The sequence below is a fragment of the Coloeus monedula genome (assembly GCF_965178545.1).
Source record: "Coloeus monedula genome assembly, chromosome: 3".
Taxonomy (NCBI): domain Eukaryota; kingdom Metazoa; phylum Chordata; class Aves; order Passeriformes; family Corvidae; genus Coloeus; species Coloeus monedula.
This window is the reverse complement of record NC_138783.1, coordinates 10,728,691-10,789,638: the sequence shown is the minus strand read 5'-3', so window position 1 is coordinate 10,789,638 and position 60,948 is coordinate 10,728,691. Positions and strand designations below refer to the sequence as shown.

Sequence of the window (60,948 nt, the reverse complement as noted above, 5' to 3'; positions counted from 1 at the left end):
CACTATGATCTTTAATGGGATGCACCACTAGTTACCCCACTTCCTAAACTCCACCTATGCAGGAGTTGTCAGTAATACATGACATCACTTGCTTACGTGTAAATCTGCTGAAAGCCAGAGAGGGAAATAGATTAAAAACCAGTCCCAACCCTCAAAGTCCAGAAACTACTCTACCCACTGAAGTCACTCAATAGGAGGAGTCATAAGTTGCAGAAGCTTGGCTACAGCTTTACTTTCTGCTTCCTACTCACTTCATTGGTGTCATTCAGTGGTGTTAGAAATCTAGCATAAGGAAACACTCAATTTGCCACTTTTCTGTGGATATTGCACATCACTTTTTCTCCACTTCCACATGCTGAAATTGTGTTTCTTCATCTGTTTGATATACTGGGTGAAATCAGGTAAGAACCATTAGCTTACTTGTGATCTTCGCTTTAATCAAACATTAAAAACATTAATATTCCTTCATTTAAATTGGCCAAAAGATTAAAATAAAATCTTATTAATTATGCCTAATGGGGCAGATTATTAATAAAAAGAATTCAATAACTTTGAAACTGAGACATGTTTTCATTTTAAAGTAAATAGAACCAAGCCTGATACTTTATCTCTGGCTGTACTTTGCCCAGAGACCTGCTCAGGTATGTGCACTTTGTACAAAGTAGACGTAATCATGAAATAGTCTTAATATACTAATGTGAGTTTATTGGTTGTTACTGATTTGATAGGTGCTTAGATCTTCAAGTTATGTGTTGCATTTTTAAATAGTAAAATTTAGTTACAAAAAAAGACTGTACACTTAAGATTTTCCCCTTTTCAACCACAGAAGACGATTAAAATGCTTACAAATGTGTACAGGAAAGTTAAAATTATCCATTAACTTGCTTAAACTGAATGTGTAACATCCCAACGCCTACATGTATGTTTTGATTGTACAGAAAAAAGTGAGTACTCCAACAAGGGCACACAAAGGGCAGCTGGGTATTTCTTCCAGTATTCAGTGAGAAACAGGAGTTTGAAAAACTTCCCCCAATGACTCCTTGCTAAACAATTCAAATGAATCTATTTGTAGGTCTTATCTAATTCCACAGAAAGACATAGTCATTTCATTTTTTTCTCTATTTACTTTTGAAAGAATAACTTCTGTCATTGCACAGCCGAGAGTAAACGAGTTGCTTTCCTTTGACATTTGCCAGCTAGTAAATAGGTTTGTCAGTTAAAATGATTTCCTTGTGATAGATTCCTCACTCCCATGGAACAGACTGTGTCTGGTTTATTTCACTGTCATTTCATTGGTTTTAGAAGAAATAACTTTTATTTCTACCAATCAAATGATTTAAAAAATCAAAATATTTAAAGGGATTCAGAGCAATAGTTTAGCATGAATCTTTTATATGTTAGATATGAAGGAGTGAATTTTAAGGATCAGTGATTAAACTTGGATTTAAAGACCACATCAGGAAAAATTGAGAGTTTCATGTTGTACCTTTGAAAATATAATCAAGTGACTGGTTTTATTTCCACTTTGTAGATGAAGTTAGTGTAATGTAATTTATATTCTAGTTTTATCATCATATATAAATATATGAAAACTAGAAATCAAATGGGACACATATTGTTAACATCTTAGTATCATGTCACATGCATGACATTTTACCAGGTTCTTGATTATTATTTTCACTAAATTCAAGTCCACTTCAGCCAAAAAACTTTCAGTTTCAGAACTTCTTGGATAAGTCCAAGTGATGAAATGGTTGTCTTCTTGTATCACTACTTAGTTAATAACCTGTCTGGTTATCTCAGTAAAATATATGTATATTATTCAGTGTTTAAATGAGGAAAACAATGGTATTTATTTTGAAATATAATTCTGTCTTTTTCTCCATGTAATATTTGCAGTTACTGTCATAACATACATGATGATAGGCATGAAAGTTTTTTCTGGTCAATTTGCAGCAGGGAGTTTCAGTCTATTTTTAACACTCTGTATCTTCAAGCCTGCTCTGGTTTGGACTATATCCAATGGTTTTTTGTGATGTCCTGTTGAGAGGTGACCAATCTAGTCCTTGTGATGACTGAAGCAGCCACTTAAAAACAGAGGCTAGACAAGAATAAGGGAATAAAGGTAGGTATTTATTTGAAGGGCCTTCAAAGGTACCCCTGAGGAGCCAGAGGCTACTGCCAAAATGGACCCCAAGATGGACGATAGGTCATGAATTCTTCACACTTTTATAGGTTTGGTTCATTTGCATATCAGAGTTAGTTCTCCAATTAAAGCTTCAGTTAATGATGTAATTTCCCCGAGCTTGACCCCTGCTTTAGGGGCTTTGGTTTACACATTTTGGGCCTGGGACGGTCTGGGTGTCCTTGGAGAGCAGGCAAGAGAGAGCAGAAGTTAACAGGCTACAGGAAACTTCAGAGTTACACACCAGGCAGTACAGGATTTGAAAAATATGGAAGTTAAAACCTAAGGCATCACTTGGAGATACATGGTTTGGCATTAGAGGTGATTGGTCTAGTTCCCTAAATTAGTGAATTATTGCCTTTAGTGCGTTTGCAGCATCTTTACTGCACCTGGAGTGTCACAATTCATGTTGTTTATCTTTGCTTAGACCTGAACTGTAGTACTGAACACATATTTCAGATACCTTGTAGGCCACCCACACTTGCCTTTTGCAGCTTTAGAAAGGAGTGCAGGCTTGCTGTCCATCCCAGAAGTGGTGGATTTGGTTCTGCCTGTGACCTGCCCACTGGGAAAAGGAGAAGAGCTAGAACTGCTTCTCTTACGATTCAAAAATCTGAGAAATTCAATTTATTTTTTTACATTATTTTTAAGGAACTAAGAAGGTACTATTTTCCTTCTCACTTTTGCTTTCTAGAAGGTGACTTGTTTTGCAAAGACTTTAATGATAGAAGACTTGAGAATGGTGCCATCAAGTACCAGAGAGACAAAAGTCTTGTGTAAAATAACATAGCCCACTAGAAGTCGAGAGATGGGCCCAGATTTTCCTGGCCAAAAACCAGCTAACACCATAACAAAGGTGAAGAGGCCACAGCAGAAGAACTGTGACAGGTGTTGGTGTTCTGCCCAGAGTCCTGAAGTGGTTTATCCACACCATGTGACCTCAGCAGCCAAAAGATATTTTTAAAGTGTGAACTTTGGATGTTGATAACCAGACGGGGAGGAGTTTCGTCTTTTTAGACTTTTTTGAAATCTCCATCCTCTTGTTGACAAGCTTAACCTGGTACACCCTAACTGTCCAAGAACAGACAGAAATTCTAAATCCTACTATTCATCTTGTGCCATTATGTACACTGATCTTAATTCTTATTTTTTCCACCTCAGAACAAGATCTTTTTTTTCTTCTGTCTTTGTTTCTTGGTAATGGTGTCATTATGGTGATCCAAAGCTAGGAAAGGGTTCTGGATTATCCCTGTATTGTCAGGCAGCTATTTCTTATTGCTAGATCAAGCAAATAAGGTCTAAGGATTGGCAGCACTGCCACCCTGGCCCAAAGAGGAAGAAACAACCACAACAGCCTTCCTGTTTATACAACACACACTTGTGAGAAAATTCTGAGAACCTGCATTTGATGGTGAAGTAAAGGATCTTATCAACACAAACTACGAATTAGTACCTATAAGGAGAAACTACACTGTTCAGGAAAAATTAGGGTAATTTCGCATTTGAAGGGTTCAGAGGAGCATAGTGGTATCTGCAGAGTCATTAGTTAAACTGTGGCTCCTTTGCCACATGTTCAGTGCATGTTTTGACACCTCAATCCAAAGGTCAAGAGTGAAGAAAATGGAAGTTGTCCACTTTCAGCAGAAGGAGATATGAAAAGTAAAGAGGTGGTATTTCAGGTAGTCCAACTCATCAAATGACTGTCTTAACCTTTTCATCTTTTTCAGATGAGGAACAAAAATGTCCGGAATTTACAGATCTTAACATAGGCAATGCTTTGTCTGGAACAGAACTCCATGTTCAGCTGCTCCTATACACAAGGGAAAATCAAAATTGTTCTGAGAGACTCATTGAACACAACGTTACTGCATCTGAGTACCTTAATACAACCAAGAAAATTGTCTTTGTTATTCATGGCTTCAGGCCAACAGGATCTCCTCCAGCATGGCTGGGTGACATGAAGAAGCTTTTACTGTCTTCAGAGGATATTAATCTCATTATAGTTGATTGGAATCGTGGTGCTACCACTGTGAATTACATAACTGCTGTGGAAAACTGCAGAAAAGTTGCAGAAATACTGAAGAATTATGTTGACCAGATGCTGGTAAGGCAGAGCGTTGCATCTGTTCTGAATAAGTTTAAAGAGCAAGGTTTGAGTGGGAGTGGATATTCAAAATATATCTATAGAGAAGTCCAGTGAACAATATCAAATCACATTTCTTTATAAAGGTATCACTAACTTTATATGCAGTTATTATTGCACATATTTAACTTCACCTGAGTTCTTATTTGCCTTTCACTGAAATGTGCCTGAAAGTGCATCTTATTTCTTGAACCAGCTGGAAGTTTTAGGTCTTCTGGAAAGAGTAAATTCACCAGTGGGGAGAGGAAGGGAGAGATGTTCAAATAGTATGCAGTGGTAACATTTTACAAAGGCACTTCACTACTCTTTTCACTATTAATCTACTATAAATATTTTAAATGAGAAGTAAACCGCTGGCAAAGATATAAATATTAATTCCAAAGTGGTATTAACCTCTTGTCTCTAGAGGCAGTTGCTGAAACAATAGTTGATGCCAGTGGTCTTAACTGGGCCTCAGATTTATTGTTTGATGAAATGAACAAAGCATGTTATGATGTTATTTATGTCATTGTCTGATTTGTCACTTGAATTTTCATCTTTTCTCACCACTTATTTCTCAGCCATTCTCAGAAATTTTGCATGCTGTGCAGTAAAAAAATACTCACGTGGAATTTGAGAAAAACATCCAGCATATTGAGAAAGGCTGAGGTGAAAGGAGAGAAAGCCTATCAGAATCTGTCCTCTGGGACTAGATACAGTGATAGCAATTTGCAATTTTGCCAACAGTAGATTTGTTGTTATGGAATAAAGAAACTAAATAGGACTATAAAGGAGAGTCTCCAAGTTAATTGCTGTTTACAGAAGTGACAGTGTGAGTCCTGAAAGTGGTGGGAGGGGTGTCTGTAGTGTCCCACAGCTATCGCCTTCACACTTACAAGCTGTTGTGAGGCCTTTGTTAATTTATTTTGAGGCATATTAATATTCCAGATCCTGTGTGTCACCCCATCATTTTGCAGGGATTCCAACTTGGTCCACTGACATTGTTTTAGAGTTCTTCAGTAGGTTTTGGTTTGGGTTTTTTTGAATACTGCCTGCTTTGTAGAACGGGCATTTTGAGCTGTGCATTTGGTACCATTATTCAGCAGTTGTGTGGAATAAGTATTTGTTAATGGTATTACGTTTTTAATTTATTTTATTGGAAGGATAAAGCAGGGCAAGATTTTTGTTTCCTCATTCATAGTTTTGGGTCACCTTTCTTATATCTGATAAATGTCTTCCTCTTCCCTTCCCTGTTCCCCTTCTAACTAGTGCAACATTTCTGGAGAAATGTGACTTGAACTTCCTTTTTACATTTTTCTAGTTAAAGAATTTCATAATTACTACACTTTAACTAGTATAGAATTGCAAACTGAAAGGAACTTTGTAATTTCCATTTGTTTTTAGAGCTAAAAGGTTCGAAATATAACTTACAGTACTAGGAAAAAATGAAAAATAAATAATTCTAGTGATTTCTGTTCAGTTAATTATGTGTGTTACTATGGCTTTGGTGTTTTTTCCCCCTGCTAGGTGGATGGAGCTTCTCTTGACTCTGTGTATATGATTGGAGTCAGTCTTGGGGCTCATATAGCTGGTTTTGTTGGCCAGAAGTATAATGGCAAACTTGGCAGAATTACAGGTAAGGCTTTTAATCCCAATGCACATATTCTATTGTACCTTGTGTTGTTGTCAGAGCACTGAGACATCGACAAACGAGAACTGAATATTTAATGACATACATGAGGAAAAATACAGCCCTGATAGCAGTTCAGGAAATTGGGAAAGTCTGCCTTAAGGAAATAAATTACAGATTAAATTTTCCAACCTGGTTACCTCTAGTCTCTCAAATGAAAATTGAGTGCTACATCTATAAGCCACTTAAGTTAAATGATATGCTACCTGAGTGTCTGACCAGTTGTGTTCTGGTGGTGAGAGCAGTTATATTGTGCATTTTGGTTTTATGAAGTGTATCATAGATCTGGTATTTTCTGGGGAAAGGGACAAAATGAATTCTCTTGATTTGATCCCCAATGCTGTTGATTTATAGTCATCTGAATAAATGGGAGATGAGCACATACAGTTAGGGAGAGAGAGAAAGTCATAGATATGGGTTGATCAGTCTTGTAGTAGGAATCTTTGCTTTTCTTAACAATTTAACGAGAAGAAATGTGCTATTTTTTAAATTTTATGTCAGGAAAATGAAGAATCACTGCTGAATAATGCTCAGATGTTGGTCTTTTTTATATCTGCGGAAGGAGCACAGGATTTATGATGCAAATATTGTTTTTATTTAGGTCTGGATCCAGCAGGCCCTTCATTCACTGGAGAGCCACCAGAGCAGAGACTGGATCCTACTGATGCACAGTTTGTGGATGTAATCCATTCAGATACTGATGGTAATGACATAGCCTTGACTTGCCTATTTCAGCTGGAGGAAAGGCAGGAAAGCAAAAGAGAAGGGATAAGCTATCTCAGTAACATCCAAGTAGTGCTGCAGGAGTATATTTTGTGTTACCATCAACATTCTTTTGCTGTGCAAGTGTGTATGAATACAGAGGCTGCAAGCACATGGTTATCACTGAATTAATCCCTTCTGAGACAGCCAGGCTCTGCTGTATCAGCTTAGTACACCACAGAGCCACTGCTTAAAATTGTAAAGTGTGTTACTGTAAGGTTAAAAAGAGGAGCATTGGAAAATCTGCTTCATCTATGCTTTAATCTGGTTTCATTTCTTCTTTAAAAATCATAAGTAAACATTTCACACCACAGTTGTCCCATTATTTGTATAGTTTCATATCAGTTTCTTTAGTAATATTAAAAATTAAGCATTTTAGTTTACAAATTTGTATATGAGTCTGTACAGTACCAATTTTTGTAATGTTCCTATTATGTGAATAAAGATAATGTGTGGTAAAAAGGAAGGTAGGTCAGATTGAATTAATTCTTACTCATGGAATTTTGCTTACTTTTATAGGACAGATACAGATTTTCTTACTTTGATTTGCTAATATTCAGAATCCAATGTCCTGCAAAAAATGGAAAATTGTACTGTAATGAAAATTGCATTGGGAAAGAATTTTGGTTCCTGGAGAGAATATGAATTTTATAAATTTATTTATGTAAATAATATCTCAGTTACAGCTGTTTCTGTTCTTTCCCTTTTGTAGCAGTAGGAATCTTACACAATTTTGTATACATTTGGGTACAGTATTTTACATATATATAATATTCTTAAGAAGAAAAAAACCCTTGAATTTATCTCATAGTATGAAATAAATTTTGATTTACAGTACAAAAAGAATGGTATACTTGCAAAAATTTTCTTTAAGACCTCTGTGGTTTTTGGAGTGAATGTGATGATAAATAATTGCCTTCATAATTCTGTTTATGGTTTTTTTCATTCATTATGTTTTTACTTTAGCACTAGGTTTCAAGAAGCCTTTAGGAACCATTGATTTCTATCCAAATGGAGGAATGGATCAGCCTGGTTGTCCAAAAACATTATTTAGTGGTAAATAAAATTGTGTTTATTTAATGAGAAAAAAAGTTTGAGATCAAATCAAGAAAGGTTAAATTGAATTGAATTGAATTGAATGTACACTGCACTTCGTCAGTTATATGGGAGCTGAGACTGTATTCTTTCTTTTCCATCCCTATGCAGCAAAAGAAAAATAATAAAGATATTTGAAAATAATCTTGCTGTAACATATATATCCCATCATATCATTAATATTGGTGTGATGGAATTATGTTATTGTATTATATATACAACCTGAAAATACTGATCATTGTTTTTCCATGGTTATGTAGGTCAAGGCATGGGGGAAGGTGTTTGTGTCCCTGTGGTTTGGGCAGGATTCCTTGCATATGACATGGGAGGCAAGGTTTCCACATCCCCCCTATGTTTTAGGTTCCTCCTGGCTGGCAATGATGAGCAAGGTTTTGGTTTTGGAAATGTCTTTTAGGTTCTAGGATAAAAACATTTTTATGAAATGATCTTTTGATGCAGAATTTTTCTTATTTCAACCTCCATGAATCGTAGGCAAGGTTGCTGGCAATTATTTTTGTTTACCCTTTTGTTTCTGTCAGTGTTTCCCATTACTAATCTGCACAGTGCTGCTACCAGTTAGAGTTGCTGCAAAGGCATAAAACTTCCACTTGTGTGTCTGTGAGTATGGGAGAATCCCTTAAGCCAGCATCATCTTCATCTCTACAATTCCCATAGTTTGCTTTGTCAGGAAAGGAAGGAATTTATTTTCCCAGACAATTAGAAGAATCTCTGAAGTGTTCCTCATGGTAATTTTTTTTTGCCAAGACTGTCACTCAGAGAGTGGTAAAGCACTGGCACAGGTTTCCCAGGGAAGTTGTGGATGTACCACAGGATGAACTGTGGAAGTGTTCAAGGCCAGATTCGATTGGGCTTTGAGCAACCTGGTCTAGTAGAAGGTGTCACTGCCCAAGGTAGAGGAGTTGGAACAAGATGACATTTAAAGTCCTTTCCAACCCAAACCATTCTGTGATTATACTTTTACAACACCTTTTTTTCTTTAATAGAAATTATTACATTTTTTTTTTATATTTCTTTTTTTTGTTTGTTTCCCTGAAGGATTTCATTATTTTAAATGTGACCATCAAAGATCTGTCTTCCTCTTCTTATCATCTTTGAAAAGCAAGTGTGACATAATAACATATCCTTGTGACTCTTACTTGGATTACAAGAGAGGAAAATGTGTTGATTGTGATGCTTTCCAGCCAATGTCCTGCCCAGTACTGGGTAAGTGTTACCATATCTCTTCTGGGCTGGGTGAGATTTCCTGGGAAGTCAAAGTACTACTTTTAGTAGTTTAAAGTTCATGGGTTTGTCTACTTTATAGTTACCTCTGCTAGGCACAGGTGCTGAATGTTCCTAATCTTTGGTCTCTATGCTTTCCAGTGTGGAATGGATTCAGTGTTTCCCCTTTCTAGAGAGAAACTGCTTGTACTTAGTTCATCACTTCAGGCTTTAAGAGTGTCTTATGATCCCTAGAGTACCTATTTAAGAGTAATAATGTTTACAGCAACTTCATGGTTTCTCTGGCTCTTCCTTTGGAATTAAGCTTTTATTTGGAGGGGATTTTGGTTGTTTTGGGGGTTTGTTGCTTTTAGGGAGGATCTGGGTGCAGCTTGAAAAGAGCTACAATTTTCTGAGCATTTCCTTGTTGGCAGGCTTCACTTTAGAATGAAATTTTTAAAATACATAACTAGAAGCTGACTTTCAACTTGTATCTTGTCTTTTTTTACATCCTTATACAAGGGTGTGCGCCCTATATTAATTAGATCAGTTTTGAAGAAAAAACATAGATAGACATACCTGTGTGCTATTTTATAAAAAACCCCAACCATATTGAGCCTTTACAGTAGGACAGAAAGACTCCAGGACTTCCCCAGCATTGTTATTAGCCATGCCTGATGCACTTGGACAGAATGCCCAAAGAAGAGGTAGGGAAGTATTTCCCCAGTCAGCTGCTGAGTCTGGGAACTGCGTGGGGATGCAACACCCTTCTGCTGCAATCTTTCCTGCTTCCTGCTTTGCAATGGCAGCTGTGCAGCCTGGAATTAGCCCTCCTCATCCAGTCTAGGTAGAGAGATTAACAGGGGGAGAATAGCATCATCCCTTCCAGAAACAAGGACTGTTATCAAGCCCCAAAGACAATAATCATGGAATTGTATAATTTTCTTTCTACATTAAATCCATAAGCTTAGGGGTGATGCAGAGTATTTTAGATTTTATTAAACAATATCTACAAATAGGCTAAAGAATTTAAAAATATTTAACCATTCAAAAAAAGAAAGGAAAGCTGTCCTGTAAGTGCTGTCTGCAAATATGTGGGCTACATTTTTGGATTTTTTTTGTTACCTCTGAAGGAGTCTGTGTAAAAGCACTACTTTTTGGAGTTAGTATCTAGACTAAAGAGGTTACTATTACATTATGATAATTTTAGTGATACTAATATATTAGAGGAATGAAGTACTTGCATACTACAGTCTGTTATACTCAGAGGATTCCTTCATTTTTCTAGTCAGTTTTCTTTCTCAGAGGATGTTTAGGAAAATTAAAGCCAAATTTGTGTGAGATTTTTTTTGTGTAATTATGTGTATCATGATTTTACTAAATGTCTGAAATGAAATATTTAAACTTTGAATTTCAGGTTATCATGCTGATAGATGGAAAAAACTGCTGATACCATATAGTTCACCAACAAAAGCTTATTTTGATACCTCAGACCAAGACCCGTTCTGCAGTGAGTGACTAAATACATACATAAAACGTCTTTATAAAAATTTATGACTGTTATTTTTTAGCTGATCTGGAGTGATCTGAGGCATGTTAAAAGTAGCAAGTTAGTGTGAGCCACTGTGTAAAATGATGTAAAAAAACATGAGCTAAGGGTCAGTTCACAGACTGGAAGAAGAATGATGGTGGCAGAGGAAAAAGTAATACTGTGTAAACTGGGAAATAAATGTAACTTTAAAAGTAGTGGGATGGACTGCCAAGAGGAAGAAGGAAGACAGAAAATGAGAATCAAGTGGGAGGGCAAAAGCTGGATTGATAGAACCTGCTTAGATGGGATTGATGCTCCCGTTTTCAGAGTGCAGGAAAGGGAACCGAGACTGCCTTGGGTGGTATCACGGTGTCCCGCAGTGGTAGGGAGGAGAAGAGAGATCCAACAGACAGGAATTGTGCAGCAAGATTGATTTATTTAATTATTTTACAACTCTTTTATAGACTTTTTTCTTCACAGTGTAATTGGTCAAAGGATCAGCCACCCCCTTGGGACGATTGGCTAAAATCCTAAAACATCCATTGTCAAAATATTTTTCTACTGTACCATAAACAAGGCTTTGCAAGGTCGCAGGTGTTCATAGTTTGTAGAACTCTGCTAATCTCTTCCGACAGAGAGAAAAGTATCTCACGGGACTGGAAAGAAGCAAGAGAAATTCTTGCTAGCAGCAATATTGTATCCACAGGGTGGGGAACAAAAGGAGACTCCTCTATGTTCCACCCCCAGAGGACATCACCCCAAAGTCAACTAAAGCTACTCCATGTCTCCCCAGGATTAAAACAGTGAAGGGAAAACTCAGCTGACTGCTTCAGAGTTATATTCTGTGGGAATGAGCTCTCATGGCATGGACTCCAGCTGCACAGTTTAGATATCTACCTATCCATACAGGTCCATCCTAGATTCTCATCCAATTTTTGTTTGTATTAAAAGACTTCAACACCCTGAACAAGTGCAATACACACTTCTAATTAGTTATGTGTAAGTTCTTTGATTTGAGATATGGGGATAGGCTTATAGGGAATTTGTATGAAATTAGGTTTTCCCATTAGTTTTGTCCACCATCTTGGCAAGTTTTGTGACCAGGGACACATGGTCCCAGTCATGCTTGCTGTCATCACTGTATCTTCCAAAGGATTGAGGAGAGGTGAATGAAGTGATGGATTTTACATATATTTTTTACATAAAATTTACATAAAATAACTCCTCTTCCCTGTGTCTTTCAATTCAACCCAAACTGTTACTATTGTTCTCCCTTGTCCCCCTCTGGTGCTGATACAAGGGAAAAAAGAGGGAGACAAATATTATCAAAGATAGGAGGAGACACATGGAGCAGAATAAGAAATACTGTAATGACAGTATAAATTTAAGGGAAAATATGCAAAATCAAGAAGAAAAAAGTATGCCAAGTCAAGAAGGAAAATAAACCAGCCTGAAAAATGTGTATTTATTAATTAAAGCCTTAATTCTTAGATAATTGGAAACCTGAGGAAACAGAAATGAACAAAAGGTCTTAAAAAGAAGTGAAATTGTAAACTTGAGCAAGACAAGGCCTCATATGAGGGCTGATCTTTTAGGAGAGAATGGTAACAAGCAATATGCCAAAAAATAAAGAAAGTTTTAATTGGTGTCCTGACTGGGAGCAGTAAAGGTGTGTGGTTCCTATACTGGTGATGGCTACAGAAGGCCAGGTCAGGGTTTCTGAGGGCACAGGGCAGGTCAGGAGCAGGTCAGTTTTTATTCTCCTTTGAACTGGTAGCATAAAAGTAGAGTCACTATTCCTATCATCTACCAGTGAATAAGTTGAACAGGGTGGTAATACCAAGTGTTTCCTGTTGAGATCATTCTTTGATGCTTATGATTTCCTATTTCTTTCTGCAGTGTATAACTACTTACTGGACATTACTACCTGGAATAAAAGCATTAGGAGAGGTTTCATTAAAGTTAAAATAACAGACTATGCTGGAAACACAGTAGAGTCACAGATGAATAGGTATGTTTTGCTTTATCTTCAAATCTTTTTTTATCACTTTATAGGGCTAATTTGCTGAGTTTTCTAAACCTCTTAGCTTCTTAGCTTGTAAGTTGAAAAACTATCCTGAGTTTGTTAACACTTGGCCATGGCATCATTTCCTGGTTGTGGCTCAGTGTCAGGGCAATGCCCTCACACTGAAATGATCCTTTTTCCAGGTCATTGCTTGGTACTGGTTTGAATCCTGTTCCAGGTTCCTTGTTCTGAATGCTCAAAGTTGATACATCTCACAAGATCTCCCAGTTTAATAATAATGCTTAGCAACAATGAATATTACTCAGATAACAAAAGCCTGATGAAATATTTTTCTTTAGTGAAGCTTCAACATTTCAGCAATATAAAAGAGTCAAAATACTAACTGGATTTCACCAAGACATTGAAAAAATAGCAAAAATTTCCTTGACCTTTTCTACGAAGACGTTGATAGGCCCAAAACACAAGCTTAGGATTCTTCAGATGAAGCTGAAATCTCTCAATAACCCAAAAAGGTGAGTGTTTGTCATGTATCACAGCTGGGTATCAACTAAGCTACTCGGGATGTTTTCTCAGTAACGTGCATTTCCCTGCATTAATTTTTTAAATTGCATACTCCTAAGTGCATGAATATTCTTCTCATCCTCCTGATGATCAAATTTGTCTTGTGGAAGAGCTGCTGTGTACATTAACATTTAGTGCACAGCACCTTGTAGATGGAGGTGTCACATATATTGTCACAGCTGTGCTTTCAAGGACCAGCCTGACTTACACCTGCATGGTGTAACTCCCCCTCCTCAACTTCTCCCCCACAGGATAAATTTTATTAAGCAATTTTCTGATTTTACTCATGTGTTTGTACATAGCTTTTCACACTCAGGTGTGAAATGGAGCACTTCAGCTGCTTGTGTGGCTGGAATATTTTATCTGTTCTTGTTGATGAAGGTAAAGTTCTTCTAAAACCAGAACACAGTCTGTGTCTGCTTACACTTAAAATTAAATAATCTGCTTTTTTTTTTTGTAATTGAGTGTAATTAATAAGCTTTTATTAATTCTAGTTTAAAATATTTCAGCAGTGTTGCCATAATTCATTTTTTAATTCTCCAAATTTACTTGTACAGTAATACTAGCAATTAAATTTTGCATTTGCATCTTGTGAAAAGATCTTATTACATGGAATAGTTAAGAAATATACAGGAGTAGCAAGAGTACTTTATTTGAGAGTTGTTAATTTGTTTCTTATGAAAAGAGATTCAAGAAATTCAGAATTTAAAATAAAAACCTAAAAATGCTTATCAAATAAGTAATAACAAATGAGTAATGAGTGAGAGTAATATTACAATACTTAGTAAGTCTTAAGTGAGTATATTTTATTAACTTGAGCTATAACATTTGAGGATTCCTTATATGGTGTATGATAATAGCCTAGTAGGAATTGGCTATGATACTTTGCAAAACTTATGAAACCTTCTTAAATTAATCTATTTTAGATTTACTGCGAAAGAGGAGGAGGTGGATGGGAGAGACTTAGGAAGAAACAAAACACTCAGTAATCAAAATAGTACCCCAGAATGTACCTACATTTGACTGTATTAACTTACTGAAAGCCATAAGTTTCAAGCTCTCAGGTGAAAATGGCATGATTTTATTTGAAAGCATTTGGTGATGAGAGAGGGTGAAAAGTTCTAAATCATATTCCAATTTTTTTTCTCAGCCCAATGGTGATAAATCAGAAGATATATTTCATGTAAGCCTGTCAGCACTTGGGACTTTCTCAGATAATGATCTAGCAAGCAAACAAGAGAGATTTTCAGCAAACAGCCCTTACTGGGTTTGAGTTTTCATTCCTGTTAGTCTGCCTCTTGTTAGTTTAAAAGTAAGATGCACTTGAGATGCTTTAATATAGGACTAAAGTCCTTCATGTGGATCCTTATCAGATTGCAGCTGTAGAGGCATGTTAGATACTTCTAGAGAGCAGTGAGAAATACTCTATTGAATCAGCATGTGAACGTAATTTAAATGCAGATGTTACAGCGCTATTGGTTGGTATAATTACCTAATTGCTCATTATAACTACCTATATTTACCTTATTTACACATAATTACAGCAATTACTTGAATACAGGATGATCAAACAGAAACTACATTTAAACTACTCTTAACAAAGAAGTAGATAAAAGCCAGGGGACAGATGCAGGGATAAAAGACAATAGGAGTCTCGGTCTCGCCAGGTCTGGGTTAATAGCAAACTGTGGGAGTTTGGGGAGTATCACTGACAATTGTCTGCTGGGCTGGTCCACTAGTCACACATAAGGTGTGTGAAAATGGGACTGCTGAAAGGTACACATAATTTTCATACTCTTCTTCTGATCCCTGAGATAAGTAATTTCTGCTCACCAATAAAACCAGAAAGCTTTGCTAACTTGTGCGTGTCCATGTGTCAGTCATCCTAAAAAAGCTTGTGAATCTGTCAGTCAGTTCTAACTCAACTGGTGGGGAAGGTGAATGTCTCAAAGATACTTAGCCCAGACACCTCTGGGGCTTTTTGACCAAAACAAGAACAGAGATAATAAAAAGAAGACCTTGTAAATACCTCTACTGAACAATTGTGGCATGCTCATGCTTTTTAGTAGACAGCAGAGAAGCCCTATGGGGTGAGGGGTTAAAAAAGCCTCACCTAACAAAAGCATTATTTTGTGTTTTGCTCCTTATTGGTGAATCTGCCCCCTGCTCAGGTCTACTCTTCTGTGAGGCTTTCCTGTTACTCAAGAATCATGATGGAGATGGATTGCACTTCAAATGAAATACAATATGTTGGAAAACATAAGCTTTTATTTCTAGAATTCAGCATTATGGTTTGGCTGTTTTGTCCCCTGTGGTTAGATATAAATAATAACACAAAAATACTATAATAGTGAAACATTGAATTCAAATCAAAACAAATTGTGGATGAAAGACTGGATTAAATTCTATGCTTTGTGTTATACAGAACACCAGAATTTGTCTTGATCTTCTTAGTCATAAAATTACTGTCATAACTTTGGGAGACCTTAGAAGGTGTCATATTCTTAAGTAGAAATCTGACAGTCCTTTCACATACAGGTTGGAAATCTCATAATAATGGACAACAGCGGAAATGCCTGGTGGGCTGTTCTCTCCTTTTTCTGTTTCACTGCATTCTACCTCTCAGGCCGAGGTGAACTGTGTGGTATAGCCACATCTATGAGTTCAGAGCAGTAGAGAAGATAATTTTAAATAAAATAAATCTCATATCTTGTATGCTAAGGAGGTGCCATCAGAGGGTATGTCAGTCATTTGCCTGTTCAAACCAGCTCTCCCCATACATTACAACAGTGCACGAAAAGCAGGTCTGTGACCTGCCTCTGCCCTAAAAGGCTGAGCATTTATGTTGACCTCAAAAAGCACGATTTTCATGTATATATGGCTCCCTTTGTGACCTCTTTAACTGTTCATATAATATTAGTCAGCTGTGAGTTTTCTGGATGTTTAAAAGAAAAATTTCTTGCATTAAACTTTCTTACACATGCTGTCATTGCAAGTGAAAGAGAAAATATTATGATGTGGTTCTTTACTTTCTTCTGTGAAATAAAAGCAGAGAAATTTTCCTACCAATGGAATTCAAAATAAATTGTTCAGGCCCTTAACAGGAGTTAACAGGAGTTGTGCAGATATTGGGTCATTCTGCTAAAGAGTTAATTTGAAGATTAATAGCTGTAATGGATGAAATTCTGCATCTTTGTACTTTAGAGTAGTGTGATACACTTCTTTGCACCATCCAGCTGATGTTTGGTTGTTTTTCAGTCTGCCAAAGCTACTCTAGGAATGCATGAAATAGGGTATAAACTTAGACAAGGAGACACTTGTCCTGAGTACTGTCTCTGAGAGCTGATAAATACTGGAGGTTTAATAATTCAAACACTGGAATATTTCTCTGTTAAAGTTAACTTTTTCTGTTGTGTAATATTTTTTTCTTTTTCTGCTTTTGTAGGCTGCAGCTGTGCAGATATGATTTTGTACTGATGGAGAACACTGAACTGACCTTCAAACCTATCCCTTGCTCTGAGAGGGGTGCATGAAAAGAGAGCTACTACTAACCTAATTTCTCTGAGAGCAGTGACATTTTGATGCTTCCTCAGGATAAAGACTGCAATGAGAAAGGAAATGAGATAAGCTAGATTTATTTTCAAGAATCTACCTGATAATATGCATTACTTGCTCTGAGTGCCTTAGGCTTAAATTAATTGAAAAATTCAGACATGTATGTGTTTGGAAAATTATTTGAGTAAAGTAAATGTATCATGGTGGAGAACATGCAGTGGTCTGGTCATTACTATTTGTTAGCAATGAAGCAACTACTGAATTAAATATGAATTATCTGCATAATCCTGGCACATTATTTGTCATACATATATTTAAATATTTATTATTTGTAATGGCTTTTACATGGAAACATAATGATCTGTCTACTAAGTGAATTTAATATACTGTACATGTGATCTACGGATCTAATACACAACAGTTTTGCTGTGCTGTATTCACTGGACAAACGAATTCACATTTTCTCTTTATATAATATCTCAGTGTGAGAAGTGGAACAATAACATTTCTGAGCACATTTGTAAATTTTCCAATTTGAATCTGTTGTCTTTATGCTCATCGTAGAGGAATGCTATTGCAGACATTCGGATTTTTTTTTAAAGGAGAGCTATGGACAGGGTAGTGTTGTTTCAGATACAAAGTATTTCTAAAGTCTATTCTGAGGAGAATAACCTAGAAGTGAAATAAATGTACTTTCCTTTTGTTTCTGTTTGGGTCTCTTGGAATTAGAGCTGCTGCTCGGGTTGAGACTGATGACAGCTTTCCACCTATTGAGATGTGAGCAGGAATAAATGCTACATAAAAATTCCCTCCTCCAGTTCAGAAAAAAGTGTTCTCTTGTCCCAGACTGCATTTCCTGATGGAACTGATTGGAGGACAGATGGGTGTATTTTTCTTCTGTGAGGCTGTTTTATGTGTTCAATACTAGTTTCTCATGCAAATGCATCCTATACACATTATCCATTTCCTTTTCTTTCCTGTGCCCTCTCTGTTCCTATGCTTGACAGCAATGCTTGGTTGAACCTATTAACCAATTTCATCTGAATGTCAGTGGAGTGGGATGTCCAAAACCTGTGAATTGTATGTTTTGTTGCAAGTCAAAAGCTGGGTTGTAAGGAAGATGGAACTTAGTGTCCTAAGGCAGGGGAGGCACGTTTTCACTGCCAGAGGCAGCTCCAGCATGTTGGTGAGTCCATGCAAAGCTCTGAACCAGCCACTGCACATGCTTTTACTTGTCTGGACAAACCAAAAGTATACAGACTTGTGGACAGACATGCTTATGGACTGACTCTTAAAAAAAAAAAAAAAATCAATAGAAATAGTAATTACATTACTGTAGGCAATTACTATAGATATAGTCAAGTGGTGTCTTTCTCAGCTTTAGCATTTTACTATATAATTCTTTGTTCCTTTCCTCTGAGGGAGTCATTAGGAGACACACAGGAAAAGACATTTTTATCTGCTTATATGCATGTGTATGAAGGGGTGGATTTTAAAAATTTCTCCTCTTTTTTGTTTCTTGAAACTACTGTTGCTCTCCTTCTTTCATTCTGCAGGTTTTTGTCCAGCCTTTCTCTCATCTATCCTAGTCTGACCTTAACAGGTCTCTGAGTCTCCTTTCTTTCATCACCTTGCCTCCAAATACCTGCTACTTCTACCCCTTTAAACAAGGACAGAGATCTGAGACTAGATTTCAAATGCCTGGAAATAGAATCTTTCAATGTGTGACATAGATATTCAAGCATAAAAATATATTGGACTGAGATACCTTCCTAAAATTTTTATGTTTTCCCTGTTGATACAGGAAGGCATACAGACATGACTAAGTGATGCTCAGTGCTGTGATAAGGGAATGGTAATATTTTAAAAAGGGAATTATATTTTCACACATTTTAAACATCCCTATGAAATATGTGGGACAGGAATAGTGATTTTTTTGCCTTGATTTTTGCAAGTTTTGGGTAAAAAGGAAAGAAGCAGCGGGGTTGATAACTCTGGAGGTTCCAAGAAACAGCGCGAGACAGAAAGAAACTTTCTTTTCCTTATTTCCAATTTTAGCTGGTAATTTCTATTTCGTAAGAGGGACTCTTCCAGGCAGTGCATTTCCAGCACATAATTGCACTTCTCAAGTGGCTGAGCACTTGGACTGTAGCCTTGTGTCTCCCAGCACCAACAAAATGGGCTGTAATTGTTCAGAAATGCAGTGCTTTCTATGGCTCTCTGCCATATGCTACTTTGTACTAATTGTGTCAGCTCCCTCAGACTCAGCAGAGGATGCCACAGTCAGGCAGAAAATGAAAATCTTCCAGGGAGTTCCCTGTTCTGAAGCAAGTGGTGGTGGTGGCTCAGTCGAGCAAACTTCTGCATCAGAGCTGAAGAGAGGCTGGACTCATTGCAGTTCACTTGAGCATTTGTGTTCAGAGTACAAAATACCCACTAACAGTGCTCATTTTAATACAAAAATGTGTCATTGGGGAAATTCAGAAGCGGCTGAAAACACCAAATCCATTTCCTTTGAGAAAATCTCAAATGGTGGATTAGGTAACTTCAGACCAGTTTGATTTGAAATTAAATGTTTGCCTTATACAACTGCCCTAAATGCTCCAGTTTTCTCCTGGTTCAGTATTTGGCAATAAGCCCTGTTGGGTTGCCTGGTGATTTGCCATTGGGCTTTGATTTTCTCACCTGTAAAAGGGAAACACTTACCAATTTTTGATGATACATTTGTTAACATTATTTTCAAAATTTGCTTGTATCTAGTTTGTTAAACAGTACGGGAGAATCTCTATACGTGGGAAGAAAGATGTATCCCATGGGTAAATATAGGCTCTGTAATTAACTACTGTATTGTAGTGACACCAAAGGGATCTCATTAGTGTGTACTTGCAGTAATGAGCTCTAAGTTGGTTCCATCAGATGCAACAAGCTTGGGAGACTTAATGCAGTTTTTATATTTAGTGTGTAATCACAGGGAGATTAAATTGTTAAGTGGCAGGTCTAAAAAACTCATAAAAACTTGTTTTTCCTATGTGTGTGTAAGACCTGTTTAGTATTTGATAAATTCATCTTTTCTTTATACTGTTTGGAATGGCATGACAGGGAGGATATGTCAAGGAACTCATTAAGTGCTAGGAGTCACTGGAGCAAGCAGGAGCTTACTTGGATGAAAAACAATGGATATAAGACAGGAGATGCTACATCAGGAGATTTGCTACATCACTATCTTAATTCACTATAGGCTGAAATGGTCTAGATCAAAGACATGTAGGACAAGACCATTTGCTAGCTTAATTTGGGATGGCTTTATTGATTTCAGTGATGCTATATAGAGTTAAGGCTGTGGTTTATGATCTCTCAGATAAGGACTGATTACACATTGGAATTACTTATTTGTTTAAGGTGAAGTGCAGATATATGATGGTGGAATTCAGGGCTCAGTTTATATGCAGCTAAGTGGAAAGCAATTTAATAAGGAGATGCTGAAAGGAGGTCAGGTATCTTTTTAAGAAGAAGAAAGCACTGTAAAAACATTACTCTTTTTATGCAAGTTTTGTAAATAGAGTTATAGGTTACTTCTAAAGGAGCATTTCAGGGTAATGAATAATCACATGAGGCATTAATGTCCGGATGGAAAGTGATGGGTCAATACAGCTCAGCTGATATGAGTCAGGAAGGAAGGTTTCAGACATGGGGTCCTAAAGAGGTACTAAAGCAGGGTAAGTCCACAGTCATCTTCTGCATGTGACAGCTGCCACTGACAGCACTCAGCTGGTACCGCAACTTGTTTTTCCACTTTGAAGTTTCCAAGCTTTCTTTTGAGCGTATCCAGAATCCCAGACTTACTGGGACAGAGAAAGCAGAGGATAGCCCAGCAATTGGAGTATGCAGTGGGAGAGGGACTCCTGGGTGACAGGCCTTACTTCAGGGGCTGTAAATATAATTTTCATACTAAATGGTCAATGTGTAACTCCTAAAATTCTGTGTTCAGTTGTCAATTTCAAGTGAACTGTCTGTCCTTTCTTACAAGGTAAGAAGCAGCTTGCATGGCTGGTGCCACAGAGCTCTGGATTTACTGCAGCTGCCAAGGAGGCTCTGCACTGTGGCATCAAAATCCAGTTTTATTTTCAGCCCTTGCATCCTTCTGTGTAGTGTAGGAATGTAAGAGCTGACTCCCCAGCACTGGTCAGAATGCATTAGGTGTGCTCCTGGAAAGCATGTTTCTATTTAATTTCATTTGGAAGCAACCCACTCTGCCTGTTCTGAGACCAGTCTGCAATGCAAAGTAGGATGTGGTAAGTCAGGATTCAGACTAAAAGGTTTATGCAGATACTGCCAAGCTGCTGTGGATAAAGAGATCCATGCAATGGGTGTGTCTGAAAACTGGGAAGATGACACCTGTTTAAAAAGTGGGAGTGTGACACTGTGGCAGTTAGTATTTTACCACAGCTCAAAATACCAGACATCCTCTTGCTTCCTGCTTGACTGTTCGAGTATGAAGAGGTGGGGATTTTTATCATGTTTATCAAATACATGCAGTTTACACATTAATTGCATGGTGTATTTAATCTTCTAATTTCTACATTATATCATTCTGAACACGAGCATAAAGAGTAGGGATAACGGCCCTACTGATGCAGTGTACAGAGAAACAAAAGAGAAACCATAAATGGAGATTAGAAAAATGTGTCAAGATTTTCGAAGAAATTGAAAAGTTGTCAGAAGAGGGCAGCCTTTTCACATAAACTATAAACCAACAAAATAGAGAAAACATCTGAAATTATTCCTTTCACTAGAGTTATGCATGCCACTGTGGGGTTAACCTTGTTAAGGAAACTGGAACATGCACAAAACTTGAACACAACAAGAATGCTTCTCTTTTGTGCTATCTTCAAAGGGCATAGGCCTGGCTTTGTAGAAATATTTTTCTCCTGTTATGTTCAGACAATAGAGTTAGAAGTGATTGTAAGATGAGTCAACAAATGGAATGAAATCATCCTTCTCTTTAGTTTTATTTGTGTTTAAAGAGAAATGAACTTTGAATACTTTGTGTATTAAGGACAAAAGATGCTTGCATAAATACTGCAGAGAAGTAAGCCAATCTTTAGATTAAGAATGAACAAAGAACTAGAAAATTAAATGAATGATGCTTTATTAATGTATTCTTAATCATATCAATCTGTCTCAGTATTTATTCAAATACAATATGTAGTTCATTAAGACTGTTTCAAATAGTGAAATTTATGTCATAAACAATTGGCAGACTACACTGGTTTCCTACAGAACTCACTGCTGTCAGTAGGCTCCAGCTACAACTAGTCTGTAACAATTCCAGTGAATTTGTCACTGCAGTGGGAAAAGTGCCAAAATTTGAATGAGCATCATTTGTGAACTGATAAAGAGATTATGTAGATGTTTGGGGTTTGTTTTTTTTTTAAATTTCTTGTTCCTGAGTGGAAGGAGTAACTTGTGGCTGTGTCTCTTTGCAAGTAAATTGGCTCCTGGTAGGGCTGGACTACGGATCAGGAACTCCGAATGCAAGGCCAGGCCAGGCCAAATATCTAGACTGGGAATTTGGGTCTAGACACTGGGCTGAGTGGGGACTCAACCTCAGTTAATGAAGTTTTTAGATCTTGATTCAGCAAAGCACGTAAATGCTAGTGGTTTAAGTGATTGGTTAAGATAAGAGTTAAGCACTTTAACAGAAGCCTACCTAATTGCAGTCTCAAGCTATTAAGTGCTTTTTTCTCAGAGATTGAAGATTATTTCAGTACTTAAAAACATCATAAAATATTTAGTTTGTGTATAATATGCATATTATGCCATTGTTCCAGTTAAGAAACAAACACAGTATATCACCCTACTTCAAGATAGCTGAATTTTGGATATCTCTCAATGTTTTGACTAGCAAAACACATGGGTTCCTGGTAGGTCCACGTTATTGAAGAGACACATATAAATTGGAAATTTTCCAGGAACAGTATGACTCTATCTGTTAGTTAAAATGTTTCCTTCTGAGCCTGGTGGGAGTTAGCAGACTTCTATCCTTGTCTCTGTACATGTATGGGTGCCAGGTGCCCACCAAAGCTGCTCAGTCACTGCCCTCCACAGCTGGACACAGGAGAGAAAATACATCAAAAGGCTTGTGGGTCGAGATGAGGGCAGGGAGACCACTCAGCAGTCACTGTCACAGGTTAAACAGACTCAGCCTGGGGAAATAAGTTGAATTTATTGCCAAACAAATCAGGGTAGGGCAATGAGAGAGAAAACAAAATCTTTAAACCCTTCCCCCCATCTCTCCCTTCTTCCCAGGCTTAACTTCACTCATGGATTCTCTACCTCCTTGCCTGCACTGGCACAGGGGGAAGGGGAACAGGGGCTCTGGTCAGTCCACCGCAGGTAGTCTCTGCCACTCCCGCCTCCTCAGGGGAGGGCTCCTCGCACTTTTCCCCTGATCCCGCGGGAGGTCTCTTCCGTGGGAGGCAATCCTACATGAACTCCTCCAACTGAAGTCTGCAGTTCTTCACAAACAGCTCCGGAGTGGGTCCTGCACAGGATCACAAATCCAGCTCCAGTGTGGGCTCCTTTCTCCCCAGGGCCACTGGTCCTGCCAGGAGCCTGCTCCAGTGTGGGCTTCCTACAGGGTCACACCTGGCTACACAAACCCAATACAATACAATAAAAATTTCTCCCCTCATAGAACTTTTCATTAGGATTCCTAGGTCATCCTTTAATTATCAATAACTGGATTTATTTTTTTTTACATTCTCATTTTTCCATTCCCTTCTTTCTGGACAAAGAGAGGAGAAAGACTGTTCTGGTCAGCAAATTCATCCACTTTGAAATCATGTGTCCTTGTTGTGGAAAGATTACATTAAAAAAATCGTAAACTAGAACCATTTAAAAAATAAATATAGTTAATATATGATATAATATATAATGGTGAATGTTTAGCTCTATCAAGTGAAGGGCTTATGCTGATTTATATCCAGGTAAATCCATCTGCCTTTCCTGCAAATGTTATTACTGCCCCATCTACCTCAGTGTATTCTGGCTGGTGTCAAAGACCTTGTGTTTCAATTGCTCCAGCTAAACTGTGTCACCTTTATTGGGATAGATAGGAAACTTACAGCTTTGAGGACATTGTAACTACCAGAAGGACAGGGGTGACAAGTCTTAAAGAACAGAGGTGAAAAATAACACTAATCATCAACCTGATCAGCTGTGTAAAGTGAAAGAAATAAAGGCAGACCAAGGAAGTCTTTCAGAAGGAGACAGTCAAAATGACAAAAACAAGGTCTGGAACATGCCCAGGTTAAAAGAGGGAGACTTTGGGATACAGTGTGACCTGGGAAAATAACTTTGAATTGCTAAAAACTGGGGATTTTGTTGATAGACATAGTTCTATACTAGGCTGAGCCAGATGGGGTTCATTCTAGTTCAGATGAGTGGGTTTTAAAGTCGGAGCTGGATCCTGAGCTGTCTGTCAGCTGAAAAAGTGCAGCTCTCCATGCTGGTACACACTTTTCTGGGAGCCATGCCACCCAAACTTGGCTCAGCTGTGAGCTCCTGCTTCCCCTGCCCACTCAAGCCCAGAACAAGAAGTCGCTATCACTGGAACTGCCTGTGAGTCTGGCAACTCACCCATTCCTGCTCCTCTCTCCAGCAGCAAATTTTCCTCCCAACAAAAACAACCCACAGGACCACAAACACTACTCTACTGCTTGGTTCTTAAAGGTGATGCTCAGTGACAGAGTAACCTTGGTATTTAAAAAACAGACACACCTATCACACAAAACCAGTCCCAAGAAACAATAACATTATTGACACTCTTCAAAGCACAATGGCTGAAAAGAGAAAAAAAATGAAGCATTACATTATCTGCTCCTGAATGGCTTTTGGGTTGCAATTAAAGGACTGGAGCAGGATTGTAGCTAGTGCCAATACTCCTCACTCCATGCCTTCTCTGCATGTTATGCAGAAAGCTCCACATATGTTAAGTTGCACGGTACTGTACTTCTTTTTTGTTTACTAGGTCTTGAAGTATTCAGCAGAGTCAGTGGAAAAATTCCTCCTGATTGCAATGAGTTTGGACCAGCCCCCTCCCAACTACCCCCCACCAAAAAAAAAAAAAAAAAAAAAAAAAAAAAGGCGTGATAATATCAACATCAAATCTAAAACCAATGAAGGGGAAAAAAATCTATAAACACTTACCTACATGAGGTACAATGTTAATGAAACTTTGGAAATGCAATCCATTCTAAAAAATAACTATAACTAGAGCTCTTTCAGTAGTTTTATCCCATTATCTACAGGGCTATAAACATTGCACTTGGTTTCTGTCTCACACAAGACTTTGAAGAAGAGATAGTGCTTTCAGGCATACAAATGACTAGAAGAAAGATCCAATATTGAATAAAATAAGCTTGAAATGATTTTCAAGATGGAGATGCAGATTTTGCCCACAGCCTTAATATATTGCAGTTTGGCATCTCTAAAATATAGCTGTGAAGAATGCTGTGAACCTGCTAATTAATAAGACTCCTTTCCTCAGACATTTCATTAACCTAAACTTTTTCGTTTTCTGTAGATGAATGCATGCATGCCTGTTTTTAACCTTTGTACAATGGCTCCTAGTGTTATAATTAATTTATTTCCACTAGCAAGATGAGAATATTGGGTTATAGAAGTAATTCAAAATGAGTCATGCATAATTTATACTGATCAATATTGTTGAGTATAGTATTTTATTTTCTTTTCTGACTTTTCATTTTATAGAAATAATGCATTGTCAAAAATATAGAACTCCAACATTTAATTTATCATCTAGCTTTAAACAATAGACAGGTAAATATTTAGGAGTATCCAGAGACCTTCAAGATCATCTAGCCCAACCATCAACCCAGCACTACAATAAACCCCTAAACAGTATCACCAAGTGCCACATCCAGATGCCTCTTGAACACTCCCAGAGACAGTGACTCCACCATCTTCCTGGGCAATTATCCCAATGCAAAACCATTCTTTCAGTGATTTTTTTTATATATATCTAATCTGAACCTCCCCTGATGCAACTTGAGGCAGTTTCCTCTTATCCTTTCACCTGAGACATGGCAAAAGTGACCAGCACCCACCTTGCTGTTTGTGTGTTTAGAAATTCGTGCTGAGGACTGCTGCACCCTGCAGGAAATTGAAAGTCAACAGGGGGGGAATTTTCTCTTCTTAGGAGACTGGGCTGGTCAAGTTTCTTTGGTTTATTCTGCTTTGATTTTTCTCTGACTGTATCCATGGTAGAAGAAGAACCACAAGGTCTTGTTATCTGGTAAGCCAGGTTGGAAATGGGCTGTCAGGAAGAGGGTGAAGGGCATTAAAATACCTACTTTCTGTGAGGTCACAGGGTAACAAATAAGAGTGATCAGCTCTCCTTTGATTTTTAGGCAAGGAGGGACTGAAAGATTGCCACCATGTCAGCAGGGTGATGAGCACGCTCCCAAATGGATTGGGGCAGTCATGGTTGAAACAATTTACTGCTGAGAAATGATCCCAGAATTAATGAAGCTGCAGCCGAATTAAACTATAGCCTTTGCATCTTGTCCTTCTCTTTTACCTTATTTTCTTCCCTCTTGGTGCTATTGCTGATGCCATCACTTTGTAGAAAGGGGAATTTGCCAGTTCATTGGCTCCTTGCACTCACAGGCACCCAGAGGTTGTATGTCACGTTGCAACACTGATGCTGGATGAAATGGAAGGATTTCTGTTCTATAAATAACTCCCCTGTGAAAAGCAATCAGTTAAAATCACATGTTTTTCATTAATGGTTAAAGTTTTGTTTCCTGTGACAAGTACAGCACTAAATTTAACTACCTGGGTACTTCTTCAGGACAGATCCCAACTGATGTGAATTTTACTACTGATGTAGTAAATTCCTTGTGAAATTAATTTTAAGACCTCGTGAGAATGAGGCCTTTATTTACCAGGCAAAGGGAATGAGAACATTCCATGTTTGGGAAAATAGGACATTTTTATAGCCGTAATTGTTTTAGATAATTAAGAATTTAAAATGTAAGCAGAAAGGAATGTGCAGAAGGTGGATTGATACTGGTTAGAGAAAGGGTGTTGTAACTATTATTGATGCAGGCTGTTGCTCTCCATGGTTTGGATGCCTGTGATCAGCAAGTCACAGGAAGAAGACTTTCAGTGAATTTCCATAGGCAAAGTAAACATTTTCTTGTTAATGCATCAGGTTAACGTTAAAGTATTTAGGTTCAATCTTGGCTGTTAGCAGACCTAAACTTCTTATTTTAAACAATTGATTATAGGTAATCTTACTCTATTTTCTTTTTTTCTTTTCTATTTTCTTGTTATTTTTTTGTGTCTTTTGTGAAACAATTTGTCATGCATTGTCTATATATTAATTTCATCCCCGTTGGAGAAGTTTATAACAAGGATGTTGTTTTTATTACATCCTTTCCCACCTCTCTGCCCAGTTTGGTAATAAATAGGTTTTCAGGTATGAAGTCATACACAGACTGTTTTGAATTAATGGTATTTTTCACTGTGCAGATAGCTTTGTGTTCCCTGCTTTGTTACTCATTTTGTTATTCCCCTTGTGATTATTCTGGCTTACTTGGTGTTTGTTATGTAGCATTGTCCTAACTATATGCTTGCACATTTGAAAGTTTAGGGATTTGAGTGTCGATTATGTGCCTATTCCACAGCTCTTCATGAATTTCTTACAATATGCTTTGACACTGCAGTCATTCCAGAAAATATCATTAAAACTATCCTTAATGTCTTTCTAACTTGTTGAGGGTGGCACTTCAAGTTTGTTTTCTTTGTCATTCCATATTTCCCTGCCAGGCATTTTGGCGAAGTGAAATGAAAATTGCAGAATGGCAAGAGTGAGCAAGCCAGTAATTACCTACTTTGTATGCTTATGGTGTGAAGTATTCCATCCTGAGTGTTTTGAAGATTTATGGATGTGTGCTTATTCAGAAGCATGTAGGGTTACAAAATCTTTTTCTCAAGAAATGTTCTTGAGCCTGCATCAATCTGCTTAATTTGGATCTTGTCTCACCTAATTTTTTTGAGTAATTAAAAATGAAAGAAGCTGAAGCTCCTGTCTAAGTGGTGTTCAAACTATGGTTTCACTACATGGCTGAATTCAATCGAGGAACAGACAAGCTTGAAAATAGTAGCAAAAAAAGCAGAAAGACATTTTGGCAGAGACCAATTCCCAGATTCAATTTGTAGAATCCTCCCATACACAGTCATTCTAGCTGAATTGAGCTCCTGGCTGCTCTGGCTCCAGTTACTTGTCCCAAAGCCAGCTAGTTCTGAGTCATGCTACCACAGCTGCTGAATGCTCTGCAAACCTCCTGGGATCTGGGAAATTCTTGCTGTGGTTGGAGCAGTTTTCCATCTTACCTGTTGAGTCAGGCTTTCTGAACATCAGTCTCTTCAGCTCTTAATCTTTCTGGTCTGGCTGCTTGTCTTAAATTGAGATGTTCTGAAACATCTTTTCTCCACTTCTTTTTATTTTTTTTTCCCCCTACCCTCATGATCTATTGCTTTCTAATTTCTGCCAGCACACTGTCAAAAGGGTGAACTCAGCAGTGGAAAAACCTGTGAGGTAAAATAAGCTAAAAGACATCTCTCAAACATTTGTAACCCAGTAAGCTACAGACATGCCGTCTCACTGCACTGACTTCCAACCAATCACATGAGATAATTCGGGAGATAGAATAAAATGTGAGTATGAGAATGGTCTGCTGCTACTGCAAGAAAGAAACATGTTTTAAAGCACTCCTTTAGTCTGTATTTTAGGTTTTCTTTGGAATCATTAAAGCAAGATGACAAATAGCAGTAGTTTGGTGAGTCAATACAAAGGGCCTGAGTATGTGCCTGTTGCAGTGTTTTCATTACAGCAGACACAGGAGGCATATTTCCGAATAATATAATAAATCTTCTTGTCCTCAGATCTGAAGATAATATTCAACTGTTTGGTTGGTTTCGGAAAGAGAGTATGACTAACAGAACACTTCAATTATTATGACATGTCAGTAGGAGTTATTGCTGCTCAGATAGGAGATGTAATGATAGGAAAAGAACATAAAAAGAAGATAAACCCAGAAAAAAAAATTAATTTTTTTTCAGTCTCCTTCAACATTTTAGGATTTCTGTATCAAATTTTAAAAATTACTGTCAGCAAATTCCGACTTAAAAAACCCGTATCTGTAGCTGTTCTTATTGAAGCCAATATAAGCAGATAAATATTTGTTTACTATAAACACTTTTCAGCAGGTAAACTGTCAAGATATGTATAAGGAAATACCATCATTCAGCTATGAAATTGGAACTTTTCAGTTCAGAATTGTTCATTGTGCAGGTATCAGTGATCAGTTGGGTTATCTACTAAAGTAATCTGTGTAAGTTATGGTTTCATGACATTTTTCAAACTCAGGGCACTACAGCTCATAGAGATCACAGTAGATCTACTTCTCCCTGAGTTTTATCCTTTCCAGTTGAATTCTTTATGAGGTGCTTTTCTTTTTAAATAAGGAGCCTCCATTCTCATGTCCATGCTTTTCAGATGTAAAAGCTTTCAGTATCAAAGAACTTTAGCCTCCTTCAAACTTCTATTAAACAAGTAGGAATTTTGTCTGATTGCAAAGCACTGGGAAGGACCTTATCTGAATGCTGCATAACAGCTCCTCTTATCTTTCACTTCCCCAATTGAATTGCTCTGCAAGAGGGTTTGGTTTTTTTCAGTTAAAAACGAGTACATCATTTTCATTATTCAATTATCTGTCATACATTGGAGGAGTTTCAGTTTCTGAAAGAGGAAGAAAGCAGAAAACATGGTTTTCTATTTAAAGTAGGCATTCCTTTTATCTTATTAGAGCCATACTGAGTGTTAAAACAAAAGGATCAGAAATTATAAAACAAACTCCAAGAGACTGATCATTATAATCAGGTTTTTTTGAAGCTGAAGTGCTAAAATTATCAATTCAGCAATGACTACCTCTGATTGCATCCACTTGTATCAAGGATTCATAAGCAATGCGTTTTTATGAACATGAACAGTTTAACTAAATAAGTTCCTATCAAAAGTAATGTGGTTAATTCATTAAATCTATATGATTTTTCTGTACTAGAAAAACAGACTTCTGAAAATAAAATATTTTAACCTACAGACAAGGAGACTAGATGACAGAATACAGAAGAACCAAGGAAGAGTTTAGAATCTGGGAGCATAGGAGAAATATTATCTATGCAGCTACACCATGAATGTGAATGTGTAAGTCTGGGGAGAACAACATTCCATAGAAAATGCTGCAGGAAAAGGCAGTGGAAAAGTCAGCAATATTTTGTTTGTGTAATCTTTTTGCATTATTTTCTTCTGTAGAGGAAAAAATTCTCATGTATTCTGGAATGAAGTAATATGTGTCTGGAAGAAGGAAGGAATTCAGACTCATTTAAGAAAGTCCAGAAAAAAAGAAGCAGTATTTCATGGACATATTCTGATTCTCCCTACTGCTGGTGCCAAGTTTTCATTGATAGTGGTGGCTTAGGACAGTTTGGCCACAGAAACTGTAAGTAACTAAGAGTTTTTAGCCATGTCTTCTGGCGGCTCCCGAGAACAGTTCTGTGGCAAATCCTGCAGAAGAAATCTCTGTAGAATCTGTTCCTTCCTTGCTGACATGTTGGCAGCCAAAAAATTATGCCTCTGTCTCAGCTCTCCATCTGTAAAGTGAAAAATAAGGGTATTCCTCTGCCTTCCAGAAATGGTATAAATGCTCTAAGTCTTGTGAAGAACTTGCTACTTAGTGATGGGAAATGCAAAAGTATAGAGGATGGAATGCCCTGTGAAACAGGCTTTTTTGCTGTTGAAGAATTCTCCATAGCATTTATTTTAGTCTAACAATCAGTTGTAGCTGACAGTGTTTTAGTACTAGAGATTTTAGACAGGTCTGCTTTTTCCTTTATTATTTTTTTATTACAAGTGCCATCAGTATTTCCAAGTTAGACTGAGCTGTGCTAGACTTGATGGCAAATTAAGACCTTTACCTTACAAGATTCCTTTGGTTTTGTGATCAGCCTTTTATTGTGAATGGACATACTGCTTGACCATCACTAGAGCATGGATTTCAACTTATTTTTACATTGTACTTAGGAACCAATGGAAATAGCAGCTTGAGGCTAGTTCTGTCTGCTGCTGGTGTAGCTGCAGTTTTTACGACGAGGAAGTTAATCAGCCCTGGTAATGGGAAGATCAGGAATGTGGCCATTCCCACCCTGGAAGAGTGGCTGGACTTAAACCAGCACTGCTAAGCTGGTGGAAGAGCTCTGCAGTTTCTCCCTGTCTCTGCTACTTGGGTGCCATTTTGGGGAGGGTGATGCTGTTAGGCTGTCATAGGCAGCACAGAATCAAAGCTTTAAAAGCCTAATAAAACCCTACACATCAGCTGGTTTCACTTGGGGGAAATATTGGTGTCCAGGCCTTGAGTGCCTTGGGGGATGCCAGCAGCAGCTGACCCCATCCCATCCAGGATCACTCCCTGAGGCAGTGCCTGGGGATGGATGGGCTGTGGCTGACCCCAGCCACCTCCCCTGGCCTCAGCCACCTCCCCTGGCCTCTTGGACCTTGCTGAGGAGGTGGCTGGTTGAGGAGGCACCACAGTCACTGCCCCCGGAGTGCCTGGCACAGTTTTATCTACTGGGCAAATTTGATACAGTTCCCATGAATTGTAATGTCACAGACTCATTGCAAATAGTGCCCCCAAGGGTTTGATCATTTCCAGAGGATATATTCAGCCCACTTCCTAGGCAGCAGTGTCTTGAGTTCTATGGTTTTGATATACTCCCATGTAGGGGGAGACAGCAGTGAGCAGCAGATGAGCAGCTCAGCGTGCCCATAGCTGGTAGGAGCAACGTGTGCTCCAGTGCCAGGTGCTCCAGTGCCAGGAGCACAATGCCACAGGGTGTGGATCACCTGGCTGCCAGCTCCAGAGGGATGCAGCCCCGAGAGCAGGGCCATCTTGGCTACTTGCTGTGGCAGTGCTTTATGGATCATGCATTTCCCAAATCCTTTTGTGAAGAAATATTCTCCATGCAAGATAAAAATCAGAAGCACGAACATTTCAGAGCCTCCATGCTATTACAGAGCTGCTTCTCTAAACATGCATAGCAGGAATAATTTCTGGTGCTTGAAGGATATGATGGGTGCCCTGACGACCTCTCACACAAAATCTTTGTGATGGACGTTCCCCGTCAGGAATACTTAATGACTAAAGTTGCCAGGGTTCAGTCTGGTACCACGTGGATTTAAAAGCTAATTGTACAATCAAATAATGGCCTAAGGCAGAAGGAATAGTTTTGAGAGGATTGCTTGGAGCCATGGAGCCGGGTTTAATTTTGCCTCATGTTTTAGGCTTATTTGGTAAACTATTTTACACACATGAGACTTTGTATTGCAAAGGACATCCAGCATATAATTTATATGACTAAATTAATAGATCAGTGATCCAAATACATGGAAATGCTTCTCAGAATAATGTGCAGCCTAATGCTTCCTATGGAATTAAATAAATATAAGCCTGTCACCTTAAATATATGAAAATGTCTTGACTCTAATGATACAATTGCAAGACTTTCCTGCAGCCACAAAGCACAGGACTAATCTGGAGTGAGTCTTTGAAGTGCAAATTGTACGTTTCCCACCAAACACTTGAAGTAAAAGATGGGAAACATCAATTCACACTACTGACAAAAAAAGACTTCAGTTTGTCACAAGAAGAAAGGTTTTAAATTTGCAATTTCCATCTACAATATAAGGTGTTAATGAATTTTATATTTTATCCAGATGGGTATGTAAATTCCTTCTGAACTTTGTTACAGAGCATCTATTGTGCAACTACTGAAAAGGGTGAAGAGTGTAGTCAGTTGAGGGGGAAAACATTTAATTTACCTTGTCCTGATTTTTTTTTCTAGTTCTTTCATGGATTCTGACATGGTATCCTACTCAAATGCAGTGATTAAAATAAGCGGAAATACATTTTTTTTTTATTTTTAAATAAGTTCCTGATCAGACCAATTTTTGGAAGAGGCAGAAAATTCCTTCCAAGTTTTGTCAGAGTAGACATTGTCCAACACTCTTACTAATTCAGTTTTTTTCAGATAATAAACCACATTCAATAAATTAAAAGGCATTTCTTGGGGAAGAGGTGGAGGATTCGCTATAGATGACCTTGATCCTCTGATCCACCAATGTCAGACAGTCAGTGTTCCTCTAGTTTTTCTGCAGAAGCAGAATAAGAGCTGGACAGCAAAAGTTCATTTCCTAAAGATGGATCTATTTTAACAACAACCCCAAGCTGGTGAACTGTGAAGCAAAAAAAAAAAATTAAGGTTTGACTTCTGTTGAAGTCAAAATACTGCTTTACATCAAGAGTAGCTGAGTAACTTGCAACAACTTAATAGGAATCTTAAACATTCATAGCTGGAGCAGTCCCCTTATGTTTAAGTGGAATATTCTGTATTGCAATTTGTGCTGCTTATTACTTCTTCTTGTGTCACTGGATACCCCTGAGAAGAGTCTGTCTCTGTCCTCTTTATGCCCCTAATGTCTGTGTAATAAAGATAAAGCTGGTTTTAAGTATTTGTATCTCTAAATCAGAGAATAAGGTGACCAACAGATTTTTGGTTCGGTTTTATTCCATTTCCTTTTTCAACTCTCTTTTTTAGGTATAACTTTTGTTTTGGTGTATGAAGTTGATTACAGACACAGGAATGATGCAACATGAAGCTGAAGCCTTCATTAAAATGTGAGGAACAATCACCTTTACAGATCTACCCCTAAATCTGAGTCCTAAGAAGTATTTCATATCTGAAACGTGTACACTTGATGTCACAGGTGGCTGCATACATCTGGCCCTTCATACTTCCATCCCTGACACATTTAAAAGTCTTTTCTCTGGAAACACTCCTCAAACATGAATTCTATCTCTAATTACCAGGATTTTTCAACTATGGACCATTTTCTAAGTGCAGAACTGAGTCCAACCTAGATCTCCCCTATCTGTGGAATAAATCACTGGGATGAATTTCATGCTTGGCTACAGCAGCATAAATGTAAAGTAGATTCATTGAGGTCCACTGGGTAGCTGCAGATTTATGTTGCCATTAGTGGGACGTGATTTGCTAGAATTGTTTGCTTTTTCACTCCCCCATTCCTACAGTTTCTATACTAGCAAAATATGGAATAGCTATTATTTAGCCTTAGTAGCACTCTAACAATTAAATTTCAAAGAAATAAAACTTGCCTAAATCAGGTGTAAACAATAATATAACAAGAATGTTTCTTTCCCTGAAGGTAGTAAGAAACCTGGGTTTCCTAGGAGGCTGTAGGTTATGGTATCAGGCTGCTTTTCCATCCAGCCATTCCTTTGAAAAATCGAAGTCTTCTGTTAAGGAGGATACTGTGGTCTTAGAGAAAGTAGTTTTGTATTTTCTGACAGTAGGTGCTGAGAAGAGACAGACACTATTAACTCACCCTGAGGGAAAGAAAGGCTGTGGGGTGAATTTAGTCCTTACTAAGTACCAGAGAAGCCACAAGGGAGAAAGATGTTACCAGTGCCTCACTCACAGGAAGACATTTCCCAGAATTCAGATATAGTTGTTACACATCAGGGAGTTCAACATCATGCAACACCTGGTTTCTTGAGCTTTGTTGCTCCTGAAAATCAGCAGATTTGTAAATAGGAACTTCTCTGAGTTAATATTATTTCCCTTGTGTAGCTGGAGGAAAACAAAAGCATACCAGAGAGGCATTGGATCTTTGAAAATTGCAGGGGGACTGTTTGAATAATCCATTCCTGTAAAATTCTCCCTATTCTAATGTGTGAACAGTAGATTTCCCAGCTGCCAGCAGCACCAGGATGAGGCTCATTGCAGGATGGGTGGTAGGGGAAGAATCCTGAGAAACTTCATCCCTCTTTTTTGGGCCTACATTTATGGCAGTGGCCAATAATGCCAGAACCCTTTGGAAGAAAAAAGGGCAATGGAAAAATATTTTTCAGGCCAATCTGAAACAAGTTAGATATCAGCTGTGTCATGGGCATATAAAGGACTGCCTTGTCCTTTAGTGTTCATCAAGATAATAGTTATCGAGCTTGTAACAATGTACTTTTTCTGTGACAACAAATTTCAGCAAATACAATGGATCAGCCCCCCTGCTTTAATTCAGCAGATTGATGGTGTTCTTTAGTTTATTGCAATATTACTGGTCTGCAATGTATGTCTGCCCTTGTGGCTACCTTCTCTTCTTTGGAAAAACACTTTCAATCCAGCAATTTATTGCCCAATGCACTTCTTAAAATGTCATATAAAATTGGATTTTAATAGACATGGTTGATAATAATCAGTGACCTTTTAGAAGATGTTGTGCCAATAAGTGTTTACAGACTGTCTTTCCTGAAATGTCTTCAATGATCATATTCTTTCTCCAAATATCTGAATAATTCCTCCAGGAATTTAATGAAACTTCACAGGCAAGTGGATAGGGCAAACAGTCTCTCTTGCTTTGTGATCTGAAAAAAAAAAGATTCTTGCAAACAGAGCAAATATGTAGAATAAATTGTGTATTTTTTATTATGAAAGTCCATATACAGCGTCATCACATCTAATATAGGTCATGGCTTCACTGAGATTTTAAAAGTGAAATTTCCCCTAGCCCAGACACTTTGTGGTGGGTTTGTCTGGCTACGCTGAGCACAGACACGGGTTTGCCTGGCTGAGCACCTCCCCTGAGGTTCCAGGTGAATTAATATAAAAGCTTAAATCTGCTCTCCTATGGTTAGTTTGTTTCAAATACCCAAATTAACTAGACTAAAGTTACAGTGCAATTCCTGTTTGGATTTTGCTTCAGGCAGACACTGGAAGAAGGATTTAGGTATGGGTTTCTGCATTAGAAATATCAGTTTATATAAGAGGAATTAATTGTGTGAATTGAGCAGTGTGCGACTGCCTTTCTCAGGGAAACAATTCTGTTGGTTTTAAAACTCTTTACTAAAAAGGTGACACTAGGATCCGTTTACGTCATATACTTCCAGCTGTAAAATGTTCAGCCTCATTAAATACTCGGTGTTCTGTGTAGCACATTTCACTTATTTGAATTGTGTAGTATGAGACAGCTTAAGAGAGGAGGGAATTGCTCTCCATATGGTGTCCTTCAGTTCTGTCCCTAAGCAAGGACCTTGATCAAGACTGGGTAACAGGTTGCTGGGCAGGCAAGAAAGGATACAGGAAAAGAGAAAATACATGGAATAACTTTGCAGGTGTTGTGGGTTGATCCCAGCCAGCTGCCAAGCACCCACACTGCTGCTCGCTCCCTCTCCCTCTCCCTGTGATGAGAAAGCTCACGTGTCAACATGGAGACAGTTTGATAGGTGAGGGAAAGAGGCAGGGGAAACAAACAAACAAAAACTGAGGAAAAGTAGTCATGAACCACCTGCTGCCAGCAGTGATGCCCAAAAACCTCTGAGCAACAGCCACCTTGAAAGCCAACTCTCCTTGCCCTCCCCATCCCCTCAAGCTGCCCAGCCCTTTCTTTGTGTATCCCATGATACTATGGTTCATAGAATATCCCTTCAACCAATTTGGGTCAGCTGTCCCAGCTGTGTCCAACCCACTCTTCTTCTTACCCATCTTCTTTTGCTCAGGGAAAACACACACACACACACAAAAAAAGCTTGACTCTGTGGAAGTGCTGCTCAGCAATAGTCCAAATATTGATGTGTTATCAATACTGTTCAGTCACAAATCCAAACCATAGCAACACATACAGGTTGCTCTGAAGAAAGTTAACTTAATTTCAGCCAAACCAAGTACAGAAAAAAACATGATCAGGACAAAAAGCAAAGATGGGTATCTATGGTGACTTTTTGATGTCCCTAGTGTAGGAGAAACTCAGCAATATTTATCCCTAATTGGGTTCTGTATGAATAAGAGAAGTTCAAAGCCCAGTTTCTGATGTTTTCTACCTCAAATGTATGAATCAGACAGAATTTTAATTGTCAAATATTGAAGTGAAGATGACTTATTGAAATGCATCTTGAAGATGCTTCTGGACAGAGTTTTCAATAGTTCTCTGAATATTTTTAGGATTTATCTGCAGAGATTGTTTATGAAGATGTTGAAGAGCGCAGGGCTGCGGATGGAGCCCTGTGGAACCCCCCTAGTGACAGGTCACCAGTGTGATGTCACCCCAGTCACTGTAACCCTTTGTGCCCGACCTGTGAGCCAGTTGCTCACCCATCCCATGATGTGTTTATCCAGCTGGGGGATGGACATTTCATTCAGAAGGATCCTGGGAGAGACAGTATCAAAAGCTTTACTGAAATCCAGAAAGATCACATCAGCTGTCTTCCCTTGATCAGCTGGGTGGGTTACCTTGTCATAAAAGGAAATCAGGTTTGATAAGCAGGACTTTCCTCTCATGAATCTGTGCAGGCTGTGACCCATGACTGTGTTGTCTTCCAGTTGCTTCTCAATACCTCCCAGAATAATCTTCTCCATAACTTTGCCAAGCTCTGAAGTGAGACTGACAAGCTTCTAGAAGTTTTTTTCCAAAGTCCCCCTTCTTGAAAATCAGGACAATGTTCACCAGCTTCCAGTCAGCTGAGACCTCTCTGGATTTCCAAGACCATTCAAAAATTTATCGAGAGAGGTTTTGCAATGACATCAGCCAGCAATTGGAGGATTCTTGGATGAATCCCATCAGGCCACATAGATTTTTAGGGATCCAGATGGAGCAGCAGATCCCTCACAATTTCTCCTGGGAATTGATCATTCAACAGGTGCAAACTATTAAGAAGTATGGCTTATCCTGCCTCTGAGGATAGAGGTTCTTTGTTTTAAAGGAAACAGCCAAACCTATAGCAGTGTGTATGTCCAGAAAAATGTGCCTAAAATCCTTTTTATAGGACATGTAGGTTATTTATTTAGGATTGCACAACAAATTCTTCACTGGGAAATATGGTCAGTACCTTTTTTGCTATTTAATTACAAAATGTGTGTGCTACATCCACTTCTTATGACTGTCTAGCACAAATAATTGTGTGATAATTAATGGCTTACCAAAAAGCTTTCTTTTTTATAAACAACAATTTATTCAAAGGGAATTTTAAGCAGGCACTTTCAATCCTCAATTGAAAGTATATCTTGGCAGACACTATTTATCTGCTGCAGTATTTGAAATATAATAAACAAAGTTTGATGCACTGCAAGGAGAGAATTGAAAAGGAAGTGCAAAACACTTAAAGGAAGTATCAAAATGCACTGAACTCAGCAAAATGCTTTGAAATACATCATATTAAGGGTTAGGTGGCAGTGAAGGGAGGGTCCTAAACAAGCAGTAATACATTTGCAGCGAATGGAATACTGATTTTCTGTTGGAAACATAATCATGTACCTCAGGAGAGTGATATAAATCCAAATGATGTTATATTCACTAACCATAGATACTTCTGAGTAAGGGAGGGTTGTCTACATGTACTCTTAAAGTTAAGTCCTTGCAGTTATTTTTAATGAATTTGAATCTTGGTGTAGAGTTGAGGTCTCTTTATGTATTCAATTATTCATTTTTGTGATGAAATAACATTGATGTTTATGGACTCTATCAAGTAACATTTGATATGCACAGTAGCCTTGACCTGACACTACTTGTTTGGTCCTGCAGCCCACAGAGTGGATAGATTTCTCCTAGCTTCATTGCAATAGAGGATGAAAACAATTAGCAGGATCAATTCTGTACCTCTTTGGTTACACAGATATAAACTTCTGGACTTTTGCCTTTTCGGTGAATATCTTTCATGCTATGACTGACAATGGGAGAGAGTCCTTCTGTGTTTTATTCAGATCAGTTCCTGTTTCCTGAGTGGCAGATTAGCTGTCAGGAATTCTATGTTCTATGACATAGAATGCTATTATTGCTTGGGTTGGTTTTTTTTTTTTTTTTCTATTTGTCTGGTTTGGGTTTTCTGGGGCTTTTTTTCCCTTAACTTACACTGTAACTCGACAGCTTTGTAATTCACTTTCTTGTATAGTAACATGTATCTGTCAGGACTGCTGTAAGGATGAAATCCTTAACATGCATAAAGCACTGTGTTGCATTGGTAAAATAATGGAAATTATTTTATGTTACTATAATAATGAAAGTAATGACATCATAGAAATGAAGTCTCTAATTATTCATTAGGATTCAGAAAGATTAATTAGCATAGCAGTTAGGCTCTTTGAGTTGAAACATCTGACCTACTTTTCCTTCATTCAACCATATGCACCCTTCAGAGCTCAGTTGGCTGATTTACGGCGTGGGTTCCTCATTGTTTGGCAGAATGTAACGGAAGTAAGAGGAGGTGTGGATGGTGGGATGTTTCCTGAGCATTTAGAAAGAGCTCGGGCAGTCTGTATTTGACCCTTTCTATCTATGAAACTGAAATGTCACAGTCAGAGGAACTGAAACTGAGTATGAGGGTGCTAGAGAAGCTGTTTAACAAACATCTCTCTTTGATCCTGCCCTACTTTAACAGCAGAGAGGCATCAAGGGGAAAAAGGAACTGTTGCTAGGAGTGTAAAACTTAAATCACACAGCTCCTTAAGAAAAGCAGCAGAAGAGCTTTAGCACACCATCATGTTTGCTCTATAAAGAATAGCAACAGGTTCCTTTTTCCCAGCATGCAGTAAGAAAATAGATGAGACAATAGAAATAGCTACCTCTTCCTCTGCTGGCTTGATTATTTTTCCTTTTTTTCATTAATAGGTCAATGATTAATGTGCATATGAGGGTGCTGAGGCACTGGAACAAGTTGCCCAGAGAGGTTATGGATGCCCCATCCTTGGAAGTGTTCAGGGCCAGGTTGGATGGGGCTCTGAGCTACCTGGTCTAGAGGAAGGTGTCCCTGCCCATGGCAGGGGGTTTGGAACTAAATGCTCTTTAAGGTCCCTTCAAACCAAACCATTCCACAACTCTATGGTGTGCAGTATGGACACTGCCACATGCACTCTAGTTAGTGACAGCTACTTGCTGGACAGCAGTTAATTTGTTCCACCACATTCACTTGCATTTTCAACCAATGGCTTTATCTTCTGTTTCTCTTGCTATCTGTAGTTTTCAGGGGATGTTTTCTGTGCATGGCCTTCACTCTACTTTTTCAAAACTGGGCAAATGACCTGCAGAAAAGGACTCTTTGTGAGTACTTTCTGCTAAAGCCCACATCTCTTTAAGTTTTTTGTAAAATATAAGCACTGAGAATTAGAGAGCATACTTGAGTCAAACTGAGTTAATGTTTCTTCACAAGAGGCAGGAATTAGAAAAATAGAGATTTGTCTGTCTGTGTAAAATCCTTTTCCCCTACACTTTGACTCTGGTACTACCATGACCCTTGCAGTACAATGACAGCATACTTAAAACTCCTTAACAGTCCTAATATCAGTACATCATTTTTAATAATAAACCATTCCTAATCAGTGGAATATATTATCATTAGCAGTTCTCCTTTTGTAAGGCTGTGTCTAGGGCAGTGTTGAATGAACAGTGCTTTGAATACAGTCTTTGGAAGGCTTATATGTCTTAAATGTGTTTGTGCTACAAAAGAAAGTGCACCTGCCTCCTACTTCTGCTTTGTATTTTTCTACTTTCATTTGAAATAGTCATATCCATCAATACACACCTGCCATTGCTGCAATTTATTTAAAAAATACGAATTCAGTCACATTTCTAGACACAAATAGCAAAACTACTCTAGCAGCCTCTGTGCAGCTGAGAGAGTTGCATGAACCTGTCTAATCTAATTTCAGAGTTCCAGCTGCTGTGAGGTCAAGGAGGACAGCAAGTGAGATGGAAACAACAACAGCAGCAGCAAAAAGTAGGAAACCATTAACTAATTGGAAGAGAGAGGTGTCCGTCCTTTGGTCGGAGAGAAACCCTGATTAAAATATGTCAAGGGTACAGCTGAGAAGTTGTTGGGAAAAGGAGAGAAAAATGCCTTCTCAAACACTGATGTGAAAGGGAAGGTTAGAGAGATTGCCTGAGGCAGTAGTACAGAATTCTTTTTGAAACAAGGGGAGGCAATATTGTAGGCTTGTACAATATAGCTGAATACTAGCTATAGATAGATTATATAGGTATGAACCAATGTTAAAAGATGAAAAAGAAAGCTGTGAGAGCAGCATAAAGAATGGATTAAAGAACTGAGGAAATAGCATTTGTATTTTTCCTTGTCAGACTGGAAATCTGCAGATATTTTCGCAAGGTTTCCATAAAGATTCATCTGACTTCAATCTTTTGTAAGTGTACACTCACAAGAAGTAAGAGTAAAATCTGAAGATTCTGTGGTTCCTTTCCTTGCTTGTCCAGAACCATTTCTTAATAGGAGGAGAATGGAAAAAGCTCAAACCTCTCAAAAATACACGGAATGGATTGTAAGGTACCAAGTGGTTCAAACTCAAGTGGCTGCTGGGTAGAGCTGAGCATGTGAGTACCAAGGAAGATCAGAGGATGAAAAAAAATTTTCTGCTTCATTTTCCAAATTTTTTCACAAGTTGTTGAGTTCTACCCTTTCCCCAGAGCAAAATGTGAACTTCCAATTCTTCTTTTTCCAAGGATAAAACAGCCAGATGCAAGGAAAAGGAGGTCAGCAAAGCAAGAGAGGATTCAGGAAGAGAAAAATACAACAATCACGCATATGAAGCATGCATCCTCCACACTGGCATTCTCCAAAAAGCCATTTAAGATTTCAGGAGTTACAGATATCACCAAGTATGTGATCCTGAGGTACTTTTCATGGTGCCTGTGTTATCATTTACCCTTTTGGAGGCTTCCCTGTCCAGTCTAATTTAAATTGCTCAAATTACCATCCCTGAAAGGCTGCTTTCCCAGCTAAGGACTGCTGGAGAGCAATTTGTTCCGGACTAAAAGTTTCTACATGCATCATTAGTACCTGGAGAATCCCCAGTTTGTTGCTTATATTTTTGTCTGTCTAGTTTATATATACTTATACTGAGACAAAGAACAGGTGCTATGGGACAAAATCTAGCTCAAGACATCCTTGTTTAGGTGGCCTGTCTGGCAGTCATCACCCCTGTCCTGACACTGGGCCAGATCAAGGCAGGAAGAGCATGCTGCCTTTGTTAACATCAAGGCAAGAACCAAGACACCACAGCACCAAAATCAAAGTCATTAAAGTGATTTTTACACACATTTTAAGGTCCTTTAATGTGCCACAAAAGGGAAACTTTCAGAAAATGTGTTGCTATACATATGCTTGTCTTCTTTTAACATGAACTAACAAGAATATATAAAAGAGGGGTTTAAGAAACTAAACAAAACCTATTGCATTAAATCCCATTAGACTTAAACTTTATTAGCAACACGCAGCATCTTCTCTCCCATATTAGCTGTATGTCCTTTAAAACACAAATGTAATTAGGAACAGGAACAAATTGATAGTGATCACTTGTTCTTAGGGATCTTTCTCGTGTGCTTTGGAATGAAAGGTTCATTGCTGAGTCAAATCTAAGCAGAGCAAATGACCTGGCTTCCTCCTTATTCTAAGCTGCCTTACAGTATATTCACACTTGGCAGTAGAAATTCCCTTTGGAATTCAAAGAAGATATAGTCACGAAACTTTCTGGGAAGTTATATAATAGGAAAAAATGTTGAATCATCATTTCCAGCTCAGAAAGGGTGATTCAGTAGCTTTCTGACCACTTTTGTCTCAACGTGCTATTTTCAATGATGCACTTCAAGTGGTAAAAGGGTAGTCAACAAATATGAGAATTAGAGTGTTTATCACTGTCTTGCCTTGATTCAGAGGAAGACATGATGTCAACTTATGAAGAATTTGCAGGTAATAAGGTGTAGTTAAAGTAGCTGGCAGCTCCATGGTACTTGGTTACTGACTGGTGATAAACCACGACAGGGATCAAGTAAAGGCTTTCAAATCTGCACAAAATCCTGCCTAATTAAGTGAGATGTAACTTCTCAGCAGCCAGTTTCTTCCTCTCAAGGTCATCACAAAATGTTATGGGATGTGCTGGCATTTTTCCATTTCATGATGATTGGTTCCATTGGTTTTGTCTGCCATACACAAACCATTCATTTTTCTGGAGAATATATTCATTTATTCCTGTGATACCTTCTTCAGAGCCTTCTATTGATTTATGCTTTTCATCTGTCATTTATAAGTAACTCTTCCAGTCCTTGTGATTTTTTTTTTAATCTATTCCCTAGATTCCTGTTGCTATTGATTTCTTTTTCTACTTCTGTATGCTATTTTTCAGAATTAATCCTTTTTGCAGCTTTTCCTTTTTTTTTTTTTTTTCAGTATGGATGGTAAGAAAACCTGGAGCAATCCATTGACTTTGTAATAAAGGGCAACCAATAACTGTGGTGCTGTATTTCCAACTCCTCATCTTTCAGACATATATTACTGATTTTTGAGTACATCCATTACAGAACAGTAGCAAAAGGAGTTGAGGTTTCTTTGAATATACCAGCTCATTCTCTTTGTCTCCTTGCCTAAAAGTACTTTAGAAAAATAATTGAAAAATCTCGCTTCAATTTTGGGGGCCATTTCCACGCAGAGTTCTCTTCCTCCTCTTAATTGTCCTTTAAAATTCCTATTTCTACTTCTTTTAAATTCTGCAAGCAGGCTGATGGCTTGAGGCATCTGTAATGGAATATTATACTTGAAATCTTTGCACAATGTGTCAGCAAAGACAACTGCAGGTCTGTGACGGCTCAAGTGAATTGCAGGTGTTTTGATGGCGTAAAAGACAACATAAATGCCTCATAAATTGGTACTTTAATAAATTAGGTAGGCTGGGAGCAATAATTATAATTTTTATTTTCCCATAAAGCTCAAGCAATGCTGAGGTACTCATCTGTATACTCATCTGTGCTCTAAAATGCAATTTGAATTGTTCCCTTCATACATAGTAAACTAAAATATTATTGTTGCTTTTTAAAAAATCTATGGGGCACACAAAACTTGTTCTTTTCTGTGACTGAAAGAAACTAGTCAGCATATAGGCAGATGACTTGCTTTGCACCAAAGGAAGAAAATCAATCTGCCCAGCCTAACATGAAAGGTAAAGAACACTCCCCCTTCTCAAAACATGGTTTCACCTATCTGGAAGTGTTAGCAGTAATAATTGTACCAATGATAGTCTGAAAAAAAAAAAAAAAAAAAGAGTCTATTTTGACTCCCCTTACTGAGTGTTCCAGTTGTCCTTACATTCTTGTGTGTGTGAATTTGGTCCTAGCAACACTGCCGAGGTGTCAGAACGCCCCTTCTAAAATAAAGAGTCGAAAAGTGGATTTTTTAATTGTTGTTTTTAATGTAAAATTATGTGTCAGAATCCCAGTCACTGGGGTGATTCATTTTTCCTAATCCCTTTCCAATTGGGTTACCACGTATCCAGTGAATAATTGCCTTCATTGAGGGATCATTTTCCTACTGAAAAGGATCAGCAAGACCATGAATTCCTTCCTTTTTGATGCATCTTCATGTTTTCAGTTCTACTGTGATGTCTAAAATCACTCCACTTCCATGACAGGAAGGGTGTAGTATTTGCCTCCACAGCACTTTTCGTAGGAGCAATCATCAGTCTTCTCAGCTATGATTTTCCCCACCTATCCATATGTTCCTCGCAATGTGTTTTCCCAGCACCAGACCTCCCAGGCTGGGGGAAGCTCTGGAGTTCTCTCCCTCCCACTGGCATTTGCTCCAGCACTGTGCTCTGTCACTCAACCTGCAGCAGCCCCACTTGTGACAGCTGTGCCCTGACGAAGGCATGGGAGAAGTGTTCCTTTAAAAGGAATTAAAGGCTTGCTTTCTTCTATGCTGCTCAAAGTTTTTTGCCTCTCAGTCAGTAGAGGAAGTGTTTGAAGTGCAGGGTTTTTGTTTGTTCATTTTAAAGTATCCAAATATTCATTTAGTACTGTGTAGTTTTGGGGCAAGATTACTGGCTGATAAAAAACCAGCATTGACCTTTGATTTTTTTAAAGGAATTTTGCTGCTAAAGAGCTGAAAAGATGAGCAAAGGCTTTCACTTCAGTCAGTCACATTGTTTCCAGGGAGTGGGAGGTAAGAAATAGACCTTATTTATGAATGCTACTGATCAAAAAGAGATAAAACTAAACCTTAGTTTTTAGTAAAGTCTAAAAGGACTCCTATGTACCGAGTCATTGTTATGAACAAAGTGTTCAGAAGCCACAAAGGACAGGTAGATGCTGTGATGTCCCCCTGCAAATAAGACTCCCTCATGCATCAAAATGCTTTTAATGCTCATTGGTGGGGGGTTGATATGGAGAGTACTTTTACTTTGGGGAAAAAGCCATCCACCATCTCAACTTCACGTTTAACAGCCTTGCTTTTGGTATGAAAGGCATTTGGCAAATGAACCCATTACAATAATCAGGAGTGCTGTTCTAACAACTGCTGTCAGGCAAAGAGCTTCTGTTCTCTCTCTCTTCCTACTCCTTTACTTAACAGCTAAATTCAGTGAACAGACTCAAGCTGTAATAAATAACTCTTTATTAAAGAGACTGGCACTTGAGGGGATGGCCTTCAACTTCTACACTTTCCTGTCTCTCTGAAATAAAGTAAAAAAAAAATTTGTTTTGACTCTGATTTTGGATTCCAAGAAGTAGTGACATGAATAAAAAAGAGCATTACTGCTAAACACACGCTTACTGCTCTAATTGCCAGGATACAGGAGGGTGGAAAATGCCCATCCAATGTGACTGCAGCTGTATCACCATGATTTAATCTTACAAAGTAATGAACTAAGCTATAATGTTCTCTGCATGTATGTGTTGGGCTTATACAAGACTGCTGGTACAACTATTTGGGAAAAAACTCTGCTCTCACCAAATAGTTGGGCTACTCTAGTAAATATGTACAGATTCACTCATGTATTTGAACTCTGTCCATTTAAAGATTGTGGGCTTATTCAACATGTGGTTTTTGGCTAAGCACTGATTCCAAAATTGGTATCTCTGAGACTAATTAAGATCATTAACATACTATTGAACATTTTCAAAACAATGTAATTGAGACCAAAATTTGATTTCTATATTCCCTGCAGTTTTGTTTGTGGTTTTGCTTTCCATTTGGAAGTGGAGCCAAGGTCACAGAATATTTCAATAACCTACAGTGGATGGCTGCTAAATGTCATTCCCTTGAATACAATTACAACTTTAAAAAAAAAAAAAAAAGTGCATTGTCCATTTGCTCTAAATGCATCTTTGATGGATGCTTCTGTATCTTTGTGATAGATTTTTCCCCCTCCCCTCCTCTATAACTCAATTGGATGAAGTCTTACATAGCTGTAATAATCAATGGTGATATAAAATCAATTAGAAATTGGTCTGGCATTATGAAACTGAGATTCTGGGTCAGATTCTAGGTAGGATGCAATCAAAGTGCTTAACCTTCTACCCTACAAGGGGTTCAGGAGCTAATTTTCACTCAAAAGCATGGTTATACTTGTAATTATGCAGCACTGTTATAGTAGTACAACTATTTTTGACACAACTCAAATTAAATTATCATTCAAAGTCTTAATTTTTAAGATGAGCAATTGGAAAAAGGTGAATGACCTCTTAGTTCATCCCTAAAATCCAATAGTTTATTTTGAACTCATGTGTCTCATATCACAATGATGGGTTTGCTCTGATTTGTCACATCTGTTTTCTGTGTCAGAAATCCTTCAAATTGGTGAAGAACTTTGGGCAAGTAGAATGTAAATCTGACTCTTAAGTTGAGGCTGACTGGGGAAAAGAAAGGGATTAGTAGATGTGCTTCTAAAAAAGAAAATGTGAATCACAGTAGTTATGATAGTGATTTGCTTATATTTCATTATAGGTTTAATTAGAGATGTTACATTTACAGCCTATTCTCCATCCTCCTCTCATTTTGTTGACACCTTCATACCTCATACCTACTAAAATTTTTTAATGACATCCCAATTCTGCTGAAATTACTGCCAAAATACTAATTTCAATGGGACAAATATTCATAGAGACAGAGAAGAAAGATGGTTGCTCTAATAAATCTTCCTATCTCGACTACAGGAGGTGATTTCCTGCTCTTTTTTGCTACATATCAGTAATACTAACATCTTCAAAATCCCAAACACAAAAAAACCCCCTGCCAAACAATAAACTAAACCAACAACATTCAAACCAAGAAAAACCCCACAAGCTGTCCAGAAAGATACACTTTACAGCAGAACTAGGATGACTCTCACATGAATGTTCTTGCATTGGATTATAGAATGACTGAGTGGGTTGGGTTGGAAGGGAATTTAAAGCTCATCTCATTTCAACTTCTTGCTATGGGTGGGGACACCTTCCACTAGACCACATTGCCCAGAGCTCCATCCAACCTGGCCTTGAACACTTCCAGGGATGGGGCAGCCACAGCTTCTCTGGGCAACCTGTTCCAGGGCTTCACTGCCCTCACAGTAAATAGTATAGACTGTATGTGTTTAAAAAGACTACATAGCACACAGTTATTGCATAAAGGTGAGCATTTCCTCTTTGCTCTGAGCAGTGAGCTATTGATACCTGTCCCGTGTAAATCCTCTTCCTTCAAGACCTGAGCAATAAATGCTACTACTCCCAACTGGCCGAGCCATAATGAGAGTAATTGTCTAGACTTTATTTCCCTTTCTCTCTCTTTTGTGTATTTCCAGTTCTATTTTGCTTCAGAACAAATGGATGTGGAAAAAAAAAAGAAAAAAAGAGAATGAAAGACATCTACTTATCACTCTTTAAGTGATATGATTAGAAATGTAGCTTTTCTGTATAGTCAACAGAGAGTTTTTCCTAGGCAGTAATTCAGATGGAAGGCATGAATACCCACTTGGATGTTTACATTTAATTAGATACTTTGTACTCCTTTACTGAAACACCTGGAGAAGAAAATTCATTGTGCCCTATAGTAACTACTATTTTTGAGCTTGGATTACTCCTTGGAATACACTGTAAAATTGGTGTTGCTTGGAGCATATTTTTGGGAGGGAAGATGATAGGTTTGTAATTATGAACAAATATCTGCAGTAGTTCAGTATCTTTCTCCCTCAGGCTTTTCCTTTTCTTCATATTCAAATCTGTTGCATCTGTTTATATAATTCCAAAACCAGTTCAAAGCCAAAATTTTGAGGCTTTTTTCTTGGCTCTCCCAGCAATCTGTTTAACTGTTTATTAAGTGTCTATCACAGCAGTCTCTTTCTTACCCTGTGCACGTATTAGGAATCATTAGCTGTCACTAGAGGATAAGCATCCACATGGAAAAGCTCTGTAATGCACACAAGGTGCAGTCTATTGACATTACATCATATGCCTTGTTATATTACCAAAACAATTAAGTTATCTGAGTATCAACACTGCATGTACACATCACATCATTTTTAAATCAAAGCACTTAGCAGCAAAGAAATGAATAATTAAGAACACATAAAACTTATGCTGCCCACACAGTAATTATTCTTCTCCAGACTTTTACCTTAATAGACTATAAGGTCTTCAGTGAAGGCAGATTTTTGCTGTTGCTGTCCCATACTTGTTTGTGTCTGACATAAGAGGACCCTGTGTGCTCTATAGCAAAAGCAGAGGAGGCCAAAGATCTCTTGTCTTCAAAATATGTACATGCATCTTGTAATTTTAATTCCAGTCTAAGCTTCAGTCCTTGATAATTTCTCATAGTAACTGTTTGGCCCTTGTTTGATTTTGATTTTTCACTATCTGAGAAAAATTTTTGTCTGGTGGAAACCGCACTGAGGCCATGGATGCCAAGAACTCATGCCATGTCAGAGCAGCGCTACCCACACTGCCAGGTGTTAACCATGAGGATGGTTTTGATTGCCCCGTAAAATGAGCATACCAAACTGGACACTACCCTAAATGAGCTTCCTAACTGGGAGCTAGTGGCTAGCCCAGGGCAGCAAAGAAAGCCTTCTCTGCCACAGCAGGATATTTCATACATTGCTTCGTGCAGTTGGTCCCATTCAGTTCATGACTTCTGCCACCAGCATTTTAGCTCTCTTCTTCCATGCTTCATCTCTCAGACCATCTGTACAGCAAGGTGACTTCTGAGTGTGAAGCCGGAGCAGCCTGAGTTTTGACACAGTCATATCCATAGTCATGGATCAGTACTGGATATGCTCCAAGACACTTCCACTAAAGAGGCCTGTGTCTTCGCTGTGCAATCTGTGAGGAGCCTAATTGGCACACCTGCTTTCAGGCTGTTGTTGGGGAAACTTGCACCATGCAATTTTAAGTGTGTTGCAATCTAAACGCCCTTTCCTAAGCTTATGTTACTGTCTACATCTCAGATCCTGAGATTTCAAGGTCTGTCCTTCCTCCAGTTTTGCTCCATTTTGCGAAATGTTGTAAATGCCTGGCTCTAGGTTTTGTCACGTGTGTGTGTATGTACATACATATATTTAAAATATTTTCTTAGCCAACGAAAGGAAGCTCAGTAGAAAAAGAAGACATTTTTAAATGTACGTTAAACAGTAAACACCTTGGGCAGGCTGTGAGGAATTGCATGTATAATTTAAAATAAAAGGCATACATATTAAATAATTATTTAATTACTTCCGTCTGTCCAGCCTTCCATACTCTCTTCCATTTCCACAACTGTAATTTGTATTCTCATGCCATACAGGTATTTAGAAAAGACATGCACAAAAGTACATAATATAAATATTGATGAACTGAAGGGTCATGCATATTGTTTCTAAGATAACCTTACCTACCCCTTGTCTTTCTTGATCACTGATGAACTTTCCCCAAGTCTGCTTCTATTTTTTTTCAATCACTAAACTATTTTCAACAAACAGCAAGTGGTGGGTTCTTTTTGTTTACACTTTATGTGAATTGTTAGTAATGAAAATTTCCTTTCTCAATGTAAAATATAATTTCTTTTTTTCCAAAATAACTTAGCAATGCTTTTTTGACAATGCTGAAACACAGCTTTTTTGTTGTCCTGGAATGTTTACTTAATATTTAACATACTCTGGAGATAAAAAGCATTTATGGAATTATGGAAATTTTTATTTGCTGAGATTTACAAAAGGTGAATACTTCCCTTTCTGCTTGAGAGTGCCTAAAATGTGAACTCTTATCTGAATTGCTTCATGGACATCTCTGTGTGGAAAAAAAAATCTGGTTCTGGTCTCATGCTCCTTGTTGGTTGTTCCTCACAAAACTATGCTGCTTTATTTTGGGGCATTACATTCACAATACCAATTTTCTGGAGGACTTCAAGTCATATTTCTCAGAGAAATTGTGCTTGGAGAAGCTCTGTAAACACTTCAAGTGTTGATAACCAAGCTGTAGCTGGTAGCGTTATTGAGGCACTACACTTAAAGCTTCCCAGAGAAGCTGTGGCTGCCCCATCCCTAGGAGTGTCCAAGGCTGGATGGGGCTCTGAGCAACCTGGTCTAGAGGAAGGTATCCCTGCCCATGGCAGGGGGGTGGAACGAGATGACCATTAAGTTCCCTTCCAACCCAAACTATTCTGTGATTCGCTTGGTTCCATGATTAAATACAAGAAAGGGGGAGGGAAAGGAATGATTTGAAGAGGAAAATCATTCTACAATTTAAGTACATGCACATCTGGAATCATACAGGGATCTGGCTCTATGTGTGAAACTTCAGTCATTTCTTAACCTCTCTATCCCAATGTCCTCAGCTGCAGAATAAGGTTAATAATATTTGCCAGCCAGTGGTAGTGGATCACTCATCTGTCAGAATGCATGCAATAAAGCATGATTTCTGTGTATTAGGGGGGATATCAGTGATTCTTCAGGCACTCATGAGCTGATCCCTATTTTCAGAGACTGCTGGCAGAAACCACTTGGCATATTCCCAGGAGAGATAGCATGCCATCTTCAAAGGATGATAAAAATTTACGACTGGAACAGCTTGCCCGATTTTCCATCACGGTCCAGCAGGCGGGGCTTGGCCCATGTGCTGCCGCCGGTGCCCCGGGGCCGGGCCGGGTGCCGCTGTCCGCGGTGCTGGAGCTGCGGAGCGCCGCAACTTTCGCGCCCCGCCCGTCCGTGCGCCCACTCGGGCACGCTTCCCGGGAGCGCGGCCTCTAATTAAACTAACTCCTCCCTTCGGCTGCAGGAGCCCGTAGGAACGGGGGCCTTCCCCTCGCTCTCCATCCGCTCCCCTTCTTCTTTTTTACCCCCTTTAAACAGACCAAGTGAGCTTCCTCCTCCTGGGCTGTGCAAACTGCGGACCGCGCGCTCCGGGGGCTTTAATTCCAGCGGGATCTGCCCCCTCCCTCCCCCGACAAACTTCGGGCGCCTCCCGCATCTCCCGGGACCGCGTTTCGGGGCTCCCGCCGCCCAGGTAAGAGGTGGGGGCAGAAGCTGAGAGATTAAAAAAAAGGGGATGGGGGAGGAATCCTGCGGTTTAGACCCAGCACAGCCCGAGCCGGGCCGGGGCTCACCCCGGGGGCGGGCGCGGCGGAGCATCCTCCTCCTTCAGCGCCTCTCCGGGGAGAGGCAGCCCCCGCTCCCTGCACCGCCCCCCCGGCGCCGGCTGCTCCCTCGGCAGGTGCCTCCCGCCAGGTCACTTCCCCAAGTTTGGCCGGGGCTGGGGGTGGGAAAACGGGAGAGGTCGGTGGGCGCCGGGGGCGCGGAGCTCAAGGGCAGCGGGGATAACACCTGGTGCAAAGCTGAGCTGTGCTTCCAGCTCGGCTTGTTCTGGGCATCCCTCAGAATCCTAATGCCAAAGCTAAGGGAGCAGTCAGGAACGTGCTGGCATGAAGAAAGAGCATCGGAGTTTTGCTCGTTTACCCTATTTTACCTACAATGTAATGCATAAAAATGTCAGTTATTTCAAATTAGAGTTCACAATATACCAAGCAGTTCAGCTCATAAAAGGTATTAGAGTGCAGTATGTAAACTGGAAATTGCAGACTTCCTTTATTAATTTGGAACTAGCATAATATATTAAATTTTGCTGAAGTTAATAGTAAGAAAAAAGTTAGGCAAGAAAGATAGTTGCAATTAGCTTTGGGAGAAGTAATACAAATGCAAATGAGTGTGATGACACTTCAGTACAGGCATGTTGCACCAAAGAAAACCCAGCCTGATAAATTTAAGCTCTGCGCAACCAATTCAGAAGGAGGCTTTTTTTTTTTTTTTTTTTTTTTTTTTTTTTTTGGTCATTCTCATAAGTTTAGATAAGTGGCAATATATCCACTGCATACATATGTCTTTTATAGATAAAGCATTTATGATCAAGAAGGAATAGTAATACTAACATGGGTCCTTACAAAGGCCTCTAGGATTGCAAAAATAGTCTCTAACTAACTTTATTGTTAAAAATCTTGGGCCAAGAATAGGCAGGGTACCAGCTGTAAATCCAGGGAAGTAGTTATCCTTCTAGCCAAAGTTATGGCCTGCTATTTAAAGTTGTTGATACTGGGTTACTAATTTCTGATATAACCTACATAAAATAAACTTCATGAATTAAAATAGTTGTGGAAAACCAACCATATTTTATTCCTAATGTTACAGAAATTAATGATGGAAACTAATTTTGGACTTACATGTTACTTGTTACATTGCAGGTACTTCATACCTGGTACACATTTCACTATTTCTCTGGCACAGCTGGATATAGTGTACAGCAAGTGTACACTGTACAGCAAGTGTAGTGTATAGCAAGTACATAGGTGGCTGCTTTTGGTCATTACACAAAGTGTAAGCCAGAGCTACAGAGGCAAAATTGTTAAAAGTATTAATTCCCTTGTCTCATGTCTCCTGCTGGGCAGTGAGAAATAGGTGCACTCTACTGCAGCTCAAATCTGGTGCAAGTAGGGGGTGTTTACCTGCATCTTCCCATCCAAGGCTCCATCAGCAATGTCAGTCAGAGAAATGATTGAATGATTAATGGAATGAGAATGATTAATATGGGCACAGGATATTCACAAGGTTGTTGCTATAACCAACAGTTACAGTGGACATTTAGGTGTCAGTCTTGGTAACATTAATAACTCATGTGCCATTGGGGAAAACTCAAAACACCAGATGTACAGTTTCTTTTTAGTTAATATGTAGTAATTGGGTGTAAGTGTGTGTCTTTTCTCTCTTAAATGACCTTTGCCTGTATGCAGAGGACTGTCATGTGACCCGTGTGTTGCTCAAGCTGCTGGAGTTCTTACAGTGTAGTTATGGTTTGCTGTTTCTCTGAGTAGTTATGAATTTCATTTGCACATTTTACTCTGGCTTCAGAATTAATTAAAAAGTATCTGTTTTGATGTCAAATAGGGTTCTCAAAATCAACAGAAAAAAATGCTTATACTGAAAGTCCCTTTATTCCAAAATTCCTTACTTAGGTAGGTTGTAAGCATCAGAATAAATATGAACAGAGAATCTCACCAATCTTATTTTTTAAAGAAACAGTAAGAAAAAGAAGTAACATTATGGATGAAAGCTATTTCTTACTATGTTTTAACTGAAGTTTAGTTGGATTAATGTTGCCAATGCGAATTTTTGTGCAGGTTCAAGTACTAGGTGGGCGATATTACCTTCCTTTGTCCCTCCTTGACTTCTTGTTTGTGCTAAAATTAAGTTTCCCAACTGTGAGACATCATCAGGCATTTTCACAAGTAGCAATTGAAATCTCTTAACACGCCTACAAAGCTGAAAGCCAAGTCATCTATTTAAAGAGTGTTTTGAAGTGGTGCTTTTCTTTGTTGGTTATCTGGGCAGTGGAGAAACAGTTTATCTGACATCAATTCCCTTGGAATATTTGGGTTTTTCTGTGGAATAACTGACCTTAATGAATGTGGGGAATTGGCATCAGATTAAATCTTTACCCACAGTTCAGCTCCATGAAAAAACTTAGGAGTGCCTTCAGCTCAAGGGCTTTGTCTTTAAACCTTGAATGAAGAGAACCTGTTACAAGGTCAGCTAGAAGTTATAAGGAACAACAAATGACCACCTATGAAGTCTGTACTGATGAAATATTTTGTGAGAAGGACAAAGCAGTCTGCCCCTTTGGAGGGAAACCACCTGGAGCCCAAATATCTGTTTATCTGAGTATCATAGTCACAATATTTAGTGAAGTTATTAGAACACAGGACTGCATGGTTCCTGAGCAAGTTCCAGCAGCAGTTCACCATTCCCGTTTGTGTATGATGCATCCAGGTATTTCAGAGTGGTTTCCACTCATTAGAGATCATACACTGATCTCCTAGTGTATGTTCAGCTTACTCTAGAGGGAGAGAAAAATCTTGGAAGAAGACAGAACAGTATCAGCCTTTATGAAAGACAGAAACAAGCACTGTGGCTGCAATTGGAGCTGAGGCAGGAGTCACAGAAAAGCATAACATGACATCAGGGGTTAAACTTAGGTGAAAGTAGAAAAATAATGGCAGTCTTTGTCCAAAAAATCCCCTCAGTCAAGGTGTCAAAATGAGATATTGCTTTTATTACACTGTACTGATGCTCAGGCATTGATTTTTCTTTTATCTGCTGGTCTGCTTCTCAATCAGCAGAATTTCTTCATCAGCTCTACCTTGCACCTCACAGCTTCATGGTGTTTGACTGGGAGTCATGACTGGGCTTCTGGAAGGTAGCATGCCCTTGGCTGTGGGAAAAACAATATTAAGTATTATGTTGATTTTCACAGTATAATATTTTCTTCTTTTCTAACCTGTTTTAAACCATGATTTGGAAAGTAGCTTTGCTTTTTTTTTCATTAAGACAGCTTTCAAAACCCAAGGCCTCCAACAATGCTAGTTTTTCTTTTAAACAGAAGACAAAAGCCCCACACCAGTAAATTGAAACTAATGGCTGTTTTTCCTTCCCTCTTCACCCCGTAAACAAGAAATTTCTGTCACAGAACCCCACTTAGCTAGAGCCCAGAATCAGGGATATAAAATATTGGCTGAACAATGGATTTAAGATGCCACATTCTCAGGAAGCTTGGTCAGAATAAAGACCTCTTCAAGTCACAGAGGGTGTCTGCCCTTAAAGGTACAAGTTTCTGGCTCTCATGGATCAGGTCTTTAAAATCATGAGATGCAACATGGTTATGCATAGGAAAGTTATTCAAAGAAGTGCTTGAGGATTTTAAAATTTACTAGCCACTGTGCTTTTTATCTAATGGAAGCCCAGATAGCTAATCTCTGGAGAGATCCTTTGAAAGAGATGTAAGCAAAATTCCAGTAAATATTGAAAACTTCTAGACTATTCTCCAAATGCTTTTTGGTAAATTATGCACTCTCTGAACATATGAAGGTATGATTTCTAGTATGGGTGGAACATTACCAGTCTCATTCCCCTGGGATTTATGTCTACTTGAATTTTGCATACTCAACATAACAGGAAAAAAAAGCCCTAACCAACTGTTTCCATCTTTGTTGGTACTCCCACTCAAAAAATTAGGTGTTTTTTTGACTTTTTTTTTTGTTGTTTTTTTTTTTGTTTTTTTGTTTTTTTGTTTTTTTTGACATTCTTCACAGTTATTCTGCCCTGATATTTTTTTGTTTTTTCAAGTCCATCAAAATTACTTTAGGTCAGGCAGGGGGGATTTACAAAAATAACTGCGCTAGTATTCCTTGTTAGTGGTAATAATGTAAAAATATGTAGTATATAGAAAACACTGTAATTTAATAACTCATTAAATCATGATCCGATTTCTTAGCTATACTATGTGATGCTTCATTGGAATGTATTCAATAGATCAACCTCCAGCTAATTTAGTTTTTCCAAACAGTCCTGTACAATGTTATTGCAAACATTTGTAACTGTACAAAAAAAAAAAAAAAACAAACAAAAAAAGCCAGCAGGAACCAAAGTTGCTCTCAGGCACATTAGGAAATCCTGTGCATATCAAATAGCACAACTGGGACTTACTCATTTGTTGGTGGTTAGGAGAGGTGTCAGGCTTTGACAAACCTATTCAGACTTTACTACCCTGCTGGTATGCACCTGAGCAGATCCCCAGGTCAGCCTGGCATCTCCCATCCCTTAGCTGCTCTCCATGAAGACTTGCAAGTCTGTTGGCTGCTGTAAGAGACTGAATAATTGATTTCTGCAGCCATGCTCCCATGTTGGGGGAGCTGGAACGTGGTTGTGCTTCTGCACTCCCTTGAGAACACAGGACTGCATGGTTCCTGAGCAAGTTCCAGCAGCAGTTCACCATTCCCGTTTGTGTATGATGCATCCAGATATTTCAGAGTGGTTTCCAGTCATTAAATATACATATGACACTCATGCAGAGAGTCATTATACCCACTCTTCTGATGGGAACAGAGATTTTTTCTTCCCCTTATTTTTTCTTGTTGAGTCAGAGCAAAGGGCTCACCTTGAAAATTCCCCTGCTAAATTCAAGCACTGAAAAGAGAAAGTTTGGGTTAGAGCTTGTTTGCTGAGCCATAGTATCTGCCTTCATCCTTCTAAGCAGTAGGCTAAAATGTGTCAGCACAAGCACACTTGCACTGAAAAGTCTTTATGTTTTTTTGGTCACTTTAGGGGGCTTGGAAGTCTTGCTTTCAGCCTCACTCACACTGGTGGAGTGTCTCTATTCTAATTTTCCTTCCCCATCCACTACAAAAAAAGTGAAGAAATGCTTTAGCCAAAATGTTCAAAATCCTATAAGGAAAAAATTAAGTTACATCAACCTCTGTGTGCTTCTGATGTGTGTTAGAGACAAACCAGACCACAGCAGCATGTCCAGGACATGAAAGGTGGGCAAGTGATACACAACATCATTTATTTATTCCTTTTTACAGAAATTTAGTTATCTACTGTAGTGCCCCCCTTTCTCCTTTGAAGTGTAACACAAGAAAATACATCTTAAACCTCACTGTTTTCTAATGTAAATGTAGAGTGGGGAAAAGAGATCAGAATAATGAATGCTTCCGAGAAGTGCTGATGTTTTAACAGTGGATTTTGTCCCTGCTCCTTTTTCTCTGCTCTTTGTTTGTTGTGGACCCTCATTTTAGACATGAGTGTTTCTCACAAGGTTTTGTTTTTTGTTTTTTTTCTAATCTTCCAGTATTATTCTCCAAATGTGTTTGAGATCAAAATAGTTATCATCTGAATTTAATTTAGTACATCTTTCTCTTTGTGATAGGCTGCTATTTCAGAGGGTACGATGCCACTATTAATCATCATAAAGAAAATGCATGAAAACAGTCCAAAATATGTGTCAGGCACTTCAAGGTGATGGATGCACAATAGATGGCCCCATTATTATCACTCAGTAACTTGAAAACTTTTGGTCCACACATTTTCTCACTTTAAAACATCATTAACTTGTTCATGGGATCCAATACTTTGTGAAAAATGTATTACTCTTCTACTCACTTTTTCCTCATCCTTCATGCTGCATTGACAGAGCCGGTTACCTGAAATTTCTTAATGCATTGTAAGTTTACTTCTCAGTGTATGAGACAGCAAAGAAAACCAAAACAAATGGTTGTGTGGAACACACGTCAATTATATTGATTTTGATCTGTTAATGTAAAAGATTGTATGAGTGATTGTAATTAGGGAACTTATGTTTATTGGTCACAGTTCTAGTTACTCCTTGGATTTGTTCTCTTTTGTGAATCAGACTTAAATACTGAAATATCTGTGTCAACTGAATGTGGCTGATATTCTCCTTTTAGGATTGTTACAAAAGTTATACAAACCTAGTGAGATTGACCAGTGCAGCCCACAGATATTCCCCAGTCAGATCATTCACATGATCTAGTCTAACCATCTGCAAAGTAAACGGTTGCAGTTTCCACAAATATCTTCTGCTATCTATAGTGGTACAGCCAATTCCTGTATCAGGGCCTGTCATCTGAACAACTGGATGAAAAATCTTAAAAGCTAAAGTCATCCAATATTTAAACTTTCTATTGCAAAGGAAGTATTCTTTTTCATTTTGGGAAAAAAACCCTTTTTATTATAATGAAATTGCCATGAAGGTTCATAGTGTTTCATAAAACTGAAATTGATAAGTTTCTATACACAAAAGAATGGAAGAAACTATCTTTCTAAAGGCCTTGAAACATATTTGCCTTCATTCAGGAATCATTAATTCACAGTTACCGTGTGTCTGTAGGTAATTTTTATTTCTCCTAACAGTACATATGTTGTTTTCTTTATAACATTAATCTGATGTTAAAAAAATTCTATCTTAAAAATATTGCATCTCTTACATTTTTCCTTTTAAATTTTAATCAGAGAGTATGGAAGAATCAATAGTTACTTAAAGGTTACTTTGAAAGGTTCTGAAAGTAAACCTGATTATAAGTTAGTGACTTAATGATTTAGTACATTACTGGATAATCAATAATTGCTATCTGATGTTCTGAATCACTCTTACTAAATATGTTTTGGAAAGTTTGTAATTACACCACAGGTATGCTGAACTGAAGAAGACATAATCAATGACACAGACAGTGGATCAAGAGCACCCTCAGCAAGTTTTGCAGATGACACCAAGCTGAGGGGTGCTGTTGACACTCCCGAAGGACGGGGCCATCCAGAGGGATTGGACAAGCTTGAGAAGTGGCCCATGGGAATCTCATGAGACCAAGTCCAAGATGCTACACCTGGGTTGGGGCAAACCCTGGTACCAATCCAGGCTGGGCATGAACAGATCCAGAGCAGCCCTGGGAGAAGGACTTGGGGGTGCTGGTGGGTGAGAGGCTGGACATGCCCCGGCCGTGTGCTCTGGGAGCCCAGAAACCCCCCGTGTGCTGGGCTGCATCCAAAGCCCCGTGGGCAGCAGGGCAGGGAGGGGATTCTGCCCCTCTGCCCTGCTCTGCTGAGACCCCACCTGCAGTGCTGCATCCAGCTCTGGGGTCCCAGCACAGGAAGGACAGGGACCTGCTGGAGCCAGCCCAGAGGAGGCACCGAGGTGATCAGAGGGCTGGAGCAGCTCTGCCATGAGGAAAGGCTGAGAGAATTTGGATTGTTCAGCCTGGAAAAGAGAAGGCTCTGGGGTGACCTAATTGTGGCCTTCCAGTACCTGCAGGCAGCCTGCAAGATGGAGAGAGACAATTTACAAGGGCCTGGAGTGACAGGACAAGGGGGAATGGCTTCAAACTGACAGAGAGTAGATTTAGATTAGATATTAGGAAGAAATTTTTTGCTGTGAGGTTGGTGAGGCACTGGCACAGGAAAAGCTGTGGCTGCCCCATCCCTGGAAGTGTTCAAGGCCAGGTTGGATGGGGCTGTGAGCAATGTGGTTTGGTGGAAGATGTCCCTGCCCATGGCAGGTCCCTTCCACCCCAAACCCTTCTAAGGTTCTATGATTCCGTGAATTGCAGAGGCCTCCCTTCTAATGTCACAAGAATCTGTGTTCCAGCAATGGATTTGCCATCTCAGTTGAGCCATGGATGCCTCCAAACTGACAGATGTCCTCGGCTATCTGTTCAGCTCTGTGTGGGAGTTCATGGCTTTTCACCTTCTATGCACAAAGGTTGTGTCTGGCAGCTTGGATTGAGGAGCAGGAGTACTTTGGCCCAGCGAGGGCAGCACTGGAAACCTCTGGTGTGGTATGGACCTTGTTAGGCTGCTCTTGTACTGGCTCTGAATTTAAACAGGCAAAATCTTATCATTACATTGTGTAAACAATCCTGATACTGCAGGGAAGTCCTATCACATAGTATCTGGTTCCACAGATGGCCCTCTGAGGGAGCTTGTATTTATAAGTCGTTGGTAATGTACTAACAGAAAGGAGGTTAAAAAATACAGTATTTGTAACAGGCAAAGTAAGACATCAGCGATAAATTCAATTATTTTAAATGCATCAGACCAGGCTCTGATTTCAGTTACGTGGATATAAACAGGCCTGCTGGTACCACAGACTTGGGTGCATGCAAGGAATGTCAGAATCTGTTGCTGGCTGCTCTGAGCTTCCCTTCCCCCTCCCAAACACACATGCTCCTGCCATGTGCTCCGACCTCCTTTGTTCTAAGTGCGGGCAAAGCCAAATGTAACTCAGACTCTTCAGCAGTGTCTGATTGGCCGCTCACCCCGGGTCCGCCCCCAGTCCGCCCCTTTCCCCTTCTCCTAATAAAAGATGGTCAAGGGGAGGCTCCACTCTCTCTCTCAGCTCAGCGACTTTCCTGTGAACATCTCTGGTTGTCTGTCTCGTTTGAAAGCTTCTAACTGCAGGGAATTGAGCAAGCAGGGATCTCTGTTTCTCCCTCTTTGCTTCTGCTGATGGTATTTGCTCTGCAGCTGATTCAGGTACCGATTTTAGAGCTACTAAAGTGCTAGATCGCCCGTACTGCCTCTCAAGGCTGCTCGAGGCTTTCTAAGGCATTGAAATACAAGCGCTAGCTGGTATAAAGCTGAAAAGATACCTTCCACAAGAATCTTGTCTCAGGGATGTAAGCATACATCCACTTTAGACTATAATCTGTATTAGAAAAATTTAGTCTGTCCTTGGACTTTCCTTAGACATCAACATTCAAAATATTTATAGGATATTTTTTGAGTTTGGTGATTTTTAAACAGTATTTTGGGGTTTGATTTTTTCCCCCTTTCTTTTCACAACTGTGAAACTCCAAACATTTTATGTACCTGCTAAAACTCTTGTATCATGTTGCCATTCCAGAGAGATAGATCCAGCTGATATGTGAGGCTGGCGGCATTAACAATGGCCAGAGAAGCCATTTATCGCTTCCTACTGTCTATACCAGGTATTTCATAGGTGCTGTGTGGAGAGGAAGGCTGCTCTTTAAATATAGAGCTAAGTGGCTAAATTCTACTTCATCTGCAATGGTAACTTCCACTTTTATGAGGCAAGTGACATTCTCATGATTTGCCAGGAAGCTGGCATATTTTTTTTGTCATTTGCTAAAGATTTATGGAGTGTATGCTTGCATAGAATAAATACTATTTTTTAAAAATATATCTGTGTAGAGAAACTTATAAATTGATTATACTGAAAAGAATACTTAAGTCTACATAGTTGATATACTCAGTGATTCAAACAAGACAAAAGCATATAAAATAACCCAGGCAGTAACAGAAGGAAAGCAAAAAACATGTAAGTTGTTGCCACCCCCAAAACAAATTCTGCAAAGCCATGAGTTTTAGTGGATCATGCCATTGAGATGGCAACAAATCTCTGGAAATACAGCTG

The 60,948-nt window shown here is 38.8% G+C and overlaps 1 protein-coding gene across 1 annotated transcript; it reads left to right on the top strand.

Annotated features, from left to right (window-relative positions):
- Window positions 1-352: 352 nt before the first annotated feature.
- On the top strand, window positions 353-16,726 carry LIPI (lipase I; the record flags this gene model as incomplete). The annotated part of the gene is made up of 10 exons (XM_082279022.1): window positions 353-401; window positions 3,913-4,289; window positions 5,835-5,943; window positions 6,599-6,700; window positions 7,726-7,815; window positions 8,911-9,078; window positions 10,493-10,585; window positions 12,506-12,617; window positions 12,971-13,144; window positions 16,639-16,726. The coding sequence occupies 10 exons, from the start codon at window positions 353-355 to the stop codon at window positions 16,724-16,726; spliced, it is 1,362 nt and encodes a 453-aa protein (XP_082135148.1).
- Between the last annotated feature and the right edge of the window lie 44,222 nt (window positions 16,727-60,948).